This window comes from Hordeum vulgare, chromosome 5H (assembly GCF_904849725.1).
Source record: "Hordeum vulgare subsp. vulgare chromosome 5H, MorexV3_pseudomolecules_assembly, whole genome shotgun sequence".
Lineage (NCBI taxonomy): Eukaryota > Viridiplantae > Streptophyta > Magnoliopsida > Poales > Poaceae > Hordeum > Hordeum vulgare.
Window position 1 is genome coordinate 30,448,711 of NC_058522.1, and position 72,089 is coordinate 30,520,799.

Genomic DNA, 72,089 nt, shown 5'->3' on the forward strand with positions numbered 1-72,089 from the left:
ACCGAGTCCCGCTAGCCCTAGCGAACGAGCAACTCTGCTCGATCCCTTCTCCTCTCTCGTCCCTCTCCTCCCGTCAGCCCTGATTCCCCCTCATGTCTACATCCACCCCGCGCCGCCGGCCTCAGCTGCCCCGCCGCCAGCTCCTTCCGCTAGCCGCCTTCCCGCGCTCCGACCTCCCGTCGCTGCTGGTGCCACCCCTGGTCAGCCTCGACCGAGCCCGTCCTCCCTTGGCCCCGTGCTCCCCGTGCCCCAGCGCCTCGTCGCCCCACCACCGCGAGGAGCTCCAGCCGCTGACGCTACCTGTCGCAGGTAGGACCTCGCCTATCCTCTTCCTTCCTCTTTCTGCTCTCCTTCCTCCCGTTACTTCTCTCTCACTCCTCTCCCTCGAGCAGGACCTCCATGGACACCAAAGGAGCTCTCTGCCATGGCGCGTCGGAAGTCCCTCATCTCCAGTGCCTCGCGGAGACCTTCTCAGCACCGAATCCGGCCCGGATGCCCCAGACCCCGACCTCCCTCTCGCGTTCCGAGCGCTCCTGCCGCCGTGTCCCCACGCCGGAGCCGCGCACGCGCATCGCTGCCCCTGTGTCCCAGCGCCGACAGCGCCTCATGCATGCCTGCTTGCTGTTGCCTGGCCACGCTGTTGAGTACCCCTGCTGTCGTTGTTGCTAGCTGATGCCTGCTGCTTGCTGTTGATGCTATGTCGCTGGTGCATGCTTGCGTTGCTTGCTTGCTGCTTGCTGCCGTCGGTGTTTGCTGCTGCTGCTTGCTGCCGCTGATGCTAGTTGCTATTGCTAGCTTGCTGCCGCCACCGATGCTTGCTGCTATGCCTGCTTGCTGTTGCACCTGCTGTCGCTGTTGCTAGCTGATGTTGTGCCTGCTGCTTGCTGTTGTTACTTGCTGTCGTTGCTGCTTGATGTTGCTAGCTGCCGTCGCTGTAGATGATTGTTGTTGCTATTGCCTATAGCTGCTGCGTTGCTTGCTGCTCTTGCTGTGCCCGCTTGCTTGCTGTTGCTTGCTTGTGTTAGCTGCTGCTGTACCATTCCCGCCTGCCGTGGGTCGACGACGAATTCGCCGAGCACCACGTCTTCCTCGACGTCGCCGAAGAACCGTGTTCGACTACCGATGAGAAGACCCGTCTTCCGTCGCCTAGAATACGAATACCGATGAGAAGACCCGTCTACCGACGCAGGTGAACGACTATCGTCGACGAGTCCGTGTACGACTACTTCCACGACTTCCACGACGACCGTTGGTCTCCTTCTCCGAACCGATCCGCTTCGAATCGCACGCTTCAAAGGTATACCGATGAGACGTGTCGTGTAACGAACGAATGTGATATATGAGTTGTATCGTGTGTTGCACCGTATGTTGGCCGTTGCACGTTGTGTTCCTCTTTTGTTGTGCCCTGACACATGGGAACCCGGTAGCGGGATCACCCCATTCTTTATTTAGCGTTCCCGCACATGCTCCCTATTCGTTGACTCCGATATCTCGACGAGTTACCGGGATAGGAACGTTGCCGTTGCATCATTTCCGTCTTGCCGCCATGGTTCCTTCTCGCTCGCCGTGGCGACACATGTTTCTTTCTCTTCTTGCCATGGTGTTGATGAACTTGCATGCATGACACATTCATGACATATATCGTGTGTTGCATGCCTCTTGTGTCGTAGCTCCGTTCTATGCTCCGCGTGTTAACCGACTAGGATGCCATGTAGGATCACCGCTTCACCCCCTAGCCATGTTAACAACAATTTAAAATTGTCATGTAAATAATCGGGAGTGAACTAAATAATTAACGTGGAGTTTCGTTGATATGCAACTCGTTGCATATCGAGCTTCACTTAATGTGTAGTGTTTGCGTGAGGTGAATTGCCATGACATGCCTTGCATCATTGATCTGATCATGCATCATATTAGGTTGTGCATCATGTTGTGCATCGTGTGGTGAATATCTGTGTTGATGTTTGTTTCCGGTTTGCTCCGTCTCGATAGAGTTCCGCAAGCGTGTCGGAATGTGAGGACCCGTTCGACTACATCGGGTCGACTGCTTCACGGAGTTATTCTTCTTCCGAGCGGGATCTCAGGAAAGATGACCATTTCCCCAGATACCATTACTATCATTGCCATGCTAGTTTATCGCTTCTATCGTTTATGTATCGTTGCCTACCACTTGTTAAATATCAGCCTCTCAACAATGCCATGATTACCTTCAACCTGTTCGACCTAGCAAACCACTGATTGGCTATGTTACTGCTTGCTTAACCATGTTGTTAGCGTTGCTAGTTGCAGGTGCAGATGCTTCCATGTGATAACATGGGTCCCTTGTCATATCACGATATTAATGATATTTAATTTTAATGCACCTATATACTTGGTAAAAGGTGGAAGGCTCAGCCTTTCTAGCCTGGTGTTTTGTTCCACCTTTGCCCCCTTAGTTTTCGGCTACCGGTGTTATGATCCATAAACGAGCGCTCCTAACACGATCGGGGATGTTATAGGGAGCCCCTTGATAATTCGTTTTAGATTAAAGCTGGTCTGGCAAGGCCCAACTTTGGTACTACATTTTCCTAATAACTAATGAACTGCATAGGGAGTAATTAACCCGAGGAAATTTAATCAACCCCCGGGCCAGTGCTCCTCATGAGTGTTGGCCCCACCAGAGCGATGTCCGGCGCCCCTCTGGTCACCCGGAGGTTTAGCGATCCCGACGTCTAGCTCATCTGTCGTGTCCTGAGAACGAGGTACGCGACTCCTATCGGGATCGTCGGCACGTCGGGCGGCCTTGCTTTAGTTTCATCTTTGACGGAATATCTTGTGCATCGTGATTCCGATGATGCTTTGGGTAATCTCAGAGTTCAGGTTTTTCCACTAGGGAATCCGACGAGATCGCGAGCTTCGTGATTGAGGATTTCTATGCGGCTTGTGGTAATTTGTGATGGACTAGTTGGAGCACCCCTGCAAGGTTAAATCTTTTTGGAAAGTCGTGCCCGCGGTTATGTGGCAACGTGGAAGCTTTGTTTAACACTGGTTCTAGATAACTTGAAGTTAACTTAATTAAAACTTGCCAACTGTGTGCGTAACCGTGACTGTCTCTTTCGTGAGTTCCTTCTCCGATCGAGGATACGGTGGGGTTATGTCTGACGTAGGTAGGTGTTCAGGATCATTCATTTGATCATTAGTAGTTCACGTCCGCTATGCATAGATCATCCCCCTCTTATTTCTTGTACTCGTAAGTTAGCCACCATATATATATATATGCTTAGTCGCTGCTGCAACCTCACCACTTAACCATGCCTCACCCATTAAGCTTTGCTAGTCTTGATACCTTTGGAAATGAGATTCCTGAGTCCCCTGTGGCTCACAGATTACTACAACACCAGTTGCAGGTACAGGTAAAGGTTACTTGACGCGAGCGCGTTCATTGTTCATTTGGAGTTGCTTCTTCTTCTTCATCATCATCGATCTAGGATGGGTTCCAGGCCGGCAGCCTGGGATAGCAAGGATGGACGTCGTTCTTCTTTTCTCGTTTGTTTTCGTCCGTATTCGGACCCTGCTCTTACTCTTGATGATTATGTAATGTACTGATGTGACTCTGATGTAGCTTGTGGCGAGTGTAAGCCAATTCTATTATATATCTCTTCTTTTCAGTACATGTACTTGTAACGATATCCATTCTTGCGACACGACGAGATGCGCTTCTATCCCTGACGAGGCCCCCGTGCCAAATTGAGGATAGGGTCGCATCTTGGGTGTGACAAGTTGGTATCAGAGCAGTACCGACCTAGGAGCCCCTTGATTGATCGAACTTGGCTGAGTCGAGTCTAGTGAAAAACTACTTTGAGTCTAGTTATATATCGGAGAGTAGGATTCTTTTTTCTCCTCTTATATGCTCTCGTGAGGAATCTTGACGTAATATTTAATTCTACTGCTCTTCTCACTCAAAAAAAATTTAGGATCACGTGGATATTTTAGGAATCTATATGATGCCGATGTGACGGAGTTCTGTCTTGGTGCCTCCTATCTGCTTTGAGTTTCAGGGGAGTTGAGCTCGAGGGGATTCTTGAGCACATCGTTATCATTCAGATTTCTTAGTATCTCAGAACGAAGGATGTTCGTAATTGCTTCAATACTAGTAGTGGCGAGATAACCCCGATGTCCTCAGTATTGGTGCAGATTGTTCGGGAGTACTGCCATACTTTGTATCATTGTGATCACGAGGGTCTGTTGTAGATGAAGGTCTGAGATTCTAGTTGTGTGTTGACGGATGTGATACAGGTGACGGGTTAGTATAGGAGTTGTGTGATATTACTCCTTGTATCCGTGTACCAGATTGCATGACCGGATATTTCGGGAATTCTTAGGTGGGAATTCAAGTAGTTACTTATAGGATGATCTTCCAACAAATTTGTGTTGCTTCGATGTCAAGTGGTGATTTCAGACCTTTCCAAGAGGTGTTCTCATATTTTTATGTGAATGCTAATCCTTTTGCTTAATCAGTTGTCTTGTCAATTCTTGTTAACCGGAGTCGTCATGTTAATTCCTTTTTAACCGGTGTGCTTCTCTTCAGTGAATTCAATCCTATTTAATTTTTGCAAGATCATTCTCTCATTTTATTCCGGAGTTCATCTCATCTAGCCCAAGTTGTCTTTGTTTTTCCCCACCCTCCCGCCCTTTTTCTCAGTGATTCAAATTTCATCCAAGAGTTTTCTTTTCATTATGCTTCCGCTGTTTGTTCTTTTCTCTCTTATCCGGTGATTCATTGTGAAGATTCTCAGGAGATTCGTGTCATATTTATTCATTCTTATCATCTTTTCCGGTGAATTCAGTTCAAGCTATCCGTGTTCACTATATCCTATTCATCCCTGTAATTCTTTCCTATGTTGGAAATTCTTGTCAGTCTTCTTGTTATTCATTCCTCTCTTTTCTATCCGGAGCATTGAAGCTATCTTATAAGTTCTTGTTTCCAATCTTTTAATTATTTCGAGGTTCTCAACCTCATCTAGTTCTATTCATACCGGTGCAATATCTCTCTTCTAAGCAATCTTTTCTAACGGTGATTTCTTTGAGTGGGCCCATAACCCACAGGTTCTTTCCCAGGGTCTTTCCTCGCTCTTTTTTCATCTTTTCCAGAGACCTCTAAATCTTTTCAACTATGACGTAAGTATGATTTTCATCAGTCATATCCCTTCTTCAAGATCTATTTCAATTAATTCATTCTTTGGCTCAACCTTTCATTCTTCATTATTCCGGAGTGTCTCATTAATTCTTGGTGTTGCTCTCGTCATCATTCTCAGCTTGCAATTCGAAGGAGTGTTTCTCTCAAATCTTGGTCCGTTCTTTTGAAAATTCATCATTTCAGCTTTCTGCCATCATCTTATTTGTTCCAATCATGAGTGATTCATTTCTTGCTATCCGGTGCATTTTTGAGTTGTTTTTATTCGATCCTCTGAACGCCATCATTTCAGAAGACTCTTCGTTCTCAATCATTCAAAGGAGGATACCATCCTATCATACTACATCATAGTCATCTCAACATTCATGTGGGAACAAGACAAACCATTATAAGCTCCTAGCTAAGTAAGCATGGCATAAGCAACTATGATCTCTAAGTTGTCATTGCAAACATGTTTCTGTCACAACAAAGCTGAATCAGGCATGATGAGCTAGTCATATTTACAAAAACAAAATAGAACGAATTCATACCAGCTTTTCCAGGCTCATTCACTTCATCATATATCGTCATTATTGCCTTTCACTTGCACGACCGAATGATGTGAACAATAATAAGAGTGCTAGTGCATTGGACTATGCTGGAATCTGCAGGCAAACAGAAAGGAGAAGACAAAGTAATATGGTTCTTTGAAAGCTAAACAGGTATGCATGCAAGAGCCACTAAACATTGTAACCATTATCTTCTACCTTGACCCAAAGAAAAAGAAAACTATCTACACGGGAAAGCTCCCAACAAGCAAAAGAAGAAAAAGGAAAATCTTTTTGGGTTTTCTCAAACTAGACTGACACACGAAAAGAAAACGAGAGAAAAAATAAACTAGCATGGATGATACAGTGGCAAAGTGTGAACACCGGCTAACAAAGTGAAAGCATAAGCAAGAATGTAAAGTCAGTGAGAACACGTACTCCCCCAAGCTTAGGCTTTTGGCCTAAGTTGGTCTACTCCCAAGGAGGGAAATAACCAGCTCGGGGGTACTTCGGAGTGGACTGAGGATGCCACTGCTGTGTGAGCTCCTCTGGCTCCCACTGATAAACTGGCGTCTGGTACTCGACTGGTGGCTCGGGCACGGGCACTTGTGGTTGGGCCAAGCCCCAATATGCGTAGATGTCCGAGGGCATAATAATGTACCTGCCTGCATGAAGATTGAACAAAGAAGGAGCAGACAAAGTAATAGTCTCACGAGTACCCTGACTAAACACCAGGTTATAAATCATCCTTCTATTTATATCTCTATCAAGAAAGTCATGGCGAACCATGCTATCGTAATCTAGATATCTCTCAGGAAGAAGAATCTCTTCTTCCTCGTCCAGTCTAATAGGCATCTCAAAGTGTCTAGGAAGACGAGTAGCATAGATACCTCCATAGACAACACCTTTAGAACGGTTCAGGTTCAACCGTTGAGCTACTATAGCACCCAAGCTATAAGTTTTATCGTTATAAAAGACTTCGCGCAAGACCGCAAGATCAGGGGAACTAAGCGACCCAGCTTTCCCACGGCCAATCAAACATTTTCCCACAAATAGTGAGAAGTACCGAAGCACGGGAAAGTGTATGCTAGCAGCTCTAGCGCAAGACACTCCTCTCTCCTCTCCTATAGCAATTGTATCGATGAAAGCTTCCAAGTCCCGTGGACGAGGTTCATGAATATCCCCAACGTAAGGTAATTTGCAAACATTGCAAAAATCCTTGAGTGACATGCGCTGGGGGATATCATAAAGTTTAAACTCAACCATAGGAGGATTCTTCCTCGGATAGAACTTAAAGCTTTGTACGAAGATATTAGTGAGGAGGAGGTATTGCGGACACTTATCTTCAACGAAGGCGGTAAGGCCTGCTGTAACGACCAAGATGCGGTCCTTTCCGATCTGGGGGTCGAGGCCCCCGAATAGGAAAGAAGCGCATCTAAGTGTTTTGCAAGCAAGTAAACATAGCACATAATAATAAATAAAGTAGACAATCTGGGGTTCAATTGTCTTCTTATTAAAATACAGAGTACAATGCAAATACAAACAAGGTAGTTCCGGTACGGACTACAAAACAAGGAAAATGCTATGCTACCCGCTGCAGGCCCACGATTACGACCACGGCTCATTCCTCTGGATAGTTCACGTAAAGGCGATCTGTCTCCTCGTCGTACTGCCACGCCAGCTGGGTGCCGTCGGGATCATCTGCCTCTGGGGTACCTGTACCTGCTGGGAGTTTCGGAGGAATCCGTGAGTCATGGGGACTCAGCAATCTAAGACCCTGGTGCCAGATCTAGTCATGTCATTGGGTAAGGAAGGGGTGAAGTGTTTCGGGCTGCTGCATCCTAAGGTTGAATAAGTGGCTAGCTTACGCAAAAGAAGAAGTGACAGTGTTCTATGCTAACGGTCGTGAGTACTTGATCAGAAAGTGATCCTGAACACCTACCTACGGCATTCATAACCCCGCCGTGTTCCCGATCGGAGAGAGATCTCCGAAGGGACAGTCACGGTTACGCACACAGTTGGCATATTTTATTAGTTAATTTTTAAGTTTTCTAATACCGGATGTTAACAAAATATTCCAAGTTGCCACATAACCGCGGGCACGGCTTTCCGAAAGATTAAACCCTGCAGGGGTGCTCCAACTAGTCCATCACAAACGAACACAGGCCGCAAAGTCATCCTCTATCACGAATCTCGTGATCTCGTCGGATTCCTTAGAGGAAAACCTCAACTCTGGGGTAAACCAAAGCCTCACCAGGATTCCTATACGCAAGATATACCGCTAAGGCAAGACAAGGCCAGCAGGACCTCCCGACGTGTCGACGACCCTGATAAGAGCCGCGTATCTCAGTCTCAGGACACGCCGGATGAGTCACACTACAGGTATACCAAACCTCAGGTTGCCCTGTGGTGGCCCCATAGTCTGCCCAGTTTGGACCAACACTCATGAGGAGCACTGGCCCGGGTTGTTGATTAAGAAACCTCGGGGTAGCTATTCCCTATGCAGATTTTTATTAAGTGATTAGCAAATAGTACCAATGTTGGGTCCTGCCGGACAAGCCTTAACACTACGCGATTTATCAAGGGGGTCCCCATAACAACCACGAACGTGTTAGGAGCGATCATTATGGAATCAAGCACCGGTAACCGGTAACTAAGGCGGCAATAACGGAACAAGACACCCGGCAAAAGGCTAGGCCTCCCGTCATTTACCAAATATATAGATACATTAATTAAATACCAGAAATTAATATAATGATATCAAGCTCATGGCAACTCATGAGTGAAAAACACCTGCAACTAACAATGCTAACATTAGTAGCTGAGCAAGCCAACCTAGCCATGCAAATTTGCTAGGAAAGAGTAAGGTGTTTGGGCTCATGGCATATGAAGAGGCAATATATTTTCAGTGGTAGGCAGCGAGCAATATGACGTGGAATCGAAACTAACATAACAAGTCTAGATATGGGATCAAGGTCATGTCATCTTGCCTGTGATATCCTCAGCTTGGAATGGTTCTGGATCGTCCTGCAAGTACTCTCCTGACTCCACGTAATCGGTCTCCGCTCCCGGTGCTACCCAACACAAAATGACAGCCAATGAACAGCAGCACCACAAAATGCAACAATCACATGATGCATGAGATGAAAGTTGAGCATGCACCACTATTTCTAACACTAGCACAAGCAAGAATAACTACAACAAGTTCCTGGTCAGAACTTTGCACTAAACCATTTGGACATGCATGGGAATTATATGAACAGATGCATCTCGTAAAAACGGTGCAAAACCATATAAAGAACTTTGCAAACTGAGCTACGGATCAACGGGAAACAACGAAACACGATATGAAGCCCTACGTGAAAGATTCATCACCACACACACAATTGGCACAAATCTGGTGTTCCCAGGTTGCCAAGACATATATTAACCCAACATGAATGAAATGGAGCAATTTAGAACACCCCAACAACAATTAAACACAAACTTTGAACAAAATGTCAAAACTACGCAATCTGCCAGTTTCTGCATCTTAGCTGTTTGTGAGCCACATGCAACATAGCTACAGGTCTTCAAACATGACAAATAATATATGTGCATGTTACCAACCAAGAACACTACCATCTCCAGCAAGAATCACAGCAAAAGGAATTAAACTCTAGAAGATACAAGGCCACAAACTTTCCCAAAACCATCAGTTCTCAGGGACTTAGTGAAAATTCCTGCACCTGAGTTTCTGTTTCTGTTCTGAAGCCTTTTAACAGCAACAAAAACACCAGCTACTGTACTCCAAATGACTTGAAAATTGACAGGAAGCTTCACAAACATACCAGGTTCAAAACACTAGCACTGAACTAAGTCCAGTTCTCAACATACTGACCAGCACAACCTTATCTACAGGGGAAGAAAATGTTTTCAGCATTCCAGACTTAGTGAAATTTTCAGAGTTCAAAAATCTGGAATTTTTCCAGCCACATGCCCACTTTGCCTAGGCCTAGTTTGCACACACAAGTTCCCAAGAGGTGTTTGACACCACTATGGTATTGAGCACAAACCCCTACAACTAACACACCAAGATCCATGCCTTTGGGCTCCATCTATACCATGGAGACAAAGCCCAAACTTTCAACAACATGAAATGCAAACCCATAAGGTAATCTTCTAAGATGGAAACACATAGGAGAGTTTCATGTGCACAATGACAAAGTGACATGGGGGTCCGAACCCCATGTTTGTGTCATGCACATCAACAACTCCAACACCACAATTCCTCTCAAGCACTAGCATCAAGCTCACACACAAGAAATCTTTATATAACAAGAGAGTATACACAACCCCCACATATGGGCATGTGATGGTGCACACTCTCACAAGCACCACTAGTATCTTCCTAGTATTCATGTCACCATCATTATGCAAACTACCACAACAAACCCCACCCTCACATGCTAACACAATAGCTATCTAGTGCTACTCCTCGCCTCAAGACAAGTGATGAGGGGGAGGCACCCACACCCCACTATATCAAGGCAAGATAATAAAATCTACAAGATCCCTTATACCACCTAAAACTCCCAAAGATGGGCTCCACAAGAGTAGCTAGTGCATCTTCTCCTTAAGGCACACACACAATTGCCACACATCACAAGTACCACTCCCACCAAGTGTTTACCAAGCTAGCAATACCACCTCTCCTTACTTGTAGGTGCACAACACACACACATATAGGGCCCTGTTCCCAACTACACTAGCAAGGAATAAAAAGATAAGACCCTCTTGCTGCCCAACACAAGGGAGGGAAAGTACAAAAAAAACAAACAAAGAAAATAAATAGGCAGCAAAGAAAAATAGCAAAACCCATGCCAGGGTCCCTGGGATTCGAACTAGGCACCTACTGGATTACCAGTCACCAACAAACCACTGCACTAGCTGCGCTGCTGGTGACAGGAACGAGACAGGAAACAGATACTTCCCTTGCTGGCCACTGAATATCAACAGAAACAAAAATTATGCCGAGAGGGGGAGTCGAACCCTGGACCTCTCATCAGGCACGCAGGAGGTTGACCATTGGGCTACGAATAGGATACTGATAGAGGGAAAATCCCATAACAGGTAAAGCTACTGACGCCGGCTCCTGTCTACAGCGAGCACACAGCGACAGAGAGCTTTCGCTACTGGCTTGCCGGCGATGCCAAGCGGCGCTGCCGGCGACGAGGGGGGTGTCCCTCTGGCCACGCGCTACCGACGAGGGGAGGAGGAAGCCCCTGGTACCACCCCTACCTCTAACAGCAACAAACTAACACTCGTACTCTGCACGTACACCCAACAACAGCCCCCTGACGAACGCCGGCAGAGAAGACGACGACCCCGCCGCGGATCGGGACCGGACCGAGGAGAAGGAAGCACTGGGCGGCGGGTCTCACCTTGGGGAGAAGAGGGGGCGCCGGACGGGACGGGGGACGCCGGAGGCGAAGAAGAGGAGCCACGCAGTTCGCCCGGTTCGCCCCGAAGACGGGGACGAGCTCGACGGGGGGGGGCCGCTCCTCGGGGTCCTAGCGCCGGGAATGGGACGCGGGGAGCCGCCCCGAGCCCCCGGACATGGCGGCCTAGCCGCCCGACGACTCCCGCGGAAGAGCCGGCAGCTCTCTCTTCGCTCTGCACTCTCTGCTACCTATGCACTCTCTGCTACCTACAGGAAGATTACCTGGGGAGGAAAGGAAGAGATGGAGGGGGAAGAAGGAGATGGCGGCGGCGGAAGGAAACCCTATTCGAGGGGGGGCTCGGACGCCCAGATTTATAGGGGCCCTCGGCGTCCGTGCCACGGCGACGTCAGTTCTCCCTCTCTCTCACGTGCTGACGGAAAGAAGAAAGCGGGGGAAGGAGAAGAAATGCCGTCAGAGAGGAGGGGGCTCGCCTGGGCTCCTCGTGCTGGAAGGGAGGCCTACTGGGCCAGCACGGGAGGAAGACCCACTGGGCCAGGGAAAATAAGAAACACACAGGAGGACTTCTATTTAGATAAACACACAAAAAATGCACACAGGGAAGAAAATACTACCCAAAATAAACTACTGGGATCAAGTTAAAAGGAAAAATCATGCTGGTCATAAGGAATTATGGCCCAATAGAAAAAAAATAGGAAGCTATATTCGGAGATGTTCGAAATAAATGCAAAACAGTAATTAACCTACTGTTTTGTATTTATTTACACCACCAAAATCAAAGAATCAAATCAGAAAAATTGCACCCCTTCATAAGCACATTTTTATCTTCCCACTAGACATTTTAGAAACATCTTTGAAAAAAAAAGGAATTTTGACAAGAATAGGAATAGGAGGGGAAAAGGAGTTTGAAAGCAAGAGCTTAAAAGACTAGCACTCACTCTTGCATCACACACCATTATCACATGCTCACAAGGTAGTGCAAAACCACCACTTAATCTTAGCAAGATCACATGCACTCACAACACCACAACACTACTCCTATTAAACTCAAATGCAACATGATCATGGCATGCAATCATAAGTATGGCAAGGAATGATATGTAATTCATGCATGCAAGGGAAGTAAGCACTAGGGAACACACATTAATTCAAAGCACAAAAGATATCCTCAAGATCTCTGACAAGGTGGCCCCACATGGAAGGTTACAAGAAAGGAAAGTCTACACTTGGGGCATTACACCTGCGTTCTCCACCAAGTGATAAAAGTCCTCATAAATTCCAGCGGCGCGTAAGAACACGTCGCTTGGCCACTCGCACGCTCGAACTTCTGCGACTCGAGGGACCAGATACTTGGGCTTCTTCTCACTCCCATCATCCTTGGGGTCACGGCTTGACGAGCCTCTTAAGAACCTCCTCATCTTTTCCCTTTTCTATCTCTGAAAATTTCTGAAATTTTTAGTGACTCTAAGGAAAAGTGAACAAGGCTCAACAAAACTCGTAGCAACTACTCCAACAAGTGCCTAGAGGCCATATTACGATCAAAACTACTTGGGACCAGCTAGAATTAGCATGCAAAGCTCAAGAACATGGTCACTAAGGCAGCAAAAATACACGGAGTATAAGGCACTAGAGCAAAAACTAATTGGACCAATGGAGGAGTCACTTACCAAGGAGTAATTTCCCCAAAATAGTTTGGAGAACGGTGATTTGAGCAAAGAGATCGAAAATCCCAGCAAGAGGAGCAAGAACACGGGTTTGAGCTGCGAAACAGTTTTTTCTGGAGGTAGGAGAACCAGATGAGAGCAAGAATGAGTGGAAAGGCTGCCTGTGGGCCCCACAAGCCTGGGTGGCACGGCCAGGGGGGTGCCCGCGCCCCAAGGGCTTATGGCCCACTGGTGCAGCCCCCAGACAAGCTCTTTGTCTCAGAGTTTTTCAAATATTCCAGAAAAAACATACTTGATTTTCAGGACGTTCGGAGAACTTTTATTTTCGGGGTACTTTTCTACCGGACGCTAAAACAGAAAACAGGGAAAACTAAACTAAATCTATCATTTTTCTTCTAAGTAACCTGAAGTGAAAGCTTGGAACGGAGGTTTTTGACTCCTTGATTCATCCATCTCATGGTCATCGAAAGAAAATCCGCCAATGAGGTTGATCAAGTCTCCTCGACAAACCTTTTCGAATCGCAAAAGAGAACGGAGAATTTTCGATAGTCGCTAGGTCACCTGAATGGGGATGTGTATTTCCCCAATAAGCAAATCACACTTCATCTTGACACGAGGAATAGGGCATTCAAAGCTCCCAATAAGAATCGATGAAGTCTTTTCAATAGCATTGATGCAATGTACTCGATATTGTTTCTTCAAAAAGTGCACCGTATGCTCATTACCGTTGACGTGGAAAGTGACATTGTCTTTGTTGCAATCTATAACAGCCCCTGCAGTGTTTAAAAAGGGTCTTCCGAGGATGACCGCCATGGCATCGTCCTTGGGAATATCCAAGATAACAAAGTCTGTTAAGATAGTGGTGTTAGCAACCACAACAGGCACATCCTCGCAAATGCCGATAGGGAAAGCAGTTGATTTGTCGGCCATTTGTAGAGAGATTTCAGTGGGTGTCAACTTATCCAGTTCAAGCCTATGATAAAGAGAGAGAGGCATAACACTAACACCGGCTCCAAGATCGCATAACGCAGTTCTAACGTAGTTGCCTTTAATGGAGCGAGGTATAGTCGGCACACCGGGATCACCTAGTTTCTTAGGAGTTCCACCCTTGAAGGTATAATTAGCGAGCATGGTGGAAATCTCAACCTCGCGTATCCTCCTCTTATTAGTCACAATATCTTTCATGTACTTAGCATACAGAGACATCTTGAGCATATCCGTCAAACGCATTTGTAGAAAGACAGGTCTAATCATTTCAACGAAGCACTCAAAATCTTCATCATCCTTTTTCTTGGATGGTTTGGGAGGAAAGGGCATAGGTTTCTGAACCCATGGTTCCCTTTCTTTACCATGCTTCCTAGCAGCGAAGTCATTCTTATCGTATCTCTTATTCTTAGGCTGTGGGTTATCAAGATCAGGTTCAATCTCCACATCCTTTTTATTGCTAGGTTGAGCATCATCATGAACATCAATATTGATATTATCATTAGGCTCATGTTCATCACCAGATTGTGTTTCAGCATCCGAGACAGAGGCATCGTTTGGACTCTCGGGTGTAGCAGCAACGGGGTTGCTAGCGTGCAGGTTCCTCTCATCTTTCTTCTTCTTTCTAGGATGACTAGGTGCATCAGTGCTAACTCCTTGAGAATCTTCTTCAACTCTCTTCGGATGACCCTCAGGATATAAAGGTTCCTGGGTCATTCTACCGCCTCTAGTGACCACTCTAACGGAATTGTCATTCAACTCGTTGAGCAAGTCATTTTGAGCTTTAAGTGCTTGTTCTACTTGAGTAGTAACCATAGAGGCATGTTTACTCAGAAGCTTAAGATCGTTGACATTTCTGTCCACACAATCACTTAAATGACTAAGCATACGAGCATTCTGTTCCAATTGTCTGCTAACATAATCATGGAAACTCTCTTGTTTGGCAACAAAGTTATAAAATTCATCCATGCATAAGCTAGCAGGTTTATCAAAAGGATTATCACTCTCATCAAACCTACCTAGAGAATTTACTTCTACTACCTGTATCGGGTTATCGAGACCATGGATCTCTTCGATAGGTGGTAGATTTTTGACATCTTCAGATTTAATGCCTTCCTCTCGCATAGATTTCTTGGCTTATTGCATATCTTCGGGACTAAGGAATAGAATACCTCTTTTCTTCGGAGTTGGCTTAGGAGGTGGTTCGGGAATAGTCCAAGCATTCTCATTGCACAAGATGTTATTCAGTAGAATCTCAGCTTCTTCTACAGTTCGTTCCCTAAAAACACTACCGGCACAACTATCTAGGTGGTCTTTGGAAGCATCGGTAAGTCCATTATAGAAGATATCAAGTATTTCATTCTTCTCAAGATGGTGATCAGGCAAAGCATTCAGTAGCTGGATAAGACTCCCCCAAGCTTGTGGGAGACTCTGTTCTTCAGCTTGAGCAAAGTTGTATTTTTCCCGCAGGGTAGCTTGCTTCTTATGGGCAGGGAAATATTTTTCAGAGAAGTAGTAGACCATATCCTGGGGGCTACGCACACAACCGGGAGCAAGAGAAGTGAACCAGGTCTTAGCATCATCCTTTAGCGAGAAAGGAAATAGCTTGAGCATATAGTAGTGGCGGATCTTTTCCTCACTAGTGAATAGTGTGGCTATATCGTGCAGTTTGGTAAGATGGGCTACAATCGTTTCAGACTCATAACGGTGGAAAGGACCAGATTCGACCAGAGTGATTAACTCAGGGTCGACAGAGAATTCATGATCCTTATCGGTCGCAAAGATAGGTGAAGTGGCAAACTTCGGGTCGTATTTCATCCTAGCGTTCAAAGATTTTTCTTTCCACTTGCGCAGTAAATTCTCAACATCATAGCTATCCTTACGCGCAAGAAAATCCTCAGCTATCTCTCCCTCCATAACATAACGTGTATCAGGCATATCAGGCAATTCAGGCATAGGAGAGCTAGTTCTAGCAGGCAAAATAGCAGGTTCTACTTCAATAGTATCAGCAGTTTCAGAAGTATCATCACATCTAGCACCAACTCTAGCAATTTATGCATCAAGGAATGCACCAAGTGTCAAAGCAGTATTAGGCATAGCATCATCAGGCATAGTATCAAGCATAGCATCATCAGGCATAGTATCAAGCATAGCATCATCAGGCGTAGCATCAAGCATAGCATCATGGGCAGCAGAAGTAGCATCATCAAGCACAAGCGACATATCAAGATTTCTAGCAGGAGGCGATGTCGCAAACTTACTCATAACTGAAGGTGAATCAAGTGCAGAGCTAGATGGCAGTTCCTTACCTCTCCTTGTAGTGGAAGGCAAGATTTCAGTTCTTGGCTCTTTCGGATTCCTCATAGTGACCAGCAGACGTCAATCCCAAGTGACTCGGAGAATATAGTTGTGCTTCCCCGGCAACGGCGCCAGAAAAAGCCTTGATGACCCACAAGCGTATGGGATCGCAGCAGTTTTCGAGGGTAGAGTATTCAACCCAAATTTGTTGGTTCGCCAAGGGAAGTGAAAGAATATTCTCAAGTATTAGCAGTTGAGTTTATCAGATTCAACCACACCTGAAAGATTAATGTCTGCAAGCAAAGTATCAGTAGTATGATAACAACGGTGCCAGAAACGATCTGTTGACGGCAGACTATTCCTAACTGTTGTATCAATGGCACCAGAAAAAGGTACGTTGACGAGCAACTATTCTTCCCCGACAACAGTGTTGGAAAAGATCTTGCAACGAGTAACAGCGAAGTAGCAAGGAACGGCAATAGCAGCAGCAGCAAAGTAACAACAGTAGAACAGTAGTAGCAAAGTGGCCCAATCCCTTTTGTAGCAAGGGACAAGCCTAGGCAAAGTAACATAGCAAGGACCAGTAGTAAAAGACTCGTAGGTAGTGGATCGGTGATGGATGAGTATGACGGATGTGATTCATCATGTAACAGCTATAACACGGAGAGATATGTAACTAGCTCCCATTCGTCAATCTAATGTAGGCATGTATTCCGTATGTAGTCATACGTGCTTAGGGAAAAGAACTTGCATGACATCTATTGTCCATCCCTCCCATGGCAGCGGGGTCCTAATGGAAACTACGGAATATTAAGGTTCTCCTTTTAATAAAGAACCGGACCAACGCATTAACACGCGGTGAATACATGAACTCCTCATACTATGGTCATCTTCGGGAGTGGTTCCGGCTATTGTCACTCCGGAGTTGCCGGGTCATAACACATAGTAGGTGACTACAACTTGCAAGATAGGATCTAAAACACACATATATTGGCGACAACATAATAGGTTCAGATCTGAAATCATGGCACTCGGGCCCTAGTGACAAGCATTAAGCATAGCCAAGTAGTAGCAACATCAATCTAGAACATAGTGGATACTAGGGATCAATCCCCGTCAACAACTAACTCGATTACATGATAGATCTCATCCAACTCATCACCGTCCAGCAAGCCTACGATGAGATTACTCACGAACGATGAAGAGCATCATGGAATTGTAGATGGAGAAAGGTTGATGATGACGATGGCAACGATTTCCCCTCTACGAAGCCCGAAACGGACTCCAGATCTGCCCTCCAGATGAAGAACAGGAGGTGGCGGCGCCTCCGTATCGTAAAATGCGATGAAACCTTCTCTCTGATTTTTTTCCGGGCGAGACGGAAGATATAGAGCTGAGTTTGGGGGCGGTGGTGCCACGTGGGCCCCACAAGCCCTCACGGCGCGGCCTAGGGGGGTGGCCGCGACCTGTGGGCTTCTGGCCCACTGGCACGCCCCCTCCGGTGGATCTTTGTGCAGGTATTTTTCTTTTATTCTAGAAAAAATCTCCGTAAATTTTCAGGACATTCCGAGAACTTTTATTTCTACACAAAAACAACACCATGGAAATTCTGCTGAAAACAGCGTCAGTCCGGGTTAGTTCCATTCAAATCATGCAAATTAGAGTCCAAAACAAGGGCAAAAGAGTTCGGAAAAGTAGATACGACGGAGATGTATCATTACTCTGCTGCTACTGCTGCTATCATACTACTTTGCTACAGATACTAAATCTTTCAGGTGTGGTTGAATTGACAACTCAACTGCTAATACTTGAGAATATTCTTTGGCTTCCCCTTGAGTCGAATCAATAAATTTGGGTTGAATACTCTACCCTCGAAAACGGTTGCGATCCCCTATACTTGTGGGTTATCAGCGTGCGCGTGTGGTCTTCCCCTTTCTCTTCGCAACACACACTTAAAGTGGTGGGGAGAGCTCATTATATAAAGAGGTCCAACTCTTCCTCAACTAGCGGTATGGGACTAAACTTTAGCACCACCTCTTGCCATTTTATTCATGGGCTCATTTGAGATTTCAGAATTTTGTAAATGGGCCAAGCCATTAATTCTAACAACCCCCCACCACATCTCAAATACCCATTTAGAGATTTTCCTTGTCTCTCCACATGTTTAATATACCAGTGTTTCAGCACAGACTGTTAAGTTGAACTTGTGCCTAGAACTTTAAGCAACATCCATCCACAACTTGACAATGGACTATGCCTTGAATTGCTAGTTTTGTGTGAACAGGTTTCACTCAAAGTCTTAACCAGTACATGGCTGCCAGTAGGCTACCCCGTGGTTTGGAGCATATGCGTCGTACTCCCTGGTCTCTTCATGATCTTACTAGAGATTATCCAAATCTCCTAGATTGCAACGTTTTACAATAGGAGCTCATATATGTGTGTTCTTTCAAGATTGCTATGTAGGACATCATCTTTGCTATAATATCCAATAAAATCATATTAAGGAATGTTGCCAACCTGCCTTATAGCACTTAAGCCTTATAGCTCTGAGAGTTTTGCATCTTCACTTAGAGATTGTCACTTATTACTCTCCTCTGTTAACCAATAGCTTGTTCTTCCCAAGTCCTAATTCACGGGATCTCCAATCACAAAGGTTTGGTTACTACTATGGTGTAACGTCTATGGGTCTCATACCCATCTCCCTCGATGCAATATCTATCACATTTCGTGATAGTCCCTTTGTAAAAGGATCTGCCAGGTTTTTGTCTGTTTGACTATACGTAATAGTTATTACTCCAGAGTTTCTCAACTTCCTCACAGATTTCAAACGTCTCTTCACGTTTCTTGATAACTTTGCGTTATACTTAGAATTATTCACTTTAGCGATAACCGTTTGGTTGTCAAAAATCATAAGGATAGCCGGTATAGGTTTTCAAATACAGGCAAGTCCATCAAGAGTTCACGCAGCCATTCTGCCTCAACAGTGGTTGTGTCTAAAGTAGTTAGTTCTACTTCGATAGTTGACCTTGTCAATATGGTTTGCTTGCAAGATCTCCATGACATCGCACCACCTCCATGAGTAAATACATACCCACTTGTAGCATAGAGTACATCAACATCGGAGATCCAATTTGAATCACTATATCCTTCTAGCACAACGGGATGCCCTGAATAGTGAATTCCATAGCTCATAGTACCTCTCAGATAGTGCAAGACCCTTTCTAGAGCATGCAAATGATCATTACGCGGGTTGGACATCAACCTACTCAGTTTGCTCACAGCAAAAGAGATGTCTGGTCTTGTAGCGCTAGCTTAGTACATGAGTGAACCGACAATTTGAGAGTATCTTAATTGATCTCTCGTTTCTTTCTTGTCCTTTCTAAGTGTCACGCTGGGATCATAAGGTGTTGGAGAAGGCTTGCTATCCATAAAGCTGAAACGGCTCAAGACCTTCTCAACATAGTGAGATTGCGTTAGAGTAATCCCACTCACATCCCTAATAAGTTTGATGTTTAGGATCACATCAGCTTCTCCCAGATCTTTCAGGTCAAAACTATTTGATAGGAAAGACTTGATCTCATTGATTGCGACAATGTTTCTACCAAAGATCAATATGTCATCCACATACAAACGTAATATGACACTATTGCCACCACCATGGCGATGGTAGACACACCTATCAGCCTCGTTAATGACAAATCGCGCAGAAGTCAGAGTTCTTTCAAACTTCTCATGTCATTGCTTAGGTGCTTGTGTCAGACCATACAAAGATTTTAACAACTTGCACACCTTTCTGTCTTCCCCTTTTACCACAAACCCGTCAGGCTAATCCATATAAATTTCCTCTTCCAACTCTCCATTTAGGAAAGTTGTCTTTACATCCATTTGATGAATGATCAGACCATAAGAGGCAGCCAAGGAAAGTAGCACCTGAATGGTGGTTATTCTAGCAACAGGTGAATAGGTGTCAAAGTAATCTTCGCCTTCTTTCTGAGTGTAGCCATTGGCCACAAGTCGTGCCTTGTACTTATAAATAGTATCATCAGGCCTTAACTTCTTTTTGAACACCCATTTACAACCCACAGGTTTACAACCATAAGGTCGTTCAGTTAACTCCCAGGTCCCATTAGAAAGAATTGAGTCCATCTCATTATGAACAGCTTCTTTCCAATCATCTACATCCGGAGATGCATATGCCTCTTTAATAGACTTGGGAGTATCATCCACAAGGTATACGATGAAACCATCACCAAAGGATTTTGCAACCCTTCGTCTCTTCCTCCTTACACGAGCTTCATTGTTATCCTTCTCGCGGACTTCCTCGGATGTTTGTTCAATATCATCATCGAATGTACTAGATTCAGAATTTATTTCGGAAAATAATCTAGCAATGCTATGCATATCTTCATTGGAAATATATTCTCAAAAAAAGTTGCATCACGAGATTCCATTATAGTATAAACATGCATATCACGAACATCAGATTTAACTACTAAAAATCTATAAGCAATGCTCCGCTGAGCATAACCCAGAAAAACACAATTCACTGTCTTTGGTCCAAGTTTGTGTTTCTTAGGGATAGGAATATTGACCTTTGCCAAACATCCCCAAGTGCGCAAATAAGAAAGTGATGGTTTTCTCCCGACCCACTCTTCATAAGGGGTTTTCTTTTTTTTAGGAACTCTATTCAGGACATGACATACAGTCAACAAAGCCCCCCCCCCACCATGCCTTAGATAAACCAGCAGTGTCTAACATGGCGTTCACCAAGTCAGTCAACGTGCAGTTGTTCCTCTCGACAACCCCATTTGATTGAGGCGAATAGGGAGGTGTCCTCTCATGAATGATACTATGTTCCTCGCAAAATTCATGCAATACTTTGGGATAATACTCTCTACCGTGATCCGACCTAAGACGCTTGATCTTTCTCTCTATTCGATTTTCAACTTAAGCTTTATAGATCTTAAAGTAATCTAGAGCTTCATCTTTAGTTTGCAACAAATAAACATAGCAAAATCTAGTCACATCATCAATCAATGTCACGAAATATCTCTTTCCACCTTTTGTCAACACACCATTCATTTCACATAGATCAGAATGTATGAGTTCTAGAGGTGCCAAGTTTTTCTCCTCGGCAGCCATGTGAGGCTTTCGAGGTTGCTTCGATTGCACACAACTATGACACTTAAAACATTTGGCAAGTGTGAAATTAGGAATTAAACTCATATTGGATAGCCGAGACATTAAACCAAAATTAATATGACATAAACGAGAATGCTAAACACTTGTATCATCATTAATAATAGCACAAATTTGGTTTACTGACTTACTTCAAAAATCTGAAAGGGAAAACTGGAACAAGCCTCCGCACTCGTGGCATTTGACTATAAATTGTCCAAATCTCGACCCGCTTACTTTATTTAACTCTAAAACTACCTTAAACCCATCTCGACATAAAAGGGAGCCACTAACTAGATTCTTGTTCATAGTAGGGACATGCTGCATGTTCCTTAGTTGCACAATCTTTTCCGAAGTAAACTTCAGATCAACCGCGCCAATGCCACGAATAGAAGCATGCGATCCATTCTCCATTAGGACGAAAGAATCCCTTGCGACCTGATAAGAAGTAAACAAAGAGACATCATCACACACATGAACATTAGCACCTGAATCAAGCCACCATGAAGAGAAATACTGAAAACACAGTAGGTAAATTACTATACCATCAGTATTGCTAGCGATCACCATGTTGACAATGTGGGAGCTCATTTTTCGTCTATATATATATATATATATATATATATATATATATATATATATATATATATATATATATATATATATATATATATAATTTTACGATAGTTTCATAAATAAATTACATTTGAATTATCAATAGTTACATTTATATTAATTTATTACGTAAAGTTTGATGTCAAAAATTAAAAATATAAGTCATATGATCAGAAAATTCGTATTTCATGTATATTTTACACTACGTTTTTATGTTTGTAATTTTACGTGGCATACAATATTTTTTATGGTGACTATATACTTTCTTACGATCTATTTTTACTTATGAAATAAGAAAAAATTCTGAAACATAAAAGGGAAAATCTAAACTGCACACAATGCATATTGGTTTTCCCATGCGGCAGCTCACGCGCGCAACTCGGAGAGCTTGTTTAGCATGTTGTATTTAAAAAAAGATTTATCTCTCAAATCGTTATCTCAATCAATGATCCGTTTTCACCACTGACTTTATCGTGTCGAGATCTTCAAAACTAGATCCCATGTTGACATGTTTTGATAACTTTTGTTTTCGTCGATACTTGCCAGATTATTATCACTTACTTGTCACATTATTAGTCACATAGTTTTCACATTAAATTAACTTGGTTATCAAATTCATGAATGCCCATATACCCCTACTAAAAAACTTGATTCATTGTGCTTGTGCTGGTTCATGCATTTACTTGCTTATTGTTAGTGCTTTAATAAATACTTTTTAGCTTCACATAACACTTACTACTTAAAAAATATAAAATTATTGTTTCGCAAATCATGTATAATTTTTATGACAACTGTACATCTGTAAGATGACAACTATGATGACATAAATGTGGCAACTACGAACGACGAATTTTTTTCAACGAAACATGTCAACATGAGATCTTATTTTAAAGGTCTCGTCGAGACGAACCTAACGGTGAAGACGAATCTCTAATCAAATTATTAATCTATGAGATAAATCATTTTTACAGCCTGCATACATGCACATGCATGCATGCATAAAGTACATAGCGTGGATTGAAAGCGACAGGTGCTTTTTTATGCTTTAGCGTACTCTGCATGCGATGTATTGTGTGACGGTAAGAATTTTTAAAAGAAAAAAAGACCTCGTCACTCCTTGCGTTAACGAATGGTTTACCAGCCGCCGCATGGGGACGCGGATATGCGGCGCCACTATGTAGTTACATCCAACATAAAATTACGGTACAGGATGACGAATAGTCAATGCGGCTACGCTGGAATTCACACCGTTTACACCCGCGCGATTCGTGCAACTGCAATACGCCCGAGCTGTATAACGTTACATATACTTCCTCCGTTCCTAAATATAAGTCTTTCTAGAGGTTTCACTAATGAACTATATACGGATGTATATAGACATATTTTAGAGTGTAAATTCATTTATTTTGTTTTGTATGTAGATTTTTAATGAAATCGCTTAAAAGACTTGGAGTATCTAGGAACGGAGGGAGTATGAGCGTATTTGACCATCTGACACCTGCTGCACCTGACAAATTACACCGCAGGCAGGAGCTGGGCATTGATTCGAGCTGGTCGGACAGGAGTAGGTACGACCAATCCACGTGTCCTATCCCCATTCTCCGTCAAACGTAACGCTCATCAGGCCATATAACGGGGATCATGGAAACAAACCCGATCCATTTACATTTCGCTTATGACAGAAAGTTAGTTGGTAAACGAGTGATTCTTGGACGTTTAGGATCTATCTTTTGTAGCTTTCCATAACAAACACCTCACGTGATGGAAATAATATCTCCGGAACGCTCATCAGAGAAGAGAGCCGCCCAGGCGGCCATGCCACCATTAACTTTTCTAACCGTTTGTCCTCCTGCATGTTCATCCACTTCCCGTTGTTAATGATATGTTTGGAAGTGTAATGTATGCTCCGGATAATAGATACGTATATTGTACGGGTACATTGTATCCAACCAGGTTACTTTGAACTCTTCGTGCTTGCACTTATCCATTCAGTTAGGTGCCCTGCATGCGCCTAGTAAATTAGTTGGTTGTTGAACTAATTTCTCTCGGCTCAAACTAATGCAGATTCTGCTATCCACCAACCCGGTTGGTGTTGCCGTTCAAGGGACAGATGGCAAGCATTCAACTAGGAGGTAACTACACCCGGTTGTAGCAAAAATATGTATATATAATAATGATGTTTTCTTGATCATAGACATTTGTAAATTAACAAGGATGTTTACAATAATGATAACACAATATTAAGTTAAACGGTATTCTTGGATGACCCATATTATAATATGTTGTGAGATCCCTTCGTGATTTAATTGTCGGTATTATCATACAAATGTGTTAACGCTTATTCACATCATATGGCGCGTCCTGATGGCTTGGGGTCACCTCGTGGCTTTTCCGCCCTCCAAACAACCAACTTTCTAGGGGGGGGGGGTTGTTTACTAAATTTTGTATTATGCAGGACTAGGAATCCTTTTTACCAGCCTCTTTCATTGTCTTACATCCTTTTTATTATTCAAATAAACATTCATCTTGAGACTAACTCACTTAGCATGGAAGATAATAATGTCAATGATATAGAGGTATGAAACCTCTATCAGTGAAGAATCAGCAAAAACTTTAACATCAAAAACATCATAAAAGATGCACATGAACTTCATTTTTGATGAATTCGAGCTTGTCATAAAGATGACCATAAGGTCCAAGGCTCACAAACAGAAACACCAAACAAGAACCAAAAAATATGATGCAAGGATGCAAATGGTTTAAACTCTCAACGAACGATACGATGAAGGTACTCACTTGAGAGCCCCCATTGACAGTACGATCTATCGTAAATAGAAAAATCTATCAAAGGCAAACCTATACCTTGCACATAGTTCACTTGAGCTAGATGATGACGATCTTGACTTCCTCAAGATGGACCACCTTTATTGATTGCGTTGGCTTGATGAAAACTAGTTGATTGCTCCCCCATACTCATTATGGGTGAGCCACTCTTAGCACATCTTCACAAGTCCATTGCCACCATAATGGATGGCAAGCTTCAAGCATGATATCTTTGTGATGCTTCACTTGAACTTGCACACCGCAATCTTGACGACGATCACCACTTGATGTCATCTTTCATGGGTTGAATGAGATCTTCCTCTTGACTCAAGCCCATGAACACACACCTAACCCCACACAGAACTCTCACGAAGACCATGTGTTAGTACACACAAACGTAATGGATAATGCTTACCGTACCATGGGATCACTTTATCCCTCTCGGTACATCTTGCATGCTTTGTATGTTGATCAATTTGATTTACTCTTTGTCTTAGTCTTGATCAACAGTGTGTCTTTATGACCATCTTTTGGATAATGCCTTGAATATCACCTTGGTCATCATATAAACTCCTTGAAACCAATAGATGGACTTCAATAAGTGCCTATGAACAAATCCTTCGAATATAACTTAAGGTAATCATTAGTCCATAGGGATTGTCATCAATTACCAATACCATATATGAAGAAATATGCTCCAACACCGCGTCCACAACTGCCTTCGTCAGTGTTATCTTCTCCATCGCTTTGCGCTAGTGCTGCCTTCAGCGGCGCTTCTTCTGGGCAAGGTTCTCCGCCTTGCGAAGATCCAAAGCCAAGCTAGGGTCCCCGACTGATTCCACCGGGGCATCATCCTTGGTCGTGGAAACGAACATGACCATCGATGATGACGTCTCCGAAGGTGGACGGGGACATCTAACAAGGAGGGGAGGGCCTTTCAAAAAAAAACAAGGAGGGGAGAATGGTTGCCTAATGATGAGAGAAATGAATGAGAGAGGCGGGGAGTTCGATCGATGCGGAGAACAAGTCAATTAGATTCTGATTTAGGATGTGTTTGTTTTGACACAGCCAACGTGGCACGTGTGTCCGACTCCATCTTGACCTCCTCATATATGCAACTAAAAAATTAACCGGATATAAAAATTGCCGGTGAGTCCAGACATTTGGGTCCAAAATGAAACGTCTGGTTGGGACATTTTTTGACACAGCAGACCGTCATGATGTTTGCGCAGGTACGGAGTCCGTTTGTAGATGGTCTTTGTCGCCATGGTATAATCTGAGTTGCGATGAGACGAGTAAAAAAAAATGCTAGACCTACAAAAACTTACTTAACCTTTTAAACTAATTCTTTTTTCCCTTCTAATTTTCAATGAGGGTGAAGCCCCTCATCTACCAATTACCAATTACAATCTTACATATCAGTTTATATGTAAAATCTTTAAGTAAGTGTTTATAGACGCAGCATTACTCGTAAAAAAAGTCCTTCTCAAAGAGTCACGCGTGACGGCGTCCAAGGCTTTGATCCCAACCACTACGGTAAATGCAGCCACGCTTACTTTTGGTCAGATCCATTAGTATTATATTTCTATAGTCCACGCACAGTAACACCACGTCTTTGATCACGTGTCCGAACTAGCCCTCATTTTTTATCTGAACCTGATAGAAACTGACGTGCCGGTTCAGCGACGGCGACTTGTCTAGACTTTCTTCTGACGTGCGATCACAAGGGCTGGTCGGTGCATCATCAAAATAGTAGAATGATTTTGACGCGGTCCACACTCCACAGTCTAAATTCATTTCGTCTGCTCAAGACAGATTTTCTTGGCAGCAGAGGATATGATATAACCTCCATTTCCAAGTCGCCAATCTTGACTTTCAACCTGCTCTTGAAAATTCTGCGACCCATACGGCAGAGAGAGGTTAGGGGAGAAAGCAATTGGATCGTCCTGGCTACCGTCGATGGCTTCCCGGCGTGCACTCGTGCTCCTCGCCGTCGTCGTCGGCTCGCTGTTCCGCGCGGCGGTTGGTCAGCGTGCCAAGCCGCTGCTGCCGGGCGGGCCTAGCTGCTCGACCGCTGATAACTACACCGACGGCAGCCCGTACAAGAGGAACCTCGACGAGCTCCTCGCCGGCCTCCCCGCGGCCGCCGGGGGCAATGGCTGGTTCTACAACGGCACGGCCGGGGCGCCGGGGACGGCCGACCAGGTCTTCGGCCTCATCATGTGCTACGCCGATCGCAACGCGACGCAGTGCCGGGAGTGCCTGGCCGGCGCTCCCGCGGGGATCACCACGGCGTGCCCTGGGAGCCGGAGCGTGCGCGCGGCCTACGACGCGTGCGTGCTCCGCTACTCGCCGCCGCCCTCCTTCTTCTCCACCGCCGACCTCGACGTGAACTTCTTCGTGCGCGCCATCGCCTTCGCCGTCGACCCGGACAAGATGCTCAACGCGTGGCTCACGCTCATGACCGACCTCACGGGGCGGGCGGCGAGCTCGCCGTCGCGGGTGGCGAACGCGACAACGCCGTACGACGGCGACCCGGCGACGCCGGTGTACGGGCTGGCGCAGTGCACCAGGGACCTCAACGCCACCGAGTGCACCAGGTGCCTTGCCTCGGTGGTCGGGCAGCTCAGGAAGCGCTTCACGAACGAGACCGGCGGCGCGATCAAGGCGTACAGCTGCTACGTCAGGTACGAGCTTGGCGCTTTCGACATCACGCTCCCGCCTGAACCGCCGTCGTCTCCACAGCCGGGAGGACCATCGTCGACTTCCTCAATAAGAAGTAGAACAGCGCTGGCGGTCGGCCTCTCTGTCGGTTCCGTAGCGCTGTTGCTCATTCTGATCTGCCTCTCTCTACGGCGGCGGCGACGGAGGAAGGAAGCTAAAATCCTTGAGCAGGAAAGGGGGCAGCAGCTGGAAGAGGGCAGCTTCTTCGACGGCGACGACCCGGGCATGGAAGACGACTTCGAGAAAGGGACCGGCCCGAAGCGGTTCCGCTACGGCGAGCTGGCCATCGCCACCGACGACTTCTCCGACGAGAAGAAGCTCGGGGAAGGAGGCTTCGGCTCGGTGTACAGGGGACACCTCAAGGAAACGAACCTTGACGTGGCCATCAAGAGAGTCTCCAAGGGGTCCAAGCAGGGGAGGAAGGAGTACGCCTCGGAGGTGCGGATCATAAGCCGGCTCCGGCACCGGAACCTGGTGCAGCTCATCGGGTGGTGCCACGGCGGCGGCGAGCTGCTCCTCGTCTACGAGCTGATGCCCAACGGCAGCCTCGACACGCACCTCTACGGCCGCAACAAGGTTCTCCCATGGCCGGTCAGGCACGAGATCGTGCTGGGACTAAGCTCCGCCCTCCTGTACCTCCACCAGGAGTGGGAGCAGTGCGTGCTGCACAGGGACATCAAGCCAAGCAACGTCATGCTGGACGCCTCCTTCGCCGCCAAGCTCGGCGACTTCGGGCTGGCCAGGCTCGTCGACCATGGCCGGGGCTCGCACACCACGGTGCTCGCCGGCACCATGGGGTACATGGACCCGGAATGCATGGTCACCGGCAAGACCAACGCCGAGTCGGACGTCTACAGCCTCGGCGTCGTCCTCCTCGAGATTGCCTGCGGCAGGCGGCCCCTGGTTACAGCCGAGCACGAGGACGACGCGATGCACCTGACTCAGTGGGTCTGGGAATGGTACGGCGGGGGAAGCGTCCTCGACGCCGCCGACGAGCGGCTGCAGGGGGGATTCGACGGCAAGGAGATGGAGTGCGTGATGGTCGTCGGGCTCTGGTGCGCACACCCCGATCGGAGCCTGAGGCCGACGATCAGGCAGGCCGTCAACGCGCTGCGGTTCGAGGCGCCGCTGCCCAGCCTCCCGCCGAGGATGCCGGTGGCGACCTTCATGCCGCAGGTCGGCACTTTCACCACATCTTCGGCTGCCACAGGCAGCACGAGCAGCACTGGCACTTCATCAGCTGCAACGGGCGTCGGCAGCAGCACTGGCATATCTTCAGTTGCAACGGGCGTCAGCAGCAGCAGCAGTGCCGGCACCACCCGAACAGCGAGCTCGGCTGAGACATCCTCCCTGCTGAAATGATGAGCGGATCAGCATGTTCTTTTGCATCAGATGATTTTGACAATTTTTGTACAGGTGTATTGTAGATTCATAGTACAGAGTAATACAGAATTTGATTCACACAAGTTACAAAACAGCTGCAGGAAGCAAATTACGTCTAAATAATGCTCCCTCCGTCCTAAAAGTTTGTTTATTAATGAATGTATCTAAATACTAAAACGTGACTCTTTTTATTAATGAATGTATCTAAATACTAAAACGTGACTAGGTACATCCAAAGCAAATCTAAGACAAGAATTTTGAAACGAAGGGAGTATCACGGGACATGGATGACGTGAGATGTGCTTTAGCAAAACAAGTTTTGGTTATTATTATTATTATTATTCACCTTGGCATGGAAAAGAGATCCAAAGAAAGGTGGGTCGTCATCACAAGAGGTCATCAACTATTGATTCACACAGTGTATATTCCATTTTCCTCTGTTTCGATAATTTACATTGAAAACGCCCAACAGCATTCGCTTCCACAACCTTACACCCACCCATACTCTTCAGTTTCCTTTGCCTTGTGACCGTCATACATCGCCGACAAGTTGGGGCACAAAAGATGGTCCTCCATACACGTCGTATGAGACTAAACAGCAGTAGCAACTGGAGTGTCGGGGTGAGCACCCCATTCGGTCCATGATCCATCGTACACGGCAACATCAGTTTTGCCGAGGCGATGAAGGCCCTAAAACGAGAAAGCAAGTTTTAGCAACAACTTAGCATCATCAAAGTAAATCTTGCGATCTCAAATCCCAGAGAAACTTACCAAAGCTAATACACATGCTGTCACACCAGTGCCGCAAGAGGTCACAATGGGTTGATCAAGTGATATACCTGATTCAAAACCACACCAGAACAATTAGAAAAAGACTGGAAGTACTATGGCCAATTGGCCATAGCTTATATCTACACTAAATATCACTAAAACAAGCATAAACATGAGCCGCCGGGTACCACACACAATTATGCTGGACATTTGAGGAAAATCATCAAGATTTACAATAACGCAAATAAGAAGCTATGCTAACATTTGGAATGACACAAGATTATTTTAGCAGTTAACATGCACAGTTAATTTCAGAAGGGGTGAGAAAAAGTCTTCGAACCCAGACAAACACAGCCAGGAGGACATCACTAACAGGGAGGAAGTGTTCCAAAAATCTACATGGATGAAGTACATACCTTCTTGCTCAAATCGCTTACGGAGCTCATCTGCAGGTAATAGCTTTTGTGTACTGTCAAGCACCTGCAGAAAGTGAATGAAGACTTAGCAACATCAGTGAACAATGCAAATGTAACAAAAGTATCATGTTCAAAATAAGAGTACAAAACTGAATCGATTATTCAAAGTTTCAACCTGAGGAAAAGGAACGCATTTGCTCCCGGGCACATGCCCACTTCTTATTCCCTTCCGTGGCTCTGGAACCGCACCATCAAATCTGGCATACAAGTTGCGTGTCAGAGTATATAACTGATAGACATCACATACAGCTCAATGAAGCATTTCACCTTCTTCAGAAGCACAATTTGATATCATAAAACAACATCAAATATAACAGTTGGACAGGGCAAAACAACATCACATACAGGGCATTTCACCTTCTACTACAGCACGCAATTATTTAGTTACTAAATGTCTGCTAAAATAAAAGGGTTTTCTGTTGCAGCTCCGGAAAAAAAAACATTTTAACATGTTTGATAGTTACCACATACCAGAAAAAACAGAACTGCCTCTTAAAAGCCAGCATAATACATATACAAGCCTCAAAAGAATAAAGATGAAGAGAAGACTGTGTACAGCATACTTGTATTTGTATGACATCATTTTCCAGAATAAAAGAACCCAAATGATAAGTGCCACACGTCAGGTCCGTGGCACTCCGGCCCTGACGTTTTTATGGCAATTTCAGTCACGCAGGGATGGCAAATTCTAGTGACACACAGCAAGCTTCTGTCAAAAATAAACTGAAACACGAAAGTTGCCATCGTCGTGTCACTAAACTTGCCATCAAAAACGTTTGGAATTGCCATGTGCTTGTGCCACACGTCAGGTCCTTATTAGGGTCCAAAAATATTAGCATTACCTAGGCTTCCCTCGAGCATCTATAAGTTGATGTGTCTGGGTCTCGATGTTCTCTTTCACCTGAGCAAATTATGTACATCAGTTATATCCAACATGCAGTATGATTTTAGTGAATGATGACACAGTGGGAAAGAACACCTCTAACCTGACCAAGATTCCAAAGAAGATGAGGCTGCAACTTCGCTTCAAATGTGGTGGGACCAACCTACATTGAACAGATAAATTTAAGTTCTTCTATATAGCTAAAAATGAAGAAAAGAATCCATTACAAAAGCTAATAATTACTTAGGCATCGCAATTAAGAGATCGATAAATCAATAGTACTAGTAAGACTCGCTGAGATTCCACATGCAAAATTGCAAAAACAAAAAGGAGAGGTGTAAAACAATTTACCGATTGCCCCTGATAAACTTTCTCGATTGCTTCACTAGCAGCACTGGCTTTTAAGATAGCATCACTAGAGGCACTTGATTCGACGTCATACCCAGAAGCACGCCATTGAGGCAAACCTCCATCCAAAACCCAAACTTTGTCATGTCCATAAGCACGAAACATCCTGTTATCAAGGTAACAAACATCACCCACATGCAGTTAAGTACAAAACCTTCACAGATGAAGCATGTGGCACATGCACTGGTAGCAAAACTATAATCATCTAAAGAATAAAAGGAAACAAAAAATGTCTCTTATTCCTTACTGAACTCTACTCTAGCTTATTTTGCCTAGTTCCGAGGAAGGAAAGATAGTAGACTTACCACCAAACACGAGCAGCGCTAAATAGACCCTTTCCATCGTAAACTACTATTCCATCTTTGTTGTAGATACCAAGGGAAGACACAGCGGCAGAAAATGCTTTTTCAGATGGCAGCATGTGTGGCAGCTGACTCAAAAAATAATACATTCAGTTCATGTGAAGGTTGAAGACAGAAAGGGAAGAACACAGAAAACAAGAACAGGAACAAAAATGTGTGTACTATCACACCAAGTATGTTGAGCTCGCTCGTGTAGCTATAAGAAACAAAACTTCACTAACTCGGTGACTTTAAATCATCAATTAGTAAGGGGTTAAAAAATAGGAATCATCAGATCACAACTAAAAAGAAAAACTATGTGGGTTCACTCTTTTGTAGCATGGTGGTTTCTGTTTTAGTGCCCCTTTTTCCTGAACTTGTACTTCTGGAGTTGGCTAATGTTTTAGCTGCTGATATGCAAGGGAATAGCACTTCCAGTGTCATCCTCTACAAATGTTATGTATCCACATGGAGTGATATATTGAGTCAGATGTTTTGGTTCAATCTATTAATCTAACTGGGGCTGTCAACATGCCCTTGTTAAAAAGTGAACTGAGGAGACTCGGTTAATTCTCGACCTTGTGTTCTGGCCTACTATTGAAATGCATAATGCACAGAAATGCTGTGAGTATTTATGGTAAGAGATGTAAATAAAGAAGTATAGAGAAAAATACATGTGTCAAAAGTATGCAGAGCAATGTAAACGAACAAAGTTCATACAACTAATCTTCAATTCACAAGCAGAACTTACACTAGATGCTCGAAATGCACAGTGATGTAACATGTAGAGAACTAACAAAATTCATACGACTAATTTGTAATTTATGAGCAGAACTTACATTAGATGCTCTGTCAGATATTCCGTCAACATCAAAGAATAAGGCACCAGGGATATGAGCCACCTAGGAGAAATTGAAGTAAATATTAGGATCTTTAAATAAGTAAACAATGATAGTAAACATATAGAGCCATCAGCTAAGTGCGGTGACATAACATTGAGCTGTAAAATTTTCCAAATTTCAAACCATGGACACAACACATGTAGCCATTACCTGGTACTCCTGAAGTGGATTCCTTTGCTCTGCGGGCATATACCAAGAGGCATCAAGTACCTAGACAAAAAGTAAGAGCGTAAGAAGATACAATGTATGCCGGTGGACATATTTAACAGCAAAAAAAAAAAAACTATCCTATGAATAGCATAGTTAAATGTGATTCGTCCTAGTAGTATCTGTTCTAGTATAATTCATAGTGATGAGAGCCCGAGACTATGTCAATAATGTCGAGAAAGAAAAGGCCTCCAAAATGTACCCCTTTTTCAGTAACAAAGATTTTCTTTTCAGAAATAGGTTTATCCGTAATGCGAATGCAGTGTGAATTGTGCAAACGAAAAATAGCAACCGAGGGGCGTTGACTTTCGTCCCGAACTGTAATATAGGCACTTTGATTGTTTTTTAAAGACTTGGGATTACTACTAGTGCTAAAACAACAACCATCAATATCCTCTTTCAGCTAAAATATCAAATCACATACTCCTCTGTCCCAAAATAAGTGTCTCAACCTTAGTACAACTTTGTATTAGAGTTAGTAGAAAGTTAAGACAGTTATTTTGGAACGGAGGGAGTACTAGTAGTAGTACTAGCTAACATCACTAGTTTAGCGAACAGATTTATCACTTCTAGCAAGGCCTGAAGAAATTGCCACTGCAGCAGAACCGCAGCCAGACGAGTGCTCCGTCTTATCTACTAACTGTAGAACTGAAATCTGAGGAGTATATGCTAACTGTACAACTGACATTCAGATTTCAGAAGGAGCAGATTAGCAGGTGCTATACCTTGACATCGGGGTCCCTGAGGTTGGCGTGCAGCCACTCGGCGGACACGACGGGCTCGGTCCGCGGCATCGCGTGGACGGCGCGAGACGCGGCGGCGGCCTCCGACACGGCCGACGAGGTGGCGTTGAAGCGCGCGGCGATCCCGAACCGCGTCATAGACGGCGACAGCGACGCCCCGCACCCGGTGGCCTCCGCCGCGCGCGCCCATCCGACCCTGCCCTGCAAGTTTCCGAAAACAGAGCACCGTCAGACCTGGCGGATCGAGGCGAGGGTTGCAGCGGCAGGGTTACGACCGCGGGGAGCGTGCCGGCGGCGGTGGCGAGGAGGAGTAGGAGGATGAGAGGAAGGGGGGGTTCCTTGGGGAGGAGCCGGGCGCCGCCGCGGAGGGCGAAGGCGGCCGAGGCGGCGCGCGAGAGGAGCGAGGCCGCCATGGGTAGGGTAGGGTCCTGGCCTCTCGGGGTTCTAGAAGGTTCGGGGGCGAAGTGATGGGTGGCAGTGGGGGTGGGGGTGGGGAGGGGAAGAAGAGACGGCGATGGGGTGGCTGCCGTGGAGGGGAGGAGGGGTGGGCGTTGATGTTGACGTGGTGGAGTAAAACTGTGGTTAATCCGGCCGGAAAGGTAACCCCCTGTTTATTACGCGGCGGCGCCCAACGCAATGGCCGTGCGACGTGCGTGTTGGCCGCGGTTTTTCGGTGGTTTTTCAGCCGTCCTTTTTCCCGTGGACTCTACTTTTTTTTTCTTCTTGAGCTCGCGATGAACGAGATCATAAAAAAAATCAAAAAAAAATCAAAGTGCTTGTAAGGTTTTAGCATGAAATCACATTCGTGAAAGTCGTGGCAAAAAAAAATCAACACTTCAAAATGCTTTCGAAAATACTGATACTTAGCATTTTTGAAGCATCGGGTTTTCTTTTTGCCACGATCCCACGAATATGATTCTTTGATGAATTTTCATAAGCATTGAGAACTTTTGTCAATGTTTGTCCCAGAAAAATTTCAAACTATCTTGAATTTATTTTCAAAATTTACTGTTCACTAAGCTCATTTGAGCTCGGTCTCAAAAACTCTGCGTCCAAGAGATCTCCTTTTTCCCATAAAAAACTTTACCTAACAATAAAACAATTAGTGTTTCTGGTCGTCCGTCATTAACGTCATTCTTAAAGTTGATATAAATTATCCATTATGCCATTCATAGGTAAAGAAAGCGTTTCAGATTTTTTCAAAGTCGCCGTCTACTTTGTTATTATAGAAAGGTGATACGAACAATGAACACATACACTCGCCCGCCATAGTGGCTAAGGCAACGCTGTTCTACGCAAGTAACCACGGTTTGATCTCCATAGAGAGCAATTTTTCCTTTTCATTTTCTCACGCAGTGTCCTCCCTTCATGAGCCGGGCTGGACTCTTCTATTTTTTTCATTTCGTTCTTTCTTTCTTCTTTTCTCATTTTGTTCTCATCCTTCTACGGAGTATAAATTAATTCAGCATTTCCAAATTTCAAAAGTGATGAATTATAAAAATGTTCGCAAAATTATAAATTGTATGTGAATTCAATTTTTTTAGGAAATCATAAAAGTTTTGTGGATTCAAAAAATATTGGTGTATTTGTAAAAAAATGCGATTTGAAAGAAATAGTCGGAAAATGATCATGCTCATGATTTTGAAAAAAATGATCTTGTGTTCAAAACATATTCGGGAATCTGAAATAAGTGTCCATCAAATTTAGAAAATGTACAGAAAAAGTAAAAGAAAAATTAAAATTTGTTCCCTGATTTTAAAAAGGTTGAGTGATCTAATATGTTTGTTGAGTCAAAAAATGATCATGAACTTGAAAACTTTTTATGCATTTCAAGAAATGTTCGTAAACAAAACTTTTTATGCATTTTAAAAGGTTCATGATTTTTTTGTGAAAATCCAAAATTTCAAAAGATGACGATTTAAAAGCTATTCACCAATTCAAAGTCTTTTATGTCTAGGATTTTATGTTATTTTTTTTACGTGGGAGTAGTTTTTTGGTCGATGAGATTTGTTTTAAAACTTTTAAATATTTGCTTACACAACATAATGACAAGTGTGGCATGAAGTGGCAAGCTCATTACCTTAGAATTTAGCATGTTGGATGTATTGTGCTCACGTAAACATCGTGACCATCATCAATGAGGATGGAAGAGAAAGTTAAGTGGCAACATGATGAGCCACCTTGTTAAAAGAAAGGGTGTTCATATGTGAGGGTATTGAATCAATCCTAAAAATGCTTATATATCTATAGCACATAATATATTTTTTGTCTCCGTTGCAACGCACGGGCATATTTGCTATAAATACCAAATAAGTGTTAACTATCTCTTCCTAATAATAAAGCATCGATGGTTTCTGTCGTCCGTCGTCGCATTTTTACACAAAAACCCCTGTTGATTTAGCTAATGAATTCGCAATCCCCAAGTAAGGCAATGAATCGGTACGTGGAAGAGAAAAAAAATAACCCATCCACCCTCATTACCGTGCCTCTGATCCCGTCTCCAGCCCGCCGCCACCTCCGGCCACACCCAACCCCACCCGCCCCACCGCACGCCGCTGCCACCTACCTCGCCGTAGCTCGCTGCCTTCCACCGTCGATGCACCTCCTGCCACGCCCCGTCCCTCCCCGCCTCACCATGCGTCGCCACCGCCTGTCTCGTCGGCGCGCCTACCCCTATCTCCGAATCGAGGCGGATCAAAGAGCGTGTGGGAAGGCAGACGGCTCTCCTGCTCGATTTGATCGAGTGAGGTCTACACAGGGCGACGGCGGACGGGCTGGACGGGACCTTGCTAGGCACCATGGTTGTCCAAGGCGGCGCCATGTTTGCCATGGAAATTAACATGACTGTCCTTTTGTTGCGAATCCGAGCGGCGGCGGCGGGACTTGCCGGCTGCGAGGCGGAGAAGGAGCGCGGCAGCAGGGTGGCTTGAGGCTCGTGGTGTACTAGATCCAGCGAGGGGACGGTCGGATTCGTCGGCTGGTGGCTCCGACAAGGGGTTCACCGGCGGTCAGAGGCAGCTCGCGTACTCCATGGGGGGATGCACAACTGCCGCTTTCGCAGAACACTGACCTGCTTCCTCCCCCGTGCCCCTCCTCTTTCTTGAGTACAACATGCAGTGGCAGATTGCTCTAAAATCCTGCTTCTAAGTCCCCTGTTTATAGGACAAAAAGTAGTATGCCTGGCCACGGTGGAATTTAGTACGTGCTCTCCTCTATGCCCTACAATCTTCTTCCTATTGAATTGAATCTGGGTATCCACCCAGGGAAGCAGCATCCATCTTTTGATATTTGTCTTGTGTCGAATGCAATTTCAGTTTGTCAGTAGTGCTTTCGAGAAATTTCTACAATAAAAAATGAAATACTCTGAGATAGGCTACCGATTCGGTAAGAATATAAATTTTCATGGATCTGCCTATAACTATTTTACCGTGATTAGATTTGGTTAGCAGTTTTTAGGCTGTACTATAGCCTAAACATGCTCCTGCTTGTTGTTGCTATGCATTTTATATTTCCTGATAGATTACGATTTTTCCTCGTTTTTACCCAGTCCGGGTCTACTTGAGTGGGTGCGTACGAGATTGTATAACAAAAGAAAGTGAATAACCGAATGCGATGGTAGGTGTTGAGCTCAGGTTTACATATTGGTGCACGTAATGTGTCAATCAAACATTCCATAGCCCTCATATAAAGGATGCTGCAGTTTGCAAAGTAAGAATTGAATGATGCAAAGAGATTTATTCTATCTAAAAGTTGTATTTTTATCTCTACAATTTTTATCTCTATAGTTTTTGTGTTATGTATGATTTATTCTATCTAAAAGTTGTATGGTAACGAGCGAGCCTAATCTAAAAATATATTAGACTGACAATTACTTTAGTTTGTTAGATGGACATGATGTAGTTGTAGGAGACACACGCCTTCTATGTTCATGTCATTGTTTTATTTAATTTGCAATTTATAGACTTTACGTTCCACAGTATCTTTCACTACCATTACGAAATGCCTATATATATATGGTTATAAGTCCTCTATGAGTACAGATTGGTAGCTACGTTTCAAACATGAAAGCTTAGAAAAAAACATGTAAGCTGAAGCCTGAAAAAATGCAGTATGAAAAATGCCTTGATATTCAGTAGCAGTAGTGAGAACATGTATATAATTGAAAATAAGTAAAGGAGTAAATTGAGAAGACCATTTTAGTGTAGACGTATAACGAGTTTATTGTTTGTTGTCAAAATCTAAAGTACAATAGCTTCTAATTTTCTCATGTACTAAAAGATCCAGATACCAAATAAGCAAGTGAATAATTCTGCTGCTGATCCATAGGATTTCTATTCCCTACAGTTGCAGCTTATATCATGGAACCGAACACCGTTGAGGGTTTGCTAATTATTGAGTGTCAAGTGAATATAAAATTTATCTTCTATATTTATCTAAACTCTAAAGGCATTGCCACAGTCTCATGATACATATCCTCTTGGGGGTATCCTATATAGCTATATTGGGTTCATCCTGTTGTCGCTTATGTTGTCTCAATAAATATAAAAACGAAGGTACATACATGGTTTGCTTCTTTCAAGACAATAGGTAAATTATATGAACAAATTGAATTTACATGTACTCCCTATAAAAGTGTTTGGATCACCACTTTAGCAATCTAAACGCTCTTATACTTATCAACAGAGGGAGTATATACTATATAGGGAAGTTACACTTGGATTCTATTTCTTGGATGAATTCTTCAAACAAAAAATATGCAGGGTGTGTGGCGGACGAGGACCATCAAGCATGCCGCTGGGCGTTTGATCCTATGACGTGCTGGTTGGAGCCGCCTCGATAAGCTTCTTGCCGGATCAGATGAAAACTTAGGACATGATCAAGTTTGCCAATATCGTTTGGTTGCAATTTTTATTGTACTACCAAACTTGCTTGTGTTGAAACTGAATGGAATTCATTAGAAAACTGCAGGATGTTGAGTGTGAGGCGACCAAAGAGACCAAATTGTCGAGGCGACACGGCCTAAGCGGAGGAGCACGACAGCTGAAGTTCATAACCAGTGAGAGAGGGTGAGATCAGAACCAGATGATACTTGTGTTGTAATGTTACAACTGAAAAATAAAGGTTGTTTCATCTATAAATATTCTACTTGTTACACATCAATCTTATACCAGTATGAAGATCTTATGTTTGACAAGATTGATGTGTAACAAGTAGAATATTTATATTTCTCTTCGACACACGAACAATTATACTATACATGATGACAATAACATTACTTTCACAATGTCAGTTTGATATAAGAAATGGCGCATAGTGGCATGTGGAGCAAGTTATGCGATTTTCCCCGTTGCAACGCACGGGCACATTTACTAGTAAAATATAATAGAATAATGCATCTCGGTTAGTAGACCATCTAGCGATGACTATAAACAATGATGCGATCCAATCCAAAGTCGCATCATCGTCATTGCCCCTTCCTCACCGGAGTGAGGCAAACGTTGTTGTAATAGACAGTTTAGAAGTCGCCGTACTAAGGCCTCATGGGACCAGTGCACTAGAACAATAACCGTTGTCGACAAAGAGAAGTATAGGTAGGAAGGATCCAACCTAAATACACACCAACGAAGACTGGTTCAACATAGATCCAGTAAAGACCAACACCTACAAAATACCACGAGATCAACGCAGACACACCTTCACACACCCTTTGATGATGTTAGAGACACTATCAGGATGGGGCTAGACAAGGGGGGCTTGTTCCATCTTAAGGGATCCGCCATCACCTTGCCTTCCTGAGCACTCGGACGCAAAACCCTAATTGACCTGAAAAGAACACCTAAAACAGGGCAGGAATCTTCCCATCAGTAAGGGGACAAGTTCCATTGCGCTTCAGTGGCCCTATGGCCACTGGAGACGAGGCAAACAGGTGCTGGCACCAACAAGAGGCGGAGAAACCTTGGTGCATGGGAGATGCAAGAAAGGCGAAGGGGGCGTCCATGAAAAAAAATACAATTGACTTAACATGGATCGTCAATGTTGGAATTATGCCCTAGAGGCAATAATAAATATAGTTATTATTATAATTCCTGTATCAAGATAATCGTTTATTATCCATGCTATAATTGTATTGAATGAAGACTCATTTACATGTGTGGATAAATAGACAAAACACTGTCCCTAGCAAGCCTCTAGTTGGCTAGCCAGTTGATCAACGATAGTCAGTGTCTCCTGATTATGAACAAGGTGTTGTTGCTTGATAACTGGATCACGTCATTAGGAGAATCACGTGATGGACTAGACCTAAACTAATAAACGTAGCATGTTCATCGTGTCATTTTATTGCTACTGTTTTCTGCGTGTCAAGTATTTATTCCTATGACCATGAGATCATATAACTTACTAACACCGGAGGAATACTTTGTGTGTATCAAACGTCGCAACGTAACTGGGTGACTATAAAGATGCTCTACAGGTATCTCCAAAGGTGTTCGTTAAGTTAGTATGGATCAAGACTGGAATTTGTCACTCCGTGTGACGGAGAGGTATCTCGGGGCCCACTCGGTAATACAACATCACACACAAGCCTTGCAAGCAATGTGACTTAGTGTAAGTTACGGGATCTTGTATTACGGAACAAGTAAAGAGACTTGCCGGTAAACGAGATTGAAATAGGTATGCGGATACTGACGATCGAATCTTGGGCAAGTAACATACCGAAGGACAAAGGGAATGACATACGGGATTATATGAATCCTTGACACTGAGGTTCAAACGATAAGATCTTCGTAGAATATGTATGATCCAATATGGGCATCCAGGTCCCGCTATTGGATATTGACCGAGGAGTCTCTCGGGTCATGTCTACATAGTTCTCGAACCCGCAGGGTCTGCACACTTAAGGTTCGACGTTATTTTATGCGTATTTGAGTTATATGGTTGGTTACCGAATGTTGTTCGGAGTCCCGGATGAGATCACGGACGTCACGAGGGTTTCCGGAATGGCCCGGAAACGAAGATTGATATATAGGATGACCTCATTTGATTACCGGAAGGTTTTCGGAGTTACCGGGAATGTACCGGGAATGACGAATGGGTTCCGGGAGTTCACCGGGGGGGCCCACCCACCCCGGGGAAGCCCATGGGTGTTTGGGGTGCCGCACCAGCCCTTAGTGGGCTGGTGAGACAGCCCAAGAGAGGCCTATGCGCATAGGAAAGAAAATCAAAGAGGAAAAGAAAAAAAAGAAGGAGGTGGGAAAGGGAAGAAGGACTCCACCTTCCAAACCAAGTAGAATTCGGTTTGGGAGGGGGAGGCCTTCCCCCTTGGCTCGGCCAACTCCCTTGGGTGTCCTTGGACCCCAAGGCAAGTCTCCCCCCTCCTCCTCCTATATATAGTGGGGTTTTAGGGCTGATTTGAGACAACTTTGCCATGGCAGCCCGACCACATATCTCCACGGTTTCATCTCTAGATCGCGTTTCTGCGGAGCTCGGGCGGAGCCTTGCTGAGACAAGATCATCACCAACCTCCGGAGCGCCGTCATGCTGCCGGAGAACTCTTCTACCTCTCCGTCTCTCTTGCTGGATCAAGAAGGCCGAGATCATCATCGAGCTGTACGTGTGCTGAACGCGGAGGTGCCGTCCGTTCGGCACTAGATCGTGGGACTGTTCGCGGGATAGTTCGCGGGGCGGATCGAGGGACGTGAAGACGTTCCACTACATCAACCGCGTTCACTAACGCTTCTGCTGTACAGTCTACCAGGGTATGTAGATCACACATCCCCTCTCGTAGATGGACATCACCATGATAGGTCTTCGTGCGCGTAGGAAATTTTTTGTTTCCCATGCGATGTTCCCCAAGAGTGGCATCATGAGCTAGGTTCATGCGTAGATGTCTTCTCGAGTAGAACACAAAAGTTTTTGTGGGCGGAGATGTGTGTTTTGCTGCCCTCCTTAGTCTTTTCTTGATTCCGCGGTATTGTTGGATTGAAGCGACTTGGACCGACATTACTCGTACGCTTACGAGAGACTGGTTTCATCGCTACGAGTAACCCCGTTGCTCAAAGATGACTGGCAAGTGTCGGTTTCTCCAACTTTAGTTGAATCGGATTTGACCGAGGAGGTCCTTGGATGAGGTTAAATAGCAATTCATATATCTCCGTTGTGGTGTTTGCGTAAGTAAGATGTGATCCTACTAGATACCCATGGTCACCACGTAAAACATGCAACAACAAAATTAGAGGACGTCTAACTAGTTTTTGCAGGGTATGCTTGTGATGTGATATGGCCAACGATGTGATGTAATATATTGGATGTATGAGATGATCATGTTGTAATAGATAATATCGACTTGCACGTCGATGGTACGGCAACCGGCAGGAGCCATAGGGTTGTCTTTATACTAATGTTTGTGCTTGCATATGCGTTTACTATTTTTCTAGGATGTAGCTTTAGTAGTAATAGCATGAGTAGCACCACAACCCCGATGGCGACACGTCGATGGAGATCATGGTGTGGCGCCGGTGACAAGAAGATCGTGTCGGTGCTTTAGTGATGGAGATCAAGAGGCACGTGATGATGGCCATATCATGTCACTTATGAATTGCATGTGATGTTAATCCTTTTATGCACCTTATTTTGCTTAGAACGACGGTAGCATTATGAGGTGATCTCTCACTAAAATTTTAAGACAAAATTGTGTTCTCCCCGACTGTGCACCGTTGCTACAGTTCGTCGTTTCGAGACACCACGTGATGATCGGGTGTGATAGACTCAACGTTCACATACAACGGGTGCAAAACAGTTGCGCACGCGGAACACTCGGGTTAAGCTTGACGAGCCTAGCATGTGCAGACATGGCCTCGGAACACATGAGACCTAAAGGTCGATCATGAATCATATAGATGATATGATTAGCATAGGGATGCTTACCACTGAAACTATACTCAACTCACGTGATGATCGGACTTGAGCTAGTGTAAGTGGATCATGAACCACTCAAATGACTAGAGAGATGTACTTTTTGAGTGGGAGTTTAGCGAATAATTTGATTAAGTTAAACTCTAAATTATCTTGAACATAGTCTAAGTCCACTTTGAATATATTTGTATTGTAGATCATGGCTCACGCTACAGTCATCCTGAATTTTAATACGTTCCTAGAGAAAGCTAAGTTGAAAGATGATGGAAGCAACTTTGTAGATTGGGCTCGTAATCTTAAGCTAATCTTACAAGCTGGGAAGAAGGATTATGTCCTTAATGCTGCGCTAGGAGATGAACCACCCGCTACGGCTGATCAGGATGTTAAGAACGCTTGGTTAGCACGTAAGGAGGACTACTCAATAGTTCAATGTGCAGTCTTGTATGGCTTAGAACCGGGACTTCAACGTCGCTTTGAGCGTCATGGAGCATTTGAGATGTTCCAGGAGTTGAAGTTTATCTTTCATAAGAACGCCCGGATCGAGAGGTATGAGACCTCTGATAAATTCTATGCTTGCAAGATGGAGGAGAACTCGTCTGTCAGTGAACATGTGCTCAAAATGTCTGGGTACTCAAACCGTCTAGCTGAGCTGGGGATTGTACTCCCGCAAGAAGCTATCACTGACAGAATTCTTCAATCACTGCCGCCAAGCTATAAAGGCTTTGTGTTGAACTACAACATGCAAGTGATGAACAAGTCTCCCGGCGAGTTGTTTGCGATGCTGAAAGTCGCAGAGTCTGAACTCCGTAAATAGCATCAAGTGTTGATGGTGAATAAGACCACTAGTTTCAAGAGAAACGACAAAGGCAAGAAGGGTAATTCGAAGAAGAGCGACAAGCCTGTTGCCAATCCGACGAAGAAACCCAAAGCTGGACCTAAGCCTAAAACAGAGTGTTACTATTGCAAGGGTATGGGTCACTGGAAGCGCAATTGCCCCAAGTATCTGGCTGATAAGAAGGCGCCCAAAGAAAAATCAGGTATATTTGATATACATGTTATTGATGTGTACTTAACCGGCTCTCGTAGTAGTGCCTGGGTATTCGATACCGGTTCTGTTGCTCATATTTGCAACTCGAAACAGGAACTGCGGAATAGACGAAGGCTGGCGAAAGATGAAGTGACGATCCGCGTGGGAAATGGTTCCAAGGTTGATGCAATCGCCGTCGGCACAGCATCACTTCAGTTACCGTCAGGATTAGTTATGAACTTAAATCATTGTTATTTAGTGCCTGCGTTGAGCATGAACATTATATCTGGATCTTGTTTATTGCGAGACGGTTACTCTTTTAAGTCAGAGAATAATGGTTGTTCTATTTCTATGAGTAACATCTTTTATGGTCATGCACCCAATGTGAGAGGATTGTTCATATTGAATCTTGATAGTGATACACACATACATAACATTGAGACCAAAAGAGTTAGAGTTAACAATGATAGCGCCATATTTTTGTGGCACTGCTGCTTAGGTCATATTGGTGTAAAGCGCATGAAGAAACTCCATGCCGATGGACTTTTGGAGTCACTTGACTTTGATTCACTTGACACATGCGAACCATGCCTCATGGGCAAGATGACTAAAACTCCGTTCTCCGGAACAATGGAGCGTGCAAGTGACTTGTTGGAAATCATACATACCGATGTGTGTGGTCCGATGAGCGTAGAGGCACGCGGCGGATATCGTTATTTTCTCACCTTCACTGACGATTTGAGTAGATATGGTTATGTCTACTTAATGAAGCACAAGTCTGAAACATTTGAAAAGTTCAAGCAATTTCAGAGTGAAGTTGAAAACCATCGTAACAAGAAGATCAAGTTCCTACGGTCTGATCGTGGGGGTGAATATCCGAGTTTCGAGTTTGGTGCTCACTTAAGACAATGTGGAATTGTTTCACAGTTAACACCGCCTGGAACACCACAGTGTAATGGTGTGTACGAACATCGTAATCGTACTTTATTAGAGATGGTGCGATCTATGATGTCTCTTACCGATTTTCCATTATCATTTTGGGGTTATGCATTAGAAACAGATGCATTCACTTTAAATAGGGCACCATCAAAATCCGTTGAGATGACACCATACGAGCTGTGGTATGGCAAAAGGCCAAAGTTGTCGTTTCTTAAAGTTTGGGGATGTGATGCTTATGTCAAAAAGCTTCAGCCTGAAAAGCTGGAACCCAAAGCGGAAAAGTGCATCTTCATAGGTTACCAAAAAGAGACAGTTGGGTACACCTTCTATCTCAAATCCGAGGGCAAAGTGTTTGTTGCTAAAAACGGAGCTTTTCTCGAGAAGGAGTTTCTCTCGAGAGATTTGAGTGGGAGGAAGATAGAACTTGACGAGGTTGTCGAACCTCTCATCCCTCTGGATGGTGGCACAGGGCAAGGGGAAACCTCTGTCGTTGCGACGCCGGTTGAGGAGGAAGTTAATGATGATGATCATGAAACTCCAGTTCAAGTTTCTGTCGAACCACGCAGGTCGATGAGACCACGTGCTGCTCCAGAGTGGTATGGTAATCCCGTCTTATCAATCATGTTGTTAGACAACAATGAACCTGCAAATTATGAAGAAGCAATGGTGGGCCCAGATTCCAACAAATGGCTAGAAGCCATGAAGTCCGAAATAGGATCCATGTATGAGAACAAAGTGTGGACTTTGGAAGTGCTACCTGAGGGCCGCAAGGCTATTCAGAACAAATGGATCTTTAAGAGGAAGACGGACGCTGACGGCAATGTGACCGTTTATAAAGCTCGACTTGTGGCAAAGGGTTTTTCACAAGTTCAAGGAGTTGACTACGATGAGACATTCTCACCCGTAGCGATGCTTAAGTCCGTCAGAATCATGTTAGCAATAGCTGCATTTTTCGATTATGAAATCTGGCAGATGGATGTCAAAACGGCGTTCCTTAACGGTTTCTTTAAGGAAGAGTTGTATATGATGCAACCCGAAGGTTTTGTCGATCCTAAGAATGCTAACAAGGTGTGCAAGCTCCAGCGATCCATTTATGGACTGGTGCAAGCATCTCGGAGTTGGAACAAACGCTTTGATGAGGTGATCAAAGCATTTGGGTTTATACAAGTGGTTGGAGAATCTTGTATTTACAAGAAAGTGAGTGGGAGCTCTGTGGCGTTTCTAATATTATATGTGGATGACATATTGCTGATTGGAAACAACGTAGAGTTTTTGGAGAGCATAAAGGATTACTTGAATAAAAGTTTCTCTATGAAGGACCTAGGAGAAGCTGCTTACATTCTAGGCATTAAGATCTACAGGGATAGATCAAAACGCCTGATAGGACTTTCACAAAGCACATACCTCGTAAAGTTTTGAAGAGGTTCAAAATGGAACAGTCCAAGAAAGGGTTCTTGCCAGTTTTACAAGGTACGAGATTGAGTAAGACTCAGTGCCCAGCAACTGATGAAGATAGAGAGCATATGCGTTCCGTCCCCTATGCTTCAGCCATAGGTTCTATCATGTATGCAATGATGTGCACTAGACCGGATGTTAGCCTGGCCATAAGTATGGCAGGTAGGTTCCAGAGTAATCCAAGAGTGGATCACTGGACGGCGGTCAAGAATATCCTGAAGTACCTGAAAAGGACTAAGGAGATGTTTCTCGTGTATGGAGGTGACGAAGAGCTCGCCGTAAAAGGTTACGTCGATGCAAGCTTTGACACAGATCCGGACGACTCTAAGTCGCAAACCGGGTACGTATTTATTCTTAATGGGGGTGCGGTAAGCTGGTGCAGTTCCAAGCAGAGCGTCGTAGCAGATTCTACATGTGAAGCGGAGTACATGGCTGCCTCGGAGGCAACTAAGGAGGGTGTCTGGATGAAGCAATTCATGACGGATCTTGGAGTGGTACCAAGCGCACTGAATCCAATAACCTTGTTCTGTGACAACACAGGTGCCATTGCCCTAGCAAAGGAACCACGGTTTCACAAGAAGTCCAGACACACCAAACGATGCTTCAACCTCATCCGCGACTATGTCGAAGGGGAGGACGTAAATATATGCAAAGTGCACACGGATCTGAATGTAGCATACCCGCTGACTAAACCTCTTCCACGGGCAAAGCATGATCAACACCAGAACTGTATGGGTGTTAGATTTATTACAATGTAATTCGCATGATGATGTGAGGGCTAGATTATTGACTCTAGTGCAAGTGGGAGACTGTTGGAATTATGCCCTAGAGGCAATAATAAATATAGTTATTATTATAATTCATGTATCAAGATAATTGTTTATTATCCATGCTATAATTGTATTGAATGAAGACTCATTTACATGTGTGGATAAATAGGCAAAACACTGTCCCTAGCAAGCCTCTAGTTGGCTAGCCAGTTGATCAACGATAGTCAGTGTCTTCTGATTATGAACAAGGTGTTGTTGCTTGATAACTGGATCACGTCATTAGGAGAATCACGTGATGGACTAGACCTAAACTAATAAACGTAGCATGTTGATCGTGTCATTTTATTGCTACTGTTTTCTGCGTGTCAAGTATTTATTCCTATGACCATGAGATCATATAACTTACTAACACCGGAGGAATACTTTGTGTGTATCAAACGTCGCAACGTAACTGGGTGACTATAAAGATGTTCTACAGGTATCTCCGAAGGTGTTCATTAAGTTAGTATGGATCAAGACTGGGATTTGTCACTCCGTGTGACGGAGAGGTATCTCGGGGCCCACTCGGTAATACAACATCACACACAAGCCTTGCAAGCAATGTGACTTAGTGTAAGTTACGGGATCTTGTATTACGGAACGAGTAAAGAGACTTGTCGGTAAACGAGATTGAAATAGGTATGCGGATACTGACGATCGAATCTCGGGCAAGTAACATACCGAAGGACAAAGGGAATGACATACGGGATTATATGAATCCTTGACACTGAGGTTCAAACGATAAGATCTTCGTAGAATATGTAGGATCCAATATGGGCATCCAGGTCCCGCTATTGGATATTGACCGAGGAGTCTCTCGGGTCATGTCTACATAGTTCTCGAACCCGCAGGGTCTGCACACTTAAGGTTCGACGTTATTTTATGCGTATTTGAGTTATATGGTTGGTTACCGAATGTTGTTCGAAGTCCCGGATGAGATCACGGACGTCACGAGGGTTTCCGGAATGGTCCGGAAACGAAGATTGATATATAGGATGACCTCATTTGATTACCGGAAGGTTTTCGGAGTTACCGGGAATGTACCGGGAATGACGAATGGATTCCGGGAGTTCACCGGGGGGCCCACCCACCCCGGGGAAGACCATGGGTGTTTGGGGTGCCGCATCAGCCCTTAGTGGGCTGGTGAGACAGCCCAAGAGAGGCCTATGCGCATAGGAAAGAAAATCAAAGAGGAAAAGAAAAAAAAGGAGGTGGGAAAGGGAAGAAGGACTCCACCTTCCAAACCAAGTAGAATTCGGTTTGGGAGGGGGAGGCCTTCCCCCTTGGCTCGGCCGACTCCCTTGGGAGTCCTTGGACCCCAAGGTAAGTCTCCCCCTCCTCCTCCTATATATAGTGGGGTTTTAGGGCTGATTTGAGACAACTTTGCCACGGCAACCCGACCACATATCTCCACGGTTTCACCTCTAGATCGCGTTTCTGCGGAGCTCGGGCGGAGCCCTGCTGAGACAAGATCATCACCAACCTCCGGAGCGCCGTCACGCTGCCGGAGAACTCTTCTACCTCTCCGTCTCTCTTGCTGGATCAAGAAGGCCGAGATCATCGTCGAGCTGTACGTGTGCTGAACACGGAGGTGCCGTCTGTTCGGCACTAGATCGTGGGACTGTTCGCGGGATAGTTCGCGGGGCGGATCGAGGGACGTGAAGACGTTCCACTACATCAACCGCGTTCACTAACGCTTCTGCTGTACGGTCTACAAGGGTACGTAGATCACACATCCCCTCTCGTAGATGGACATCACCATGATAGGTCTTCGTGCGCGTAGGAAATTTTTTGTTTCCCATGCGACGTTCCCCAACAGTCAACTATTGACAGGACGGTGGGTATCCGAGTTAAAGAAATGGAAACATCATAGAGGTGAGCAAATACGACTAACAGAAATCATAGAGCAGGGGTGTGTGAAATCACTTCCTCCTCCCCACGAGGTGAATCCCAAGCGATTAGGTTTTCCCCTCCTTCTATTAACGTCATCGCTGGTCTACCCCGCATCTGATGGCCTTCGGGGTCGTGACAGTGCAACATACCTCAGTCCTCTCGCCGATGGCAAGGACCCACACTTGTTTTTGTTATGTTCAACATCTTGATTGGGGCTATGTGACGACGACAATGTCCCCAGCGGGAACAAAGTCTCCCACATCTGATCCCCATCGCGCTTGTGTATCTAGCGTCGTCAAAGGGGATGTTAAGGTGTGTCTCCCTTGTATCTCGCAGGATTCAATTGGTGCTGGTCTTCTGTCGATTTATTTGGATCCAGTCTTTATTCGTGTGTCTAGAATATTGGGGGGTGATGGGTGGCAGTGGGGCTGGGGTGGGAGGGGAAGGGGAAGAAGAGACGACGATGGGGTGGCTGCCGAGGAGGGGAGGTGGGGTGGGCGTTGATGTTGACGTGGTGGAGTAAAACTGTGGTTAATCTGGCCTAAGAGGTAACCCCCTGTTTATTACGCGGCGGTGCCCAACGCAATGGCCGTGCGACGTGCGTGTTCGCCGTGGTTTTTTGGTCGTTTTCATCCTTCCTTTTTTCCATGGACTTTACCTTTTTTTCCTTGAGCTCGCGATGAACGATGAAATCATAAAATAATGAAAACAAAACAAAAAAATTCAAAATTTTCGAATGATGAACATTGGAAAATGTTCAAAGTGCTTGCAAAGTTTTAACATGAAATCACATTCGTGAAAGTAGTTGCAAAAAAATCAGCAATTCAAAATGCTTTTGAAAATAGTAGCACTTTTGGAGCATCGGGTTTTCTTTTTGCCACGATTCCCACGAATATGATTCTTTGATGAATTTTTGTGAGCATTGAGAACTTTTGTCAATGTTTGCCCCAAAAAAATTTGAACCTTTTTTTATTTTTTTCAAAATTTACTGTTCACTAAGCTCATTTGAGCTCGATCTCAAAAACTTTCCGTCCAAAAGATCTCCTTTTTTCCACAAAAATAAAATAGAGTAGAATAATATATCTGGGTTAGTAGACCATCTAGCGACTACTATAAATAGTGAAACGAGCCAAAGTCGCGTCATCGTTATTGCCCCTTCTCACCGGAGTGAGGCAAACGTTGTTGTAATAGACAGTTTAGAAGTCGTACTAAGGCCTCATGGGACCAGTGCACTAGAACAATAACCTTGTCGACAAAGAGAAGTAGAGGTACGAAGGATCCAACCTAAATACACACCAACGAAGACTGGTTCCACATAGATCCAGTAAGGACCAACACCGACCAAATACCACGAGATCAACGCAAACACACCTTCACACGCCCTCCGATGAGGTTAGAGACACTATCAGGATGGGGCTAGACACGGGGGGCCTTGATCCATCTTAAGGGAGCCGCCATCACCTTGCCTTCCTAAGTACTCTGATGCAAAACCCTAATCGACGTGAGAGCAGGAATCTTCCCATCGGCAAGGGACAAGTTTCGTTGCGCTTCACTCGACCTATGGCCACAGGAGACGAGGCGAACAAGTGCTGGCACCGACTAGAGGCGGAGAAACCTTGGTGCATGGGAGACGCAAGAAAGGCGAAGGGGGCGTCCATGAAAAAAAATACAATTGACTTAACATGGATCGTCAACTATTGACAGGACGGTGGGTATCTGAGTTAAAGAAAGTGAAACATCATAGAGATGAGAAAATACGACTAACATAAATCATAGAGCAAGGGTGTGTGAAATCGCTTCCTCCTCCCCACGAGGTGAACCCCAAGCGATTAGGTTTTCCCCTCCTTCTATTAACGTCATTGCTGGTCTACCCCGCCTCTGATGGCCTTCGGGGTCGTGGCAGTGCACCAGACCTCAGTCCTCTCGCCGGTGGCAAGGATCCACACATGTTTTTGTTATGTTCAACATCTTGATTGGGGCTACGTGACGATGACGACGATGATGTCCCCAACGGGAACAAAGTCTCCCACATCTGATCCCCATCCCGCTCGTGTGTCTAGCATCGTCAAAGGGGATGTTAAGATGTGTCTCCCCTGTATCTCACAGGATTCAATTGGTGTTGGTCTTCGGTCGATTTTTTTGATCCAGTCTTTATTCGTGTGGTTGAATGTTTGATATTTTCAGTCTATGATTCTCTTCACCGATGTTGGTCGTTACTCTGGAGCGAGGGGGGGGGGGGAGGGGGAGGGTAGCACGATGATTTTTCGATTGTGTACTACAACAAGGTTTACCAACCCCAGTTAAGAAAGAGGCGATGACGGCGACACGTCCTCGGCTCGCTCGAGTGCTTGGAGTCCTAAGTAGGTGATCCATGAATCTGTTAGCAGTTTTGTTAACTGTCATGTTCTTTGTACTGTCATAATTGATTATAAATAGATTGAAAGTTTCTTCGGGGAAAAGAGTGTATGTGCGCGCGTGTGGTCTTTGTATGTGTGAATTATTTGTTATTCCATAGCAAGGTACATGTAATCAACTACTAATTGTCACCGCAAAAAAATCAACTAGTAGTTACAAATGTGGAGAAAAGAAAAGGCAATAGAAGTAATTTTGGCGTTAAGGCCTTTCAAGAAAAAACTTTGGCTTTCAAGGAAGCTGTCATATTTGATGTTAACTCTTCGTGTAAAATTAGGTAGTTTACATTGAATTTGGATGAATCGGAGAGTCAAACCGCTAGCGATAATTCCAAAGTGAAATACAAGTTTAAAGTATCACATAGTTTCACAACATGGACCATCGTTGAAGGACAAGAAAGCAGAGAGTGGATATTTTTGCTCTCGGGCTCCATGGAGCCCAAAATTTCCAAACATTTTTTTAAACCTTTTAAGTTTAAAAAAAAATTAAAAATAAACACAAAAAATTATAGATTGATGTGTCTGAAATTTCATCACAAAATACGTTTTTTATGGCCTGTACAAAAAACAAAATCGTGTAGAGTAATTTTATAGTGAATAGTATATGTGCTAGAAATACATGATTTTGTTATTTTTGTGAGCTCGCATAAAAAGCATTTGATCGTGCAACTTTGTAGACAAACAACATACATCCATATGTATATGACTATATGTGCATTTTTTTCATATTTTTTAAAACATAAAATTTTGAAGTTTGAAGTTTTCAAATAAAGGGCTCCATGGAGCGCGAGCTCCATTAGACATTTCCTAAAAAACATCACTATATTTGAGGCGGAAGTTGCAATTTTCGCATAGGAAGGTTACAACTCATAAAATGAAGATCGTAAATGCATACCACAAGTATAGTGCTCAGGAACTCATATTTGTGATCTTCATTCACCATATCATAGAAAAACGAATTACTTACATTTTCTTTGAGTGATGATAGCTGCACCACGGATGCCCGTATGTTCAAGAAGTTCATACTTCATATACCAGATGAAAGATCAAAGAGAATTAGAGCACTTGAAACAAAAAAACAAGATGTACAACAACACTGCATTCAGTCAATCTTATAACAAGCATATGCAGCACAAGTCTTATTTGAACCCACTTTATATATATTCTCTGCTTGTTCCTCCTCCCTATGTCACAACAAACAGTTACGGTGCCAATATCATTCCGCCACGGGAAGACTTTCACCTAGTCATTGTGTTGAAAACCAGGAAGAAGCGACGCGACGAACCCTACAACGACCAGCTGGACCTCTTTCAAGATGCCGCCGAGCCAGCTGCGCCGGTTTGCTTCTCCCTCCGCCCCTTGCTGGTTCTCATCGCCCGCTGCTGCCCCTGGTTCCTGGTTCTCCGCAGCTTGGTCAGGGTTTGCAGGGTCTACAACACCTGAGAAGCAGACAGTAGATCGATATACAAATTAATTACACAGACACTGCCTAATAAATAGAACATTTATGAATAATTGTGGCCCTTGTTAAAATAAAGATATTACTAGTAATTATGGTAAATGCTTGACAACCAGAAAATATATGACATATTACAGCAATAAATATCATTTCATGTGCATTGTGCACGGTCAGCATGATAAGACAGCTTCCACATCCATCCTACTTATCAGTGCTACTGATGGCTACTTTGTGATATTTATATAACTTAAGATCATGCAAATGTTTTCTGCCTTGTAAATCTTGAAGAACAAAATATCAAGCTCCACTGAAGTGATAGTAGTGAAAAAGATACTTATATAATGTCATGGTCATGTTTAGAGGTACACAGGAGTGCGTCTGGTGTTTGAAATACAACACACAAAGTGCATAGCAGCAAATTATGGAGAGTAAAGGACAGCTACCAGGTAGCTGATCATTGCCATCATTCTGGGCAGCCAGAGGAGCACGGTTAGCAGGAGCCTGTGGCGGACGAGCGGCCACACCTCCCGCTCGCTGGAGCCATCTTAAGAAAGGTGTAACTGCTCCAGTTTGATATCTGGAGGAAATGAAACCCATGGTTATCTAGCCACAACAGAGAGGCTATACAAGAATATAGAAAGCAATGAAGCATCAAAGTCAAAGTAAGCCAAAAACTCACAGGTAAATCATGGAGGCAAACAATATGAGAAGAAACAGTCTTTGTTTTGATCCTTCTTGGCTAAACAAAAAGACCACTGCTGCTAACTTGATGATCAGAGCCAGGTCAAGCTGAAAAGCAAAGTGAAACCTCCTCACAACAACTTGTCTTTGAGGGCCATTTTGCTGCCTAGCATCCTGTCCTTGCTCTTCACCAGCCAATGCACCGACGCTTTCACTTCTAACACAAAACAATTGAAGAAATAAGTAAAGAGAGTACAACCATGGTGCTTTTAACTGGCCACAATATTCCTGAATCAAGATAAGAAGACAATTTGAGATAGTAGAGAACTGCATAGGCTTTGCCAACCTATCAACGAAAGAGTACATCTTCATTAAACCGCCGTATATGCAGGTGTGTCTAAATTTTCTATGGATTCACTTAAACTTACAGCAACCAAAGCAATAATTAAGAAAGGTTCAAGTAAATTTACTTGAGCAGATAGGATATTGCCATGCTGCTAAAATTCTAAAGCAAATTAATCATTTATGGAAAGCACCACTGTAATTAACGCAAAAGATGCCTGGTATTCTTGGAGTCATGTTATTATGGCTTATGTCCTATTCTAAGATGAAGTCACCATATGTGCTATAGCAAACTAGAACCTGTAGTATAAGAAAGACCCCGAAGTTTGCACATTGCCTCCGATTCTTTATGACAACTGAAGAGATTTTTGTAGATACCCAAATTGGCAGGGTTGTGCACTAAACAAAGCTTAAATAAAACTGAAGAATGTGTAAGGGATTTCATGGAAAAACATCCCAACCAAAGGTCCAAGACTTAATCAACTGTTTCATGAATCACTCAGCTAGCCACTGTCACCCTTAAACATGGCATTTTATTCTGTTCTGTTGTCATAGATCTGCTTTTGTTCTGAAAAGATTTACGAAAGTCAACAGATTAAAGAATATGGATCTCAAGATAGATCTTGCAAACCTCTTATCACACTAATTGCACATTCCCAACGAAACCATTTCAAATATTTCAACAGCATGCCGCTTGTGAGGTTATATATGATCACATTATGAATTGACCTTCAGAGAAATCACTGCCATAGGAACAAACAACTCACGTTGGTATATTGTAAGCGAGCGGTATGAATGTCTTTGGAGCGTAGCCTCCCATCGCCCCCATGAACTGATTCTCCTGTATGGCATATATCCCTGGACGCTGAGTCTGGTCATCCATACCCTGCTGGGGGAACATCCCTGGCATAAGCATCGGGTACATGAGCGGAAACATCGGAGAAGCGGCACTTGGAGCGCCGACCTGCATTATAACAGGCAGAAACAATGCCAGATATCACCACAAGGCAGCATACCACAGGGCACATGGTATTTACGAAACTTGAAGCAAAAACAGTGTGTATAAAGATCAATAGATTAAGGCATTCAGCACAAAAGTGCTCCCTCGAGTCTTGAGTTCTCAATAGCATTGGTACGCGCTAAAACTATAATAGGGAGAGTCAAATCCACCAAAGGCGAGGCCAAAACGAGCTTTTAACTCGTGCATCAGCTGCAAGCCTGCAACGAAACCTTGACCGGATCGCCGCCGGTACGACCCAAAAGGGGCGGAGATTCCTACAGGGTACCGCCGGCCTTCCCCCACGGAACCCACGAGAATCACGCCTCGGAACTCACTAATTCCGCCTCTGGAACACGGGCACGCCCTGAATCTGAGCGCCGTGGGGGCAGGGACCCGGCGTCCCGCTACGCCACAGCTCCACGCGCTGTGCACGGGCGAAAAGAAGAAGGCATGAAATTGAAGGGGCGGGGAGAAGGGCGCTGACCTGGGCCGACCGGATCGGCTCGCCCGACGCCTCCACCGGCGGCGAGGGGGAGTGCGCGTTGCTCTGGGCTTGGGCGTCGGCTTCCGCCATGGGAGACGAGAAGGGGGGAGGGGTCTGTCTGTCTGTCTGTCTGTGGGTGGGGCCTGACTGCCTTGGGTGCGGTACCGAGGCGATCTGAGGGAGGAGCACCCTCTTGTTTGTGGGCGGATGTACGGCTCGGATTTGCGGGTGCACGTCATGGAGCGGTGCGCGCCGTCCGTTGGGTGTGATGGTCGATGGTCTTCTCGCGTCGGCCTGAACCAACACGCCAGGGTGGACCGGTGATGATACTGCCCTGCGGACGCAGCTTCAATGACCTGATCAAGCCAAGTCCCACGGTAAGCCCCCTTTATCAGCCATCCAATATATATCCGACGTACCAGATTGATTCAAATTTTATATAATTTTTTAAAAGTGTTCAGAAAAATTAAAAAATTAGAAAAACATAAATGTTTCGTTTTGTATTTCGTGTTCAATCCATTTGAATGTGTCATTTATGAATAAACAAAGGAAAAGTTATACACGTCTTCGAGCGACTTGAGAGACTGTCATTCATAAATGATACATTCAAGTGGACAAAAATTTTCACAGAATACAAAACAAAATATTTATGGTTTATTGAAACTTTTTCAAAAATTTCTGAACACTTTTAAAAAAGGTATGAAATTTGAATCAATCTGATACGTCGGATCTATATCGGGTGGCTGATAGAGGAGGCTAAGTTGCAGTGAGACTTGGCTTCATCAAGTCACTGAAGCTGTGTCCCTGCCCTGCTCGCTCTTGCTTGCATGGGATAGAAAAGTTCAAAACACATCAAAAATAACAAAAATTACAATCATATCTATAAATCACCTAACAACGACTGCAAGCACCGTAGCACTATTAGCGGAGTGCCACATCCAATAGATTATGAACTCTTGGAAAGCCTATAGTATCACTTTAACTTCTTCAATAAGCAGCTCCGCTGTAGAAAGGTTCTTTAACATGATGTGCATCACTCCTTTGGAGCCGAGCTCAATCACGAGCTTCGGGACCTTGATCTCAACTGCGAGTTGCACCGCATGTCAATAAGTCAAGATCTACGTGAGCTAAAGGTTACTCCACCTCGAAACGCTTCACTATGGTGGCTAAGGACGACACCACCCCTTTCTTTCCAAACATGGACGTCGTGTAGTCCGAGTTGGCTTCCATTCATTCTAGTTCCGGTGGGATTCAATGCTCAGCCGACACCGGAGAGGGAATCCTGATATGGGACTCTTGGATGGATTGCCATTCATACACGAAGTTTATGACGGAGTTAGAGCATGTCTAGTAGAACCCTCAAACCCTTAAATCTAAAATCAGTTTTAAGGGTTGAGAATTGATCATTTTTAACACTTTTAATGGTTGAAAAATAGGGGCAAAAACTAGAACCCTCAAACCCAACCCTTATAACAAAAACAGGGGCAAAAACAGGAGAGCTCGGTGCAAAAACGGTTTGAGGGTTGGGGTTGTTTTCGCTCCCCGACCCTTACTTTTACAGGTTGGAAGGGGGTATAAGGGTTGGATCCTTAAATTTCTTTAAGGGTTTGAGGGTTAAGGGGTTCTAGTCTACGGCTTTTTTTCAACGAAAACTGTAAAAAAAAAAGCAGTTATTTTTAATGATTTGAGGATTTAAGGGCTCTACTAGACTTGCTCTTAACAATGATACGCGGCTTGGCAGTACCACTAGTAAAAAACGGAGCTTTCGTTCTAGCCCGATGAGAGCAATAGTCCCGGTTGCGTTATGAACTGGGATTAATGTGAGCATTAGTACCGGTTCGAACGGCTAAGAACGGACGGGGGCACGACCATTTTTTGTCCCGGTTGGTGTGGGACCTTTAGTCCCGATTGGTGATACCAACCGAGACTAAAGGGGTTGCGGCAGGAGCGGTACCCTTTAATCCCGGTTGGTGTCTCTAAACGGGACTAAATGTCTATCTTTAGTCTTGATTTTAGACACTAGTCGGGACTAAAAAGTAATATATATATATATATACAAATTTTATCTACCACCGGTGGTAATTACCACCACTTGCGTTTTGTATGTTGTATGTACTATATATCAAATTGAAGAGTATGTATGCGTAGTATGTACTCCCTCTGTAAACAAATATAAGAGCGTTTAAATCACTATTTTAGTGATCTAAACACTCTTACATTTTTTTACAGAGGAAGTAGTATATAATCATGTTTAGGTAGTATACAATACTAGAAATTAGACCATGAACGACGAGTAGCAAATAATGTTTGGTTGTTAGTGGTATCAATAAACGAGTAATCCTACGTACTCCCTCCGTTTCAGTTTATAAGTCCGGCACGTGTATCTAGGTCGTCAATTTGATCAACTTAATAAGAGACATATATTACAAAAAATATATCATTAGAAACTTTAGATGTTCTATTTTCTAATGATATATTTTTTATGTTAAATAATATATTTTATATAAGTCAAATTAACGACCTAAATACACATGCATGCCTTATAAACTGTGATGGAGGGAGTACTTACCCTCGCAAGACTTCACGACGACCAGAGGTTTGCCCGTCGTTAAATAAACATGGGCCGTGGTTGTTATAACTGCTTATTTAGAGCTTGTTTGGGACTGCTCTGCTCCTTAAAATTCAGCTCTGCTCCAGAAAAGACAAGCCAAACAGGGTAGCTCCATGATATGCTGCTCCGCAAAAAAACTAAAATCTGGGGTACAACTTCAGAGTTTTTATGAAGCTCCTAAGAGGGTGCTCCAAAAAACTCTAGAAGTTGGAGTTGGGGGGAAATTACCCACCACTGTCACTAGTAAGTGGATATCCCTTCGTTTCTTTCCCCTCAACCAATCAAATAGATACTTTTCACCAAATTTTCTATTCTTGAAGGTGAAGCTAAATGCAAGCCAAACATTCTTTTGATAGTGCTATAGCTTCTGTATGAAACTGCTCCAAAATAAATTTGATGAAGTGAAGTTGATTTTGATGAATTGAAGCAGTCCCAAACAGACCCTTATTTCAACAACTTACGATTCTCTTTTCTATTTTAGAAAATAAGGAAATCTGGTCAGTTTTATTCCTATCGAGGACTTATGCCCACGAGGACCATGGCGTCGCAACCCGTTCCGATAGATGAACGCGATGGCTCCTCCACCATAGACTGCCAAATCCGTGATAATAACCTCATTGCTTTGGCGTTCTTCAGTACTTTCAAACATTGGTAGCTCCTCCAAACGATGGTTTTGATATTTGTCAGTAATTTCAGTCACGACCAGATTGCTCTGTTTTTCCCCTGCAGCCGTTCGTAGATTTAAAGCATATGTATAGTGTAGTGTGAAGTAAAATTTATCAGTTGTTGTTTCTTCCACATTTTCAAAGTCTCCCGTACGTTGAGTCACTGATAGAGTAATGTGGCGACGGTGAAATTGATTACTTCATATTCATGTTCTTTCTTAATTGGTCGATTTTGATATCGAACACATGATCAGAATAACTTCATTGTAGCAGATTGCTTATTTTTCTCATCACTGTGATCTGTAGCATTGTTCAAACTACAGTGGTGATGCTAGGTTTCTTACTAATGTGGCGACGGTGATGTCATGAAGATATTATGAGAGCTACACAAAAGTAGTCGTTAATAATAGAATTGTGGTCGTTAATTCTTCACAATCAACGACGACACACCATTTGGTCGTTAGAGAAATAACGACCGAAGAAAGGATGTGGTCGTTATACTTTTAACGACGGAGCCTATCACGACCACGAGATTGTGCTCGTTAATGACCTATAACGACCACGATCTGACTTCTAACAACCACATATGTGGTCGTTAAAAACCTTTTTCTTAGTAGTGATATATATTATTTTTTTGGTAGTATGTATCATATTTTGTATATGTTCTTTTTTACATGCAAATATATACGTATTTCATTAATATAATAAAAATTATGGGTCAACTTGTAATTTTTTCATGTAACTCACTTTGAAAAATCTTGTATATAGTATATGAACATAATTAAAATGATAAATTAGTATATATACTCCCGCATGGTAGTATATTAAACATGTGGGGTAACTACCCCTGGATGGTAGGATATATATATTCCCTCGCCCCTGCCCGTCCTCTCCTTTGTTTTCCTCATAGAAGGTGGGAGGTATGTGCTAGTTTGTTTTCCCTTTCTATGCACAAGAGGTGCTCGACGAAATGCTTCAGAGCATAATGCCACTTGCGTTCACGTAAAACAAACATGATATGAGGTGCCCGAGCCACACTTAAGCTTTCTCCTCTTTCTTTGCATATGTATAGGCGTGGTTTAGGGTGACATCCCGTCCCCGTCCCTGTCCTCACCGCCGTCGATGGCCCATACCGATCTCGTTGCCGGCACCACCATGGTGAGCCTCTTGTTCTTATTTTAAAAAATATATCTTACTTGTATGATTTAGATAGTTACTTGTATAATTTTCTTACTTGTATTATTGTTTGTTATTACATAGTGCCATGGTTTTGATATCCGCCCCCGTCGACTCTCGTCCGGTCCATGATTCGGATGTGATATATTATCTTTTATAACTATTTGTCTTATTTAGTGTTTATGGCAATTATGTTGACCAACTTGACATATGTATTTTTATTTAGGAGGTATGTGAACCGAAAATTTCAACCGGCCCTTATGTCGAGAGGTTAAATTTAGTTGGAAAAGAGAACAATTTTTTGAAAGAAAAATTGAGAAGAATTAAACAAGAGAAGATGAAATTGGAGTTGCATGTTGTCGACGTCGTCGATCTACACATGATCCAGATGGATGCAATACGCTTGAAGATTAGAAAGATTAGAAAATATGCCTTTAATAAAGAGGTTTGGTATCATTATGTTGTTAAATCAATTATTACCTTAGTTGCAATTTTGATCGCATTTGTTGTTGCATTTAAATGTTTCACATAGTTGTATGTTAGTTTCAATGTATGTTAGTTTGACCAACTATGTATGAACTTTATGTATTTATTTTTGCAGTAGTAACATTTGATCACTATTGTACTTTGTTTATAATGTGATAAACTTGTATTAATTTGGTCATTTCTCTATTCATGATGTTCTCTAATGGTTTTTGACATACTTAATTATACAATGCAAATGAACCGGCAATGGATGTACGGTGACCGAAGCACTCCGAGTACATTGCCGGCCAGCATAATTTTATCATCGTGGCTCAAGCAAACAGTCTGAATGGTTTTATGTGTAGTCCATGTGTTGATTGTGAGAATAAGAAGGATTACCCTTCCTCGAAAATCCTTCACACCCACCTGCTCCAATCCGGTTTAATGCCCAGCTATAATTGTTTGACCAAGCACGATGAAAGACAGTGAAGAAGAAGAGGATGATGACAATTACCCTATGTTCCCTGAATACAGTGATACTGCAACGGGGGAAGCTGAAGATCAAGAGGCATCATATGTGCCTATTGATGATCTTCGTCGGGCCATTGTTGATGCACACAGAGAATGCGAAAGTGAAAAGGAGAAGTTGAAGTTGGAGCACATGTTAGAGGATCACAAAAAATTGTTGTACCCAAATTGCAAAGATGGCAACACAAAGCTCGGTACCACACTGAAATTGCTGCAATGGAAGGCAAAGAATTGTTTATCTGACAAGGGATTTAAGAAGTTAGTGAAAATAATGAAGAAGAAGCTTCCAAAGGATAAGGAATTGCCTGAGAGTACGCACGAAGCAAAGAAGGTTCTCTGCCCTCTAGGATTAGAGGTACAGAAAATACATACATTTATTAATGACTGCATCCTCTATCACGGCAAGGAGTACGAGAATTTAAATGCATGCCCAGTATGCGGTGCATTGCGCTATAAGATCAGTCGCGATGACCCACGTAATGTTGAGGGTGAGCGCCCTAGGAAGAGGGTTCCCCCCCAGGTGATGTGGTATGCTCCTATAGTACCATGGTTGAAATGTTTGTTCCAAAATAAAGAGCATGCCAAGTTGTTGCAATGGCACAAAGAAGACCGTAAGAAAGGTGTGACATTGAGAGTACCCGCTGATGGGTCGCAGTGGAGAAAAATCGAAAGGGAGTTCCCGGGATTTGTAGTTGACGCAAGGAACTTATGATTTTCTCTAAGTACAAATGGCATGAATCCTTTTGGGGAGCAGAGCTGCAGGCATAGCATCCGTCCTATGACTCTATGTATCTATAACCTTCCTTCTTGGTTGTGCATAAAGCGAAAGTTCATTATGATGTCAGTGCTCATCCAAGGCCCTAAGCAACCCGACAATGACATTGATGCGTACCTAAGACCATTAGTTGAAGAACTTAAATAGTTGTGGGATAAAAAATGTGTACGTGTGTGGGATGAGCACAAACAGGAGGAATTTAATCTACGAGCGTTGCTTTTCATAACCATCAATGATTGTCCTACTCTTGGTAACTGTCGTGGGTATAAGCCTGACAGTAGATGTGTAGGGTACGAAAAGGACGGGCAGAGTCCTAGCTACGGCGAGGTTGTATGAGTTCAGGCCCCTCTGCGGTGGAGGTAACAGCCCTACGTCTCAGTGCTCAGGGAGCTTTGTTGTCGAGTGGAATAGAGAATACAATGAATTGCTAACCCCTTTTCCAGTGGGGGAGGGTGGCTTATATAGAGTACGCTGCCCTCCACAACGGTTCTGGTAAGGGGTGGATAGTGGCGATTGAATGCATACGTTACAGGTAACGTATGCCCTTAATGCTAATAAATGCACCCGGAAACGTACGACTGTTTCCCTCCAGGGGGGTTACGATGTACCGAGTGGTATACAGTCGGTTGACTCGATGTCCTCCGAATGCTAGTCGCCGACTGGAGGACCGAAGGTATGTTACCGACTGGAAGACAAGGATTCCTTAATTCAGTCGGAGTTGACTAAGGGTCTTGTCCTCTGTGGGGGGTAGTCCCTGGGTAGGACCTACAGGGCAGGCCTATGACCCTACCCTAGGACTATAACCCCATCATTAGTCCCCGAATGGATTGAGGTTGGAACGACGAAGCGATGTTTGAAGTTGAATCCGACTGGAACAGATTCGGCTTGGCCGTTGCTTGCCTCGGTCCATTTCGACTTTTCTGATCATCGATCCGAGTGGAAGTACTCGCGGAATGGACTGTCGGGAGCCGAGTGCTTTGGCGGCATCTTCTGATGCGACCGATGAACTGACAGCGGCGGATTTTCCGGGATACTCAAATTTTGGTTTCCGCACGCCCAACGGGGATGACGCCAGCGCGCTCGAGTAGCGCCTGACGCCTCGATTCTCGCGCCTTCAACCTCTCCACTAATATCGCCGCGGTGGGTCGGGGGGATAAGGTTTCGGGGCCACCCGCCAGCGACCCAGTCGGAACCCTATTTAAATCTCGGCGGCGAGGCTTCTCCGTTACGCTCGCCGAATCCTTTGCTCTCGCCTGCTCCGCCCTTCTCGCCACCTCCAGCGCTCCTGTACTCCTCCCTTCTCCTTCCTCCTGAGGGGTTCGCAGCCTCCGCCATGACCAAGGGCCAGACCAGCAAGATGGAGGCGAGGAAGAAGAAGGGGAAGACGGCGGCGCCTGCTCAGCGGCGGCCGCGGCCGCTGCCGGCGGGATGGATCCAGGGCGACTTCCTCCCCTCCACGGTGACGGAGGGGGATCTGCTGCAAGTGGTGGAGCACAATATGATCGTGCACAAGTCCTGGCGGCTGCCGGCGGAGAACGAGGTCGAGCCAGCGCCTCGGGAGGGGGAGCGCGTCCTGCTGCTCAGCCACATCCACCGAGGTTTTTCTTTGCCCCCGCATCCTTTCTTCAAAGGAATCATGAATCACTTCGGGGCTCAACTTCACCATTTTCCTCCGAATGCCATCGCCTATCTTTCTGCCTTTATAGTTTTGTGCGAGTGTTTCATCGGCTGCCCTCCCCATTGGGGTTTGTTCAAACACATCTTTTCCGCCAGATCCCAAACCATCAAACGACTTAGCCAGTCAGATGATAAGACGCATCTCCTCCAGCTCTGTGGGGGCTTAGGCTTACATAAAAAGAGTCGGAGTAGCTATCCTGCTCTCCAGTTAAGTGAGTCGGTTAGGAACTGGCAGTCGACGTGGTTCTACTGCCAGGATATCGCCTGTCCGAATGCGTCGACTGGGCTGCCTCCTTTTAGTCTAGATCGGCCCGCCCTGCCTAAGCAGCTCGCGCTCTCGAAGGCGGAGAAGAACGACATCCAGCCCTTGGTTGAGGCACTCGTGGATGTCGTTAGGAGGGGGGTCACCGGCATAGATCTGCTGGAAGTCTTCCTTGGTCGGCGGATCCAGCCTCTGCAGGCTCGCGACCATGCCATGTGGCATTACACGGGGCCCGAGGACTCCACTCGGACCAATGTGGTGGGCGTGACTGAGGAGAGGGTGACCTCGTGGGTGCTCCAAATCACGGGCCCCTGCGAGAATCCCAAAGGAGCTCGGCGAGTGAAGCCTTACATCGCGGATCATCCTCCACCGAATCAGGTGAGTGGTACTTGTCGAGTGCACTGAACTGTCTTAATTCTTGTCGCTTGTCTATATCTCCGTGTGATGTCTGATGTTTCCGACTGAAATCTATGTAGGCGTGGACCAACTGGTTCTCCCCCGTCTCGAATAGGAATCCGTCAGAGGAGGAGGAGGAAGGCAGCCAGGAGGGCAGTGTAGAGAGCGCCGAATACGTCTCCGACAGCGGGGAATCGGAGGAGGAGAGCAGCGAGGAAGAGGAAGAAGACGAGGAGCAGGACTCGCCACCTCCACAACTAGAGCATCGGACCAAGCGCCGTCACGAGCCCGCCGTCCCCTCGACTCCTCCCGCGTCGTCGAGTGCTCCACCTACTGCTCCGGTGGTCCCGAGTGTTCGAAGCACTAAGAGGACCAGGGATGCCACCGCCGAGCCCGCGGGCCAGTCTTCTAAGGCGCCCAAGCCGAGCGGGCCTAAGCCTCAGAAGTCCCTACCGCGAATGAGGGTTGCTATCCCCGTCACCTCCACGTAAGTGTATCCAGCTTTCGGTTCTTTCTGATATCCGAGTGAACTTCTGTTTACCGGCCGAATGGATTTCACTCGACAGGGTCGCTACCTCTGCCACCTCTCCGGCGCGCCAAGGAGACGACCCCATGGACACAGACAACGTCGTTTCATCTCAGCGAGGTGCGTTGTAGGAGCGTCGAGTGTTTTATCCCATCGCGTCTCAAATTCTATCATAGGTCTTGCTTCTTTCTTTTTCTGAGACGTCGTGTCATTCGGCTTGTCAGGGGCGATTTTCCTGGACGAGGACGGCCAGGGGAGAGCCGACCCCGCTGTGGAGCCTGTTCTTGAGGCTGCTCCTCCTGCTGTCGCTCCCGCCGCCGACGTCCTGCCGACTGAGGCGCTGCCACAGACTGAACTAGTGCTGGTGGAGGAGGAGCCGACTGGGGCGGACCTTGGGATGCTTCAGGAGCCTCCGACGATTCGAGGCTCATCGAATGCTGAATTCAGCATCCAGCGTCTTCCGGAGGAGTAGGTGGGGGCGGCCAAGGGGGCTATGGTGCAGGCGGAGCTGATGGCTGGAGAAGCCAAGAGGGCCTACGACTCCATTGCAGCCTTGTACGAGCGGAGCTTGGAGCTGCGAGATGATATCCGAGTAAGTGGTCTAGTAAGTATTTACTTTTCTCTTGTAACCCACTAGGTGGACTTGAATAACAACTATTTTTTGCAATGGGTTCACTCCGAGTGAACCCAGTGGGTGTAGTCCCCGAGACTTCTGTCGAGTGCTTGCACCGACAGTTGTCTTTATACATATTGTCTTTACTTTGGTTTTGTCTGTAAATAGTATGACTGAGTACGAGTAGTTGTTGCAGTCGGATTGCATTTACTGTAAGAGTCCCCGAGAGTAAGTTGTACTCAGGTCGGGTAGTATTGGCCTCGTAGGCGTAAGTTATAACATGCATCTCAATAGGGCAGGCCTGCTTGAGCTGCATGCCAGTGGGGTCACTCTAAGTGAACCCACTGGGTGTAGTCCCCGAGATCGATGTCGACTGCTTGCGTCGGCAGGGGTCTAAAGAACTTAAACCTTCAACTGTTGAACTTTCTGATTGTCCCTTGGTGCTTGGTGGCAGAAAACTTGTGAAATGGGGACGACCTATGAGGCGCTGAGAGCGGAGAGGAACCAGTTCTCCGGTGAGCTTGATGCGGCTATGCTCGCCATGGCCGGCATGAAGGATGCTCTGGAGGGACGAGAGAAGTCCTTGGAGGAGGCTCGAGAGGCGAAGAAGGTGTTGATTGAGGAGGTGGAAAGAATGAAGAAACAGAGGACTGCTCTCAATAATCAGATGGCCGTTTTGAATAGACGATGCATAGCTCAGGAGAAGTATGTCAACGACTGGGCTGGGCAGATGATGACGCGTCTGGCTGGTAAGTCGTATGTTATGCTGAGTGCTTGTACCGTGTGCGTTACACTCGGCATTTAATGTATGCTTGCCCTTTTGTTGCAGACTTTTGCGTAGATGCTGAAGCTGAAGCAGCGGACGTGGAGCGGTACATGCGCGAGAACGTGCCACTCGGCAAGGACGCCAATCAGGATCTACTCCGGGCGCATATCCGCGTAGGCAAAGTGGGTCCTTTCATCGGTCGACTGAGAGAGGTCGTCGGCCGAATTGACAAGGAACTTTGGCCAGAAGATGAGTCGCGACAGGAGATGGAGAGCCTGATGGCGCGACTGGAGGATATTCCAAACCGAGTGCAATCGTGGAAGAAATCGGCAGCGCGTTGCGGTGCAGATGTTGCCCTGTCCTTGGTCCGAGTCCATTGCAAGGAGGTGCAGGAAGAGAAGCTGAAGACACTGAAGGTCGCTAACACGAAGAAGCTTCGATTCGAAGACTTCATGGAGACGTTCCTTGAGAGTGCTACCCGCATCGCCGACGGAATCGACTTGGACACCTTCGTGGAGCCCTCCAGCCCTGGCGCCGACCCAGCTGACGCGGAATAAAACTTTATCCTCGGTATGCCGAGTGTTTATCTGTAAGGTACTTTAGCCACTTCTGTTGGCCGTCACATTCTTAAATCGGTGCGGGTAAGCTTGATCTGCACCGAGTTAGCTATCGTTGCGAGGATTTTGGAATCCGAATCAAAGCGTTTACTCTTTTGTTTGAATGTTGTTTCGAGTGCGACGTTTAGTGCATACTCGGGGGAAGTTAGTACTTAGGTGATTCGTGATCACAGCTAAGTCCCCGACTGCGACGTTTAGTGCACACTCGGAGGAAGTTACTACTTAGGTGATTCTTGATCACAGCTAAGTCCCCGAGTGCGACGATTAGTGCACACTCGGAGAAAGTTAGTACTTTAGGTGATTCTTGATCACAGCTAAGTCCCCGAGTGCGACGTTTAGTGCACACTCGGAGGAAGTTATTACTTAGGTGATTCGTGATCACAACTAAGTCCCCGAGTGCGATGTTTAGTGCACACTCGGAGGAAGGTATTACTTAGGTGATTCTTGATCACAACTAAGTCCCCGAGTGCGACGTTTAGTGCACACTCGGAGAAAGTTAGTACTTAGGTGATTCTTGATCACAACTAAGTCCCCGAGTGCGACGTTTAGTGCACACTCGGAGAAAGTGAATACTTAGGTGATTCTTGATCACAGCTAAGTCCCCGAGTGCGACGTTTAGTGCACACTCGGAGGAAGTTATTACTTAGGTGATTTGTGATCACAACTAAGTCCCCGAGTGCGACGTTTAGTGCACACTCAGAGGAAGGTATTACTTAGGTGATTCTTGATCACAGCTAAGTCCCCGAGTGCGACGTTTAGTGCACACTCGGACGAAGTTATTACTTAGGTGATTCGTGATCACAGCTAAGTCCCCGAGTGCGACGTTTAGTGCACACTCGGAGGAAGGTATTACTTAGGTGATTCTTGATCACAGCTAAGTCCCCGAGTGCGACGATTAGTGCACACTCGGAGAAAGTTAGTACTTAGGTGATTCTTGATCACAGCTAAGTCCCCGAGTGCGACGTTTAGTGCACACTCGGAGAAAGTGAATACTTAGGTGATTCTTGATCACAGCTAAGTCCCCGAGTGCGACGTTTAGTGCACACTCGGAGGAAGTTATTACTTAGGTGATTCGTGATCACAGCTAAGTCCCCGAGTGCGACGTTTAGTGCACATTCGGAGAAAGGTAGAACTTAGGTGATTCTTGATCACAACTAAGTTTTTTTTGTGTGACCAGAGTCTGCAACTGTGGAAGAATTCTGAGACTGCAAAAACTGAATCCGCTTTATATTATTCCATCAATGCTAGTTCTTTACACTGCTTCAGTCGATGATCACGTGAAGAAGCGCTTCAAGAGGTCTCCGTTCCATGCGCGTGGCTCGTCTGTCTCCCTCTCGATGTTGTAGAGTCTGTATGCTCCGTTGTTCAGCACCTTGGAAATGATGAAGGGTCCTTCCCAGGACGAGGCCAACTTGTGAGGTCTCTGCTGATCCACTCGAAGCACCAGGTCGCCTGCTTGAAACGTGCGACTCCTGACATGGCGTGCATGAAAACACCGTAGATCTTGTTGATAAATGGTTGAGCGAGTCAGTGCCATCTCGCGCTCCTCCTCTAGAAGGTCCACTGCATCTTGCCTTGCTTGTTCTGCTTCAGCTTCGGAGAATAGTTCGACTCGTGGAGCATTATGAAGCAAGTCACTCGGAAGGACCGCTTCTGCACCGTAAACGAGGAAGAACGGCGATCGCCCTATAGATCTGTTCGGGGTTGTGCGAAGACCCCAAAGTACTGAAGGTAACTCGGTGACCCAAGCGCCAGCGGCATGTCCCACCTCTCGCAAAAGTCGGGGCTTTAAACCCTGAAGAATAAGCCCATTCGCCCGCTCTGCTTGTCCATTGGATTGAGGATGTGCTACGGAAGCAAAATCCACTCGGATACCTTGGCTTGCACAAAAACCTTTGAATCTGTCCGAGTCAAAGTTTGTCCCGTTATCCGTGATTATGCTGTGAGGTACACCGAATCTGGAGATGATGTCTCTGACAAACTTGACGGCCGTCGAGGCGTCGAGTTTCTTGATGGGCTTGGCTTCTATCCATTTTGTGAACTTGTCGACTGCCACTAACAGATGAGTGTAGCCTCCTTGGCATGTCTTGAATGGACCGACTGTATCTAATCCCCAAACTGCAAACGGCCACACAAGCGGAATTGTCTTCAATGCAGAAGTTGGCTTGTGGGACTTGTTGGAGTAGAACTGACAGCCCTCGCATCGGTCAACCATGTCTTTAGCCATCTCATCTGCCTACAGCCAGAAAAAACCAGCCTTGAACGCCTTGGCGATGATTGCTCTTGAAGAGGCGTGATGACCGCAGGTTCCCAAGTGAATCTCTTCCAGGACCAACTGCCCCTCCTCTGGGGAAATGCAGCGTTGAAGAACGCCTGAAACACTCTCCTTGTACAATTGGCTATCAATGACAGTGAATGCCTTCGACCTGCGGACTATCTGCCTGGCCTGAGCTTCGTCTTCTGGTAGTTCCTGTCTCAGAATATATGCAATGATCGGCACAGTCCACTCGGGGATGGCAGCGAGGATCTCCATAACCAGATCAACCACAGCAGGTACATCGACTTCAGTCGGATGTGTTGTGCTCTTGGGTTGTACTGGTTCCTCTATGAAAGGATCTTCTTTTACTGAGGGAAGGTGGAGGTGCTCGAGGCATACGTCACTCGGGACTGGTCTCCGAGTGGATCCGAGTTTCGCTAACTCATCAGCTGCTTGGTTCTTCAGTCTCGGAACATGGTGGAGCTCCAGACCTTCAAACTTCTTCTCCAGCTTCCTTACTGCGTTGCAGTATGTGGTCATGGTGGGGTTCCTGACGTCCCACTCTTTCATCACTTGGTTGACCACCAAATCTGAATCGCCGTAGACCATCAGGCGACGGACGCCGAGTGAGATGGCCATGCGCAACCCGTAGAGGAGAGCTTCATACTCTACCTCGTTGTTGGAGGAATCGAAGTGTATCTGTAGCACGTACTTGAGCTTGTCGCCCTTTCGTGAAATGATCACAACCCCAGCGCCGGAGCCATTCAACATCTTAGACCCATCGAAGAACATTGTCCAATGAGCTGAGCAGATATGGGTCGGTTGCTGTTGTTCTACCCATTCTGCTATAAAGTCAGCCAGGGCTTGAGACTTAATAGCTTTCTTGGCCTCGAACTTGATATCGCAGTACATCATCTCCATTGCCCACTTCGCCACTCGGCCTGACGCGTCTCGATTGTGGAGAATTTCCGACAACGGAGCATCAGAAACAACAGACACCGAGTGGTCTTGGAAATAATGAGCCACCTTCTTCGCAGTCATGTAAATCCCGTAGATAAGTTTTTGATAGTGGGGATACCTCTGCTTGGAAGGAGTTCGGACTTCGGAGATGTAGTACACTGGCCGCTAAACTTTGTATGCTTTGCCTTCTTCTTCTCGTTCGACTGTAAGAACAGTACTGACGACTTGATTTGTAGCCGCGATATACAGAAGAAGGGGCTCTTTACTGAGCGGAGCAGTAAGAACCGGCTGGATGGAAAGTAAGACTTTGAGGTCATCGAAAGCGACTTGGGCTTCGTTTGTCCACTCGAAAGTATCTGATTTCTTCATGAGTCGGTACAGAGGAAGTGCTTTCTCGCCGAGTCGACTGATGAACCTGCTCAAAGCCGCTAGGCAACGTGTGAGCCGTTGAACATCATGTATTCTGACCGGCCTCTCCATTCGGATGATGGTCCCGATCTTTTCGGGGTTGACGTCGCTCCCTCGTTCGGAAACGAAGAAACCGAGTAACTTTCCGCTGGGAACGCCGAATGAACATTTGGCTGGGTTGAGCTTGATATCGTATCTACGAAGGTTGGCGAATGTTTCTGCCAAGTCTGTAAGCAGGTCGGAACCTTTGCGTGACTTGACTACGATATCATCCATATATGCCTCCACATTCCAACCGATCTGGTCGAGGAGACATTTTTGGATCATGCGCATAAAGGTAGCTCCTGCATTCTTCATACCGAAAGGCATAGTGATGTAGCAGAAGCACCCGAATGGGGTGATGAAGGCTGTTTTTAACTCATCGGGACCATACAGACGGATCTGATGATAGCCCGAGTAGGCATCAAGAAATGACAAACGCTCGCATCCCGCAGTCGAATCGACAATTTGATCTATGCGGGGGAGCGGAAAATGGTCTTTCGGGCAGACCTTATTGAGATGTTTGAAGTTGATGCACATTCGGAGCGACTTGTCCTTCTTGGGCACCATGACAACATTGGCGAGCCACTCAGAGTGGTGAACCTCGCGAATGAAGTTGGCGGCCAGCAGCTTGGCCACCTCTTCCCCGATTGCCTTCCTCTTGTGCGCGGCGGACCAGCGCAGGCGCTCTCGAACGGGCCGAGCGGCGGGATCCACATGCAGTCGGTGCTCAGCCAACTCCCTGGGTACACCTGGCATGTCAGAGGGTTTCCATGCGAAGATGTCCCAGTTCTCACGGAGGAATTGGGTGAGCTCGGCTTCCTATTTAGGATCGAGGGTGGTGGAGATGTTCGTCGGGGCGGCAGAGTCGTCCGTCGGGTGGATGCTGACCTTCTTCGTCTCCCCCGCCGACTGGAATGCGGACTCAGAAGCTGGTTTCTTTGAGCGCATCAGGTCGGCAGGGTCGACTGTCTTCTTGTACTCGTCGAGCTCGAGAACAGCCATCTGCTGGTCGGCGATTCTTGATCCCTGTTGTAGACACTCCTCGGCTCGCTGACGGTTGCCCGTGATGGTGATCACGCCTTTCGGGCCTGGCATCTTCAACTTCAAGTATACATAGCATGGACGTGCCATGAAGCTCACATATGCTGGGCGGCCCAGAATTGCGTGGTAAGCGCTCTGGAAATCTACCACCTCAAATGTGAACTTCTCCTTGCGAAAGTTCTTGTCGGAGCCGAAAATGACGTCCAACGCGATCTGGCCGAGTGACTTGGCCTTCCGTCCAGGGACGACTCCGTGGAACTGCATACTGCTCTCGCTGAGTTTGGACATCGGAATGCCCATTCCCTTGAGAGTGTCGGTGTACATGATGTTCAACCCGTTGCCGCCGTCCATGAGGACTTTGCGCAGTCGGACTCCTTCCACCACCGGGTCGACAACCAGGGCCTGTCTTCCTGGGGTGGGGACATGCGCTGGATGATCCGACTGGTCAAAGGTGATCGCAGTCTGAGACCATTTAAGGAACTTGGGGCTGGTTGGAACGGCCATGTTGACCTCCCTGTTCACCAGCTTCAGCCGACTCTTGCTTTCGACGCCAGCAAAAATCATGAGTGTCGCATGGACTTGGGGGAACGGATCCTCCTTATCCTCCTCATCCTGTTCGCTGACCTTCTCACTCGGTTGTCCTTCGCCGAATCCCTGGATCAGGAGTCGGCACTGCTGAGTGGTATGCTTGGGATATATGGGGTTGCCCTCTTCGTCCATCTTCGTATGAACCCGGCATGGTTGGTCCAGGATGGGATTATTGAACGGCTTCTTCTTGGGGGTATACTGCGCCTTCCCTTTGCCTTTGAACTTGGCATTGGTCACGATTGCAGCTTCCGCCTGCGGAGTGGATGGAGCTTTTTGTTTTTGCTTCCGAGTGTTGCTTCCTTCTCCGTCGCCGACTGTCTTGTGCTTGCCGCTTCGGATACGGTCCTCTTCTTTGCCATTTGCGTAGCGAGCTGCTATCTCCATCATCTTGCTCATGGAGATGTCGCCTGTTCGGCCAAACTTCAGGTACAGCTCTCTGTACCTCACGCCTGCCTTGAAGGCGCAGACTGCTTGATGTTCGGTGACGTTCTCCACTGTGTGGTAAAGAGTCGTCCAGCGCTGGATGAAGTCGCGTAGGGGCTCATTCGGCTTCTGGACGCAGTGCTGGAGCTCCACGAGGCCCGCAGGGCGCTTGCATGTCCCTTCGAAGGTCCGGATCAACACTCGGGCCAGATCCGCCCAACTGTAAATGCTCGAGGGGGTTAGTTGATTCAGCCACGCTCGCGCCGAGCCGTCGAGCATCAGAGGGAGGTGCTTCATGGCGACGTGGTCGTCCCCTCCTCCGATCTGGACTGCCACTCG

At 45.4% G+C, this 72,089-nt stretch overlaps 3 protein-coding genes across 4 annotated transcripts; 1 reads left to right on the top strand and 2 right to left on the bottom strand.

The window, feature by feature from the left end:
• Positions 1-26,375: 26,375 nt before the first annotated feature.
• Positions 26,376-28,904, top strand: LOC123395146 (L-type lectin-domain containing receptor kinase IX.1-like). The gene has a single exon (XM_045090083.1). The coding sequence runs from the start codon at positions 26,663-26,665 to the stop codon at positions 28,787-28,789; it is 2,127 nt and encodes a 708-aa protein (XP_044946018.1). The 5' UTR covers positions 26,376-26,662; the 3' UTR covers positions 28,790-28,904.
• A 289-nt stretch (positions 28,905-29,193) lies between these two features.
• On the bottom strand, positions 29,194-34,073 carry LOC123395147 (thiosulfate/3-mercaptopyruvate sulfurtransferase 2-like). The gene is made up of 12 exons (XM_045090084.1): positions 33,817-34,073; positions 33,524-33,742; positions 32,742-32,801; positions 32,529-32,591; positions 31,654-31,778; positions 31,292-31,454; positions 31,044-31,103; positions 30,900-30,958; positions 30,173-30,254; positions 29,998-30,061; positions 29,582-29,649; positions 29,194-29,500 (listed from the first exon to the last, which is right to left on the bottom strand). The coding sequence occupies exons 1-12, from the start codon at positions 33,952-33,954 to the stop codon at positions 29,402-29,404; spliced, it is 1,200 nt and encodes a 399-aa protein (XP_044946019.1). The 5' UTR covers positions 33,955-34,073; the 3' UTR covers positions 29,194-29,401.
• Positions 34,074-52,074: 18,001 nt separating this feature from the next.
• LOC123395816 lies at positions 52,075-55,120 on the bottom strand. Of its 2 annotated transcripts, none has more exons than XM_045090851.1 (5): positions 54,955-55,120; positions 54,238-54,434; positions 53,127-53,345; positions 52,891-53,024; positions 52,075-52,427 (listed from the first exon to the last, which is right to left on the bottom strand). In XM_045090851.1, the coding sequence occupies exons 1-5, from the start codon at positions 55,042-55,044 to the stop codon at positions 52,231-52,233; spliced, it is 837 nt and encodes a 278-aa protein (XP_044946786.1). In that variant the 5' UTR covers positions 55,045-55,120; the 3' UTR covers positions 52,075-52,230. The 2 variants fall into 2 exon arrangements, with proteins under 2 accessions (XP_044946786.1, XP_044946787.1); XM_045090852.1 differs by having other exon boundaries at positions 53,127-53,342; positions 54,955-55,118.
• Positions 55,121-72,089: the final 16,969 nt, after the last annotated feature.

Excerpts from the sequence above, each read along its gene's own strand:
- LOC123395816 (XM_045090851.1), bottom strand. The coding sequence starts at position 55,044 with ATGGCGGAAGCCGACGCCCAAGCCCAGAGCAACGCGCACTCCCCCTCG. Across the intron at positions 54,435-54,954 it reads AGCCGATCCGGTCGGCCCAG|GTCGGCGCTCCAAGTGCCGC; the intron begins GTCAGCGCCCTT and ends GTTATAATGCAG. Across the intron at positions 52,428-52,890 it reads TGGCAATGATCAGCTACCTG|GTGTTGTAGACCCTGCAAAC; the intron begins GTAGCTGTCCTT and ends TCTGCTTCTCAG.
- LOC123395146 (XM_045090083.1), top strand. The coding sequence starts at position 26,663 with ATGGCTTCCCGGCGTGCACTCGTGCTCCTCGCCGTCGTCGTCGGCTCG.
- LOC123395147 (XM_045090084.1), bottom strand. The coding sequence starts at position 33,954 with ATGGCGGCCTCGCTCCTCTCGCGCGCCGCCTCGGCCGCCTTCGCCCTC. Across the intron at positions 31,104-31,291 it reads AAGTTTATCAGGGGCAATCG|GTTGGTCCCACCACATTTGA; the intron begins GTAAATTGTTTT and ends TGTTCAATGTAG. Across the intron at positions 30,255-30,899 it reads GATGCTCGAGGGAAGCCTAG|ATTTGATGGTGCGGTTCCAG; the intron begins GTAATGCTAATA and ends CTTGTATGCCAG.